General features: G+C 39.6%; 1 protein-coding gene across 1 annotated transcript; it reads left to right on the top strand.

Annotated features, from left to right (window-relative positions):
- Positions 1-3688: 3688 nt before the first annotated feature.
- sdhaf3 (succinate dehydrogenase complex assembly factor 3) lies at positions 3689-14220 on the top strand. Its single transcript, XM_052136301.1, has 2 exons — positions 3689-4137; positions 13879-14220. The coding sequence occupies exons 1-2, from the start codon at positions 3961-3963 to the stop codon at positions 14071-14073; spliced, it is 372 nt and encodes a 123-aa protein (XP_051992261.1). The 5' UTR covers positions 3689-3960; the 3' UTR covers positions 14074-14220.
- The last annotated feature ends 50123 nt before the right edge of the window (positions 14221-64343 follow it).

Below are 64343 nucleotides of genomic sequence, written 5' to 3'. Positions count from 1 at the left end.
TGGAACATCCTGCAAGGTGCACACAGCCATGCACAACTCGGCACAACACGCTGCTGGTGCTCGTTTTGTTTTCTTCTTCTACCACACCTGCACATGCAGACTGTACTATGTAAAATCAAACACTAAGCTCCCCCATAGAGCCACAATGGTGGTAATTAACACATTTTAATGGCTGCATTTTGTTTATTTTTCAGGTAAATGCAGAGTTTATGAGGATCACCACCAAGCCACTGCAGTCAAACTTCATGTCACAGCTGGACCACTTCTCAAACAAGCTGATGCAGATATTTAAGAGCAAAGGAGGAGTGAAGGGGCAGAGGATTAAGGAAGTCCTGTCTATCACAGATTTGGTTAGTCGAAATGCATCTAACATCCCTTTGTATATATTGGGGTGGTTACTGTAAGGTTTTATTGTCCATAGTTGCTTATTTAAACACTTTATAAATGGCCTACTAGTATAGTGCTTTCATCCAAATATTATGTTTTTTTTTATTTGGTTCATCCACTCACACACCAATGTAAAACATGCAAGAAAACTACCAACTTGCTTGCTGGGGGCATTTAGGGGTTAGGCATCCTGCTCAGACTGAAATTACCCTCTGATCTTAATTAGACAACCTACTCCATCCCTGTGTCACCATAACAACCACATTTGGCTAAATTGTGTCTCATTTTTCACCCCTGCTTCAGCGTGACAACATCAACACCAAGAGGGAGTGTATCCTGAGATGCCTCATCATCTACCTCAATGAAGATCCAGACACCTTCTTCAAAGAATATCTGGTAAATTCATCACAATATGTTTGTCATGTAGTGTTGAACTGTTACTCCCTCTTACTTCTCCCATGACACACTATTTATATTGACAGAGCCCCACAGAGGTGTTCTTATGTACTGGTGTAGACAAGTGATCGTACATGTTTTTGAGTTTAGGGGGGTGTATGAGTGTGTCTGTGCTTGGAGTGGGGAGGTTGTTTAGAGTTCTGTTGGCCTGGGGGATGAAGTTGTGCTGTTGATAATTGACAAATGCTTTTCTAGATGTATTTTTGTGTCTGTCGCCATCACCTGTGGAGCCCTGCATCACTTTATGTCCCCTTATTTCTCGGTCCATCTTTATTAAACACTTGCTGTGTTTTCTGTGTTTGTGGTGTTCAGGCACCGGCGACCGAGGATGCAGAAAGGGACCTAGCAACCACAGTCATGGGGATTTATGTGATCCGAAGTGATGGGGATCAGAAGCCTGAGGACGTTGGAGTTGTGATTGAAGGCATCAAAGTCCTGAGCAACTTGGGCAGTGTCATCATGGGCTTCGTAATGCTTTTTGGGCTCATTTATGCCCTTGATCTGAGTTTTCCAGACAACCTCAAATACACCTTCGAGTTTTTCCAGAAGATCATAATGAATTTGGATGGGCACAAGCTGAATGCAAAGATACAACAGTTGAAAATCAAGCTGTTTGCATAAGAGGACAAAACCATTGATGGAGGGTTTAAGACTGAGATTACTTGGGATTGGACAAGTGTTTACACCCATAAAGTTTTCCCATTTCACCTCTCCATCATAATTTCTTGACTCTACCTCAGTGCCACTTATACTTATTTGACTTCATGACTCGAGATGGATTGAAATTGATCTAAAAACAGATCAAGGCACTGTATTTTTCTTTGATTGCAAATAGCCAGAAGTCTTTTTTATTTTTTTATGTTGCAAGTGACATTTACGTTAAGTTATTTTAAAATGTCTTCCTTGCTGTTTATTTTTTTATTTTGCTAGTCTTAACCGTGGTCCACAATACTTGTTTTTGTTACCACCTACAACAACACACCAACCACCAAGGCTCTTTTTACTGTAAATGTACAGTAGTGTGGAATTTGCCATAGCCTATTGGTTTTTTCTTTCCCTTTATGTAAATGATAGTTCAAGGCAAGCAACTACATATACAGAGTTTTTGCAGTGCATTCTATCCAGCTATAGTGTCTTTATTGTTGATGTTTAGGATAGCTGGGCATTCATTGTTTACAAGTATACTGTTCATTCAAGTTAATATACTTGTGTTTTATCTAGTAAAAAAGTTAATGTCTTGATATTTTTATTGAAATATGCTCTCCAGATATGTATTAGGATGCATGCAAATTTGCTTGGAACAATATTTTCTCACTTATGTTGTTTGTATGTTTTTTTACGCAGAAAAAGTATACTTTTCACATGTAAATCCTTAAAAGGGGACTTTATTCCTACCTCATTAGAGTTTCCAGAATTTATGAATATGAACACTTCTAAAGTTTCCTGCTGGACACAAGATGTCTCCTACACCCCCATGTTCAGTGTATGTGCACTTTACAGCTTCAACTTTCTACATCACATTAATATTAATTGAATATTGGATCAGACTTAAATTCCAAATTAGTTGTGATATCACAAATCATGCCAGTAAGCATGCCCGTTAAAACTGGATTTTCACTGAGTTCGGAGACAATTCCCACTTTCAGCTGATGTGTGAAAACAGCATTTCATGTTTCCAACTCTGCACATACATGTTTGATTTTCACTGTGTAGAATAATGTAGAATAGATGGCACTTCAGTGATCCCCACGGGGAAGTTCACACATTATCGCAGCTCTGTTTCGTGAGCTGTGATAATACTTGAATTTCACCTGGGGATCAGTCAAGTTCATTCTATTTTACATCATTCAGCACTGTGAAACTCAAACATCCAACAGGAAGAAAACCATTTTTGAGTGGAGGGGCTCTAAGTAAATGAAGTTCAAATTTAAATGTATTTCAATACAAAATAAAAAAAAAAACAGGTTTGTCTCATGTGTATGTTAATGGATCAAATGAACAATGATTTATATATTTAATTGATGATAATAATTTCCTTTCCAATAATTATGTAAGTTTGAGTTGGACAAATGTAAATCAATTTCATTTAGTTAATGTAATTATTTTATTTCAGCTGTATTTGGTAAAAGTTAGTTAGGCTAACTCAATTACATACTGTTGTAAGTATTTGATAAAAATAAGTTAGCCTCACTCGTTTATATTCTTTTGCATCTATTTGATGCAAATGAGTTATGCTAACTGATTTACATTCTGTTGAATGGATGTACTCAGTTTGAGTTGGGACTACATATATTTATTGGATGGAAATCCTGCCCACAACTTAATTGAGTTCATCCAATGAATCATTTTTTTGAGTGTAGTCATGCCAGTGCAGCTCCAATCTACTTGAATGGGGGAACAGAAATCTCAAAAACAATTGGTCAAGATTACGATCACAGAACATATTTCAAATCAGCAATAAAATCTGACAATACTGAAATTATAAATTATGCTATTTTACCTTATATTACGCTAAAACAAGCAATTGTATCGACTTGAATAACTAATGCGCATGCGCGTTTGCTAGTTGATTGACAGGCGATGTCTGTGTCTAAAAGGTGATTGGCTCTTTTACCTGTAAGGCGGAAATCAGCCACCATCTGATGACCGTTGGGCGCTTAGAGCTCCTTTGTTGGGTGTTCCGATTAATACCATTCATTTAAATAGAAGTGACCCATCTCTGCTAAATAATCTCTGATTTGATTGGCAGCCGCATTCGTTTGACTTTGATTGGCAGATGTTTTCTTTGTTGCGATGCATTTCAATCGCCACTAGAGGGAGGCAGGTACACAAAACACACTCAAAACGCTGCCGTGAAGAAGTCTACCCATAAACAAGGACATGTAAGGTTAGGTAATAAATACATTAGTATGTATATGCGACATTTCTTAATGTACAATATCCGATCTCGGCGTCAGTAAGCTATGGTTCTGGTGTCTTAGTACTCGTTTGAGGTCTAGGCTTGTTTTCTGCACATTTGACTGTTTTCCTGGGTGCAAACAGGAGTCATTGTCACTATAGCATATCGACAGTATATTGTCAGGTTTTGACAGACCATCGCGCAATTAAGGTTAAGTTATGGCAAATCCAGGCCACGTGTCAAAGGTTCGGTGTCTGTATAAAAGAATCCTGCTATTGCACCGGTTCATGCCCATAGACCTGCGAGCTCTGGGTGATCAGTATGTGAAAGATGAATTCAGAAGACACAAGACTGCATCACATGAAGAAGTCAAGCGCTTCATGGTAGAATGGGAGGTAAGAGTGGAACTAACTGTAAGATCTGCTTATCATTTGAGAGCAAGAAAGCAAAATACATTTGAATCACTTAAGTTTAATCAAGACTCTGAAGAGTGTTCCTCAAATAACACCTCGAATCGTCTATATCGATTACACTAATTACACTTGCATGCACGACTTGAGCGTTTGAATGCCAGCTGCAGCTATTTGTGCATATTTTTAATCATAAATTGACTTCCTAACCTCCATCATGATTCTCTAATTTCCCATGTAAATGCAGCAAATATTAATGTGCATGGTCATTCTGTGTAATATTTCAAATTTAGCTTGAGTCGTCAGTGCACTGTGGACAGGTCGAGTGTATTTATAAAGTGTTGTAAAACTGCAACTACTGCATTGCAAAACAAATTGATTGTGCAGGAGATGTTATTGAACCAAGAGGAGTTACAAAACCAAGTCCCTAAATGTTCTATAACTTCCACATGATGGCAGCACGAGCACGCCTTGCTAAATGCTCTGACAAAACTTGCACATCTCTATATCTGACTAATCTGTGCAATGTCTTCCTGGTAGCTCAGTTGTATGCAAAGCACAAATTGTATACATTAATTACACTTTTAATCATCTCTTTAATAAGGCATCATTCTTTAATTTAATTATGGTTACAGAATTGCATCTCCTTATGCGAGCTCTGACGCCATACTCGTATGAAACATCCCATGACAAATCTAAAGAATGAAGTCAATGCATGAACTCCACTTGAAAATGCAATATAGTGCATTTAAGGAGCTAAGATGCAGATGCCCTTATGCATCCACTCCTACGTTGAGAATTGGAGATGCTTTGAAGGAGCAATCAAAACGATGCCAGCACAGCAACTTGTGGAAGCAGAAAACCACAGTCGCATTAACGTACAGGCTGAAGCCTAGGGGCCCACATCTTCCAGGGGACCCCGTTCGCAGGAAGACCGCATCTAAATGCGTTTAGCGGGAGACGCTTGTATAAATATGGAAACGGTGCACATCAGTGAAAAGCTGGCTGTGAGCGAATGGTCATACAGTGCCTCACCCACTGTCGGATGACTGCCAGGGAGGCCCTGTGAAAGCATGAGCACATGGGCCCTGGTGTACCTTAATGCACACCTGCAGATAACATAAGCATGGACAACACTGGTTCCTGTTGATAAATTCACAGTCATGCAATGCGATTTTCGAGAACTGTATGTTCCTGGATTGGCATTGACAGTAACAGATATTCTCTAGGAGAGTAAAAATCACCCACTTACATGTAACGAGAGTCACTGTGCCCTTGCAAAAAGTGGGCAGCTGACTGTGAGGAAGGAATTCTAGTACCCTGTAACATTTTATCTATGCATGCATGCAGTTACACAAAAATGAACAGATAATGTAATAAAATAAAAGAGTAGATCCCAAGCTAAAGTATGTAATTTCTCTGCCACCAGTGAAACCAATCAGAATTACAAAAGTAATTATTGTTTTTAATCAGTATTCCTCAACACAGCCCCACATGCCATTGGCCTGAAAGGTGCACTAGTGACTGACGCTAAAGGCTGTAGCCTCCTCGTTAGCGCGCCCACCTCTCATGCTGGCTGACGGCGGTTCGGATCCCACACAGAGCGGTTCAAGTAGGACCTTACAGTGGTGCCATGACCCGGATTGGAGTGAGGTTTAGGTGGTTGAGTGTAATGGTACGTGAAAGCTGTGCGGTATATGTAATCCTCACTCCCCTGTCCTCAAGAGGTGCACTAGCGACTGATTATAGAGGCTGTAGCCTTTAGCCTCCTCGTTAGCGTGCCCGCCTCCCATGCCGGCTGATGCTGGTTCAAATCCCGCTTGGAGCAGTTTGAGCAGGATCGGTTACACTTGATGTCCAATTTTGTATCTAGACTCTGAAGCAAACCCACTTGAGAACCACTGTCTTAGAAGAGACTTCATATCGGGATGCAGCTGTAAACAGTGTCCACTCTGATATTAGTTCTGGGAAGGAGCCAGTCTGTACTTTAGACCCCCTCCCCACTCGTTCATTAAGAGGTGAGTGAATCACAGAGGGGTCTCAGGTTTCAAAGCACTGCTGGGGTAAAAAAGAGAAATTCGCAAAAGGGCGGCAGAGCCAGGAACAGACGTAGTGCAAGCCTCCAAATTTGATTAGGATCACTGAGTGTTCACTTTAATCCAGTTACAGTAGAGGGCCCAGGGGACTTCTCATCGCCTAATAAATTGGCTGCATTGCAACAGACAAGCTTTCCCTAAGGAGGAAAAGAAAAAGCGAGAATTGTTGTATGAAAGAAGGGGTGCATGTGTGTTTATGTATTTAACTTAATAAGGCTTTTTTCCATTTATTAGTGGTGGTTTTTAAGTCATGTAATTCATCCAGCATCAGTTGTGCTACAGACATGAGTGATACCTCAAATCGTGTAGCTTGTTGTCTAAAGTGGTCAGACTTGGTATTTTCCTCTGGCAGACAATAAACCGTACAAAATAAAAAAAAAAAGGGATCTGAGCCATAGGGTTAGGGTTGGTTAGGGTTAAGGTTTTGGGCAGATTACTTCTGAGATGTAAGCTGCAATTGATTACAAATAAAATGACACTTTAAATTACATAAATTGTAATCAGTAATTTTGTTATGTTTTATATTCCTTTTATTAGGTAATATAATCAGATTACTTTTGGATTTGTTATTGCTTGGTGAAAATCTTTAAGTGTATTAAATTACAATTTGCACTCCTTTCATTAAACATTAATTAACTTGCAATAACACTGCACTCCCTGCCTATATATTTTAATGTACTTGGATTAAAATATCCAAGGATATTTTTAGGAGTGGTGGTGGTGTAGTGGTCTAAACCACATAACTGGTAAACTGGTAATCAAAAGGTCACTGGTTCGATCCCCACAGCCACCACCATTGTGTCCTTGAGCAAGGCACTTAACCCCAGGTTGCTCTGGGGGGATTGTCCCAGTAATAAGGGCTTAATTATCGTAATTATCGCTTTGGATAAAAGCGTCTGCCAAATGCATAAATGTAAATGTAAATGTATTCTGATTACTTAATCAAGATTACATGTAGTCCATTATTGCCAGGGTCTAGAATATCAAAAAGAATTGGTAATGAATTAGCAACCATCAAGCAACATCTTAGCAACCAACCAGCATACTCTGGCAACTGTATGTATTGAGATGATCAGGGGTGCAATAGAGTCAAGAAATGCTGCAGGCCACATTCGAAACCGCACCTCCCATAGAACCACTGCACCAATGTTTCACAAGCATGTTCATTACTGCTCAGCCAAGGCTCAAAGGTGTGTTTTAAGAGTGGAGACATGAAAGGGAGGGAAATTTAGGCAGGGTCTTCGATTGTGGCTGGGTAGATGGGTGTTATTGATATAGGGCTGATTGAAGATGGGGTTGTGAATGCAGAATTTAAAGGTGAAGTGAAATATGGAATGGATTGTGGTGCCTGAACACATCATTTGTGCACTTTTAAGGTAATAACTTAACATATTGGCAGCACTATTAAGGTAATAACTGGAATATAGACCATTTGTAGTTCCCACAGCTAAATGTTTTATGTTTTGTAATTATTATCATCATGTAACAAAAGTGTCAGTCAATAAGTTAAATGTAATTAAGTATTTAGGTATGAAACATACTCAATACATGTATGTTGCGAAGTTCGTAAGCTCAATGTTGCATTCTAAAATGTGTCAAAATGCAATTCATAACGTGACTCATGTATCATCACAAGGGGTGCTATAGCTGGATACTTGTCTCTCAAGTATTGGGCTGGTTATTGATAAAGATTTCCTGATTCAATTAGATTCCAATTCACAAGCTCTCGATTTGATTTTGATTTGTTTCATTATTGATTTATATGGGTGAATTATAGTTATAATGTCCCGTTTGCTTACATAAAGAAATTCTCTCCCAGCTAATGTTGTTAATTATACAGGGGGCCTTCTAAGTAGCTACATTATGAAAATATTCATTTGACTAAATATGTTTTAATAGTTTTTAATCAGTCACATATTAGCTTTTTCAAAATATATTCATCCATCCATCCATCCATCCATCCATCTTCAACCGCTTATCCGAAGTCGGGTCGCGGGGGCAGCTGCTCCAGCGGGGGGCCCCAAACTTCCCTATCCCGAGCCACATTAACCAACTCTGACTGGGGGACCCCGAGGCGTTCCCAGGCCAGTGTGGAGATGTAATCTCTCCACCTAGTCCTGGGTCTTCCCGAGGCCTCCTCCCAGCTGGACGTGCCTGAAACACCTCCCTAGGGAGGCGGCCAGGGGGCATCCTTACCAGATGCCCAAACCACCTCAACTGACTCCTTTCAACGCAAAGGAGCAGCGGCTCTACTCCGAGCTCCTCACGGATGACTGAGCTCCTCACCCTATCTCTAAGGGAGAAGCCCGCCACCCTTCTGAGGAAGCCCATTTCGGCCGCTTGTACTCGCGACCTAGTTCTTTCGGTCATGACCCAACCTTCATGACCATAGGTGAGGGTAGGAACAAAAATTGACCGGTAGATCGAGAGCTTTGCCTTCTGGCTCCGCTCTCTTTTCGTGACAACGGTGCAATAGAGCGAGTGCAATACCGCCCCCACTGCCCCGATTCTCCGGCCAACCTCCCGCTCCATTGTCCCCTCACTCGTGAACAAGACCCCCAGGTGCTTGAACTCCTTCACTTGGGGCAAAACCTCATTCCCTACCTGGAGTACGCACTCCATCGGTTTCCTGCTGAGAACCATGGCCTCAGATTTAGAGGTGCTAATCCTCATCCCAGCTGCTTCACACTCGACTGCCAAGCGATCCAGTGAGAGCTGAAGGTCACGGACCGATGATGACATGAAGACAACATCATCTGCAAAAAGCAGCGATGAGATCCCCAGCCCACCGAACCGCACACCTTCCCCACCCCGACTACGCCTCGATATCCTGTCCATGAATATCACAAACAGGATTGGTGACAAAGCACCGTTTTCAATCAATAAATATTATATTACATTGCATATTTTTTTTTGTTAAATACTAATTATTTGATTGCATAATTTGTACTATTTACAGGTATTTACATAGAATTGTTGAACATTTACTGACTGTAAAGAACAGAAAGACAACTAAAAGAGAAATTATTCAATGACAAATGGTTATGGGATCTTGTCTTGGACACACATTACACAGAACAACTTTTACTCTCCACACGCAGTGAAAAGATCTCACTGCTGAACACTTCACAACTAAACTACACAATTACTGGTGAGTGAAATCTAAACATTTACCAGCCAGTTGCCATATATACAGTGCATCCAGAAAGTATTCACAGCGCTTCACTTTTTCCACATTTTGTTATGTTTTCAGCCTTATTCCAAAATTGATTAACTTCATTATTTTGGGTCATTATGGGGTATTGTTTGTAGAATTTTGAGGAAAATAATTAATTTACTCCATTTTGGAATAAGGCTGTAACATAACATAAAGTGAAGCACTGTGAATACATTCCGGATGCACTGTACATTACACTCAAGTCACATAGCGTAAAATTTGGTTGCAAATGCGAGTGGATTCCTCTCATTGTAGTTGAGAGTTGCGCATAGAGTAAAAGATCGATCTTGGGATATAAAAATCAATATCGAGATCGTTCAAATGAAGATCACGATTTTCCCGCTCTCGGTGGGGCGCATGGTGAGTTGTGCATGGATGCTGCAGAGAATAACGTGATGCCTCTACGTGCGCTAAGTCTCCGCTGTAAAGCGCTCAACAAGCCACATGATACGTGGGTTGATGGTCTCAGACTTGGAGGCAACTGAGACCACCTCCACCACCGGGATTAAGGCGAGTTACTACGCCACCACAAGGACTTAGAGCGCATTGGGAATTGGTCATTCCAAATTGGGGAGAAAAAGGTGAGAAAATAATAATAATAAAAAAGATCTATTCTCTAAAAGCTTATATTCAAAATACACTTATATTTAAGATCCATTCTCTTAAAGCAAGTCAAAATATCATATATGCTCCTTCTCAGGTGAATATTTTTAATATTATATTCAACATTCTCAGATGACAATTTTTTTCTTCTGCAGTATAGCTGCTTAAGAAAATGTACATTGTTTTAAAGGATTATTCGATATTTATATTGGAAAACAAGCCAAAACAAATAAAAAATATAATTTGTTGCAGTGTAAAATAGGGTGAAGACTACCCTCTCATCTTTCTGTTCACTTCAATCCATCTTTAACTCTCAAAAAGACAAACTCTCTCTTATTAATAAAGCTGCGTATTGCCAATTTTCTTCACAATAAGAAATGCACAGTGACATGTATATTATGATTCAATAAGTTGCGAGCCATCACGTTATAATCTAGCTGCATTAAGCATGCATGCTCGAGGGATGAGCATCCCTGCAACAGAGTGTGCATCAGCCCGGTGCAGTTTCAATCTCTCCCCCTTAGATCGGGACATTCGTGCAACTCCTAGAAGAGGTGCTGACCGCACAGAGAAATGCCAGTTTTGGAGTTTGAAGTTATTTGCTTCTGTATTATTTTAACTTTAATAAAGCATGAAATATAACTGCATTTAAGATGTAACGCTGGGGTGTTTCCTTTAAAGTGCTCTGACTCCGTCAGAAGCAACAGAAGCTGTTTGGAAAGTTTAGAGTGTATCTGGACTGTGAGCTATGTAGTTCCTCTCCTCAATCAGGCGTGAGCTGAATTGCTGCTTTCGTGCATCATCATTAGAGCTTAATATGATCTCATGATACTTTTAAGTTAGATCAAACGACTATTCGACAATTAAGATTTTTTCCGTCAATTTTTTATTGTCAACGTTGTCGATAACGTTGACTAATCATTTCAGCCCTACTGTAGACATGTTTATGCTAACACATCCGGTTTAATGGCTTTGAGGTTTGTTACTGCCACATTAACACAAAAACACACGTAGGTATGTGCACTGAGATTGAACACATGCAATGTGTTGGCCATGCATTTACATATGTGATTTTGCACTTGTGTTTTCGAGTTTGTTTCTGGCCTTAGACTTCACTTCCTACATTGAAATTAAGAGAGGTGTGGTGATGTGATATAGTGGCCAAAACTTAGGGCTGGCATCTGGAAGGTTGCTAGTTTGAGCCTTCAAAGATATTAACCATGACCCATTATCATGAACCTCTTGTAGTTCTAAGGGGGTTGTCTCTGTAATTGAACTGTAAATCACTTTAGATAAAAGCATCTGATAACTGACTACCAACTTTCATGAACAGTCATCTATTGGTATTTGTACATAAAATGTCTGAGCTCTCTACTGTAATGCATACAGATTAGCAGACATAGACCCAATCTATGTATCAATATACTGTAGATCTTTAAAGTTTTTTCCCCTTGGGAAAGTCACTCTATTCCCGGCAAGCATAAAGAAGGGTTGCCTGATTACGTAATTTAGATGGAAAGTGAAGTGTTTATATTCAGAAGATGAGCTTCACCAAAAGGCTTGCCATTCAGCATACCCACCTCCCCTCCATTCTTAAAATATTACTCCTTGGCAAATGTTCAATCTAATTACATTATGTAGAGGAGGAAGCTTCTCAGACAAATAGCTCTTTGCTACCAAAATTGAATTGCAGCCAAAATTCCAAGTCATTAGTTGAGTGAATGGGAGTTATTAATGGTTTTGTTTTCAACGTGTTTTTGTGAATGAGTCTGTCCATAATCTCATGTAGGTTTGATCGTAAGCAGTCACGACAGATGTGTCTGTTTCATTAAGAATGTCCAAACAAGCAAGCACATTTGATAGAAATAGTCAGCCCAACTGAGTGTGGTAGAGTGTGAATATGCAAAGTGCCACACTTCAGGACTTTGCGTCCAAGTACTTAACATTTGTCAGTATTCCGTTTTCAAGGATCAGGGATGGGAATCTGATAATTCTGGTTCAGATTGTGTTTCCACTTAACGATTGTGGTTCTATACAGATTGTTTTAGTACCTTTGAGGAAGAACCTTCCCAGTAAAGGGTAATTTAGTTTGTACCAAATGAAAACAATATTATTTTGGTAACGCATCTTTTTGTTATTTTTTTTTTTTTCACTTTTTCTCCCAAATTTGCAATGCCCAATTCCCAGTGCGCTCTAGGTCCTCGTGGTGGCGTAGAGACTCACCTCAATCCGGGTGGAGCATGCCCTGGATTCAAGCTCACGACTCCAGGGTTGGTAGTCAGCGTCTTTACTCGCTGAGTTGCCTGGCCCCCGGTAACGTATCTTTAACCACATGTTGTCTTATGTACAACCAGTCAGTTATCACACTGATTTAAGTCTCATGAGTACACATATAAAAGTTACACCTTCCTTGTAGACAGGCCTTGCATCCAAATATCCATACTTTCCTACTATAATGTACGGCAAAACCAGTTTGCCAATGGACTAGTATATCCAAATCCTCAGTATTTATAAAACAACAAGCGAGAAATGCCTGGATGACCTATTGTATCCAGCGAGATTCTGAATTCTGTATTGACTATAGAGTTTACATATCCCTCTTCTCAACTGTAAGTGCTCTCTGTAAATACAGTGTGTATATATATATATATATATATATATATGTATGTATATAGATGTTAAAACAGTAACTGCTCTGACTAATTCAGTGAATGAGGGAGTCATCAGAGTCAAACCAAAAACCTCTGAATTTGAAAATGTGCTTTTAATGCTTCATTAAATAGAAATGGCTCATAAGAGTCATTCATCTATGAATTGGACTACACTGGTCGTGCTGTTTGTGTTTAGTCGTGACTTGTGGTGTTGTACATTCAGTAGGGGTGCAGGGAATGCTGTCTCATTTTAGTATGGGGTTTTGTCCGAATAAGTGGAAGAAATGATCATGGAAATAATTTAGTTCCAGTATTTATAAAAATGGTGTTGTTTTCAATTCCGAACCCTGTCAAGAAGTCAAAATTAATTTGTGCATAATAGTTGTGCATAAAAGGACAGATTAAGAAGTGACATAACTTAATCCAAACTCATGAGCAGATGATATGTTGAAGGCCAACTTTAGTCACAGGCTAATCTATATGTTTTGAGCTTGTAATGGAGAGAATAGTAAAGGAGTGTGCAGACGGAGTGATTTCAGCTCGCTGGAAAAGAGCAGTACTCCAGCAGGCATTGACCTCCATTAGACCTTAATAGATTCAGTGATCCTACACATCCCCCAGCAACTCCTGTGACCTGCATTTCGTCATGTGAATTGCAATCAATGAATTTCCAACAAAGAGAAATAAATAATTCTGCCAGAGTCTGTCATAGTTAATCAATAGCGCTCTATCAAATTAAATTTTTATGTGTGCGTGCATGTGTAAAATCAATATGACAGCCAATTGTAGGCATTAGTGGTTTGACATGAAGCTTTGGTTACCTCTTGAAAGTTTTCCATGTTATAACAACTAAAGTAACAGTGTGTCTTAGCGAGGCCTGATGCAATACATTTCCAGCGACTAGCAATTTGTCCACAGACTCCACACTTAACTTGCAACTGCTTCACAAAAAGATGTAATCACTGCCAATCATAAGTATGTTTAATATACAGTTATTTAGAGCATCATTTGAGACTGACGTGATTGTGGCAGATTGGGACAACACTTGAATTTCCTGTTTTTTTTATCACTTGTTGCTTCTGGTAAGGATATGCTATAAGTTTCAGAAATCTGCATCTGTTGTTTATGTATTCTGATCTCTGTCTTATTTTCTGTGCAGGACTACAAAGACACCCTACAGACGCAGGTGCTGGAATCAGGGGGAAACAAGAAATTGGTATTTGGAGCTGATTTATCGGAAGAGAAACTCAAATTGTTTCAGGATGAGCAAATTGGGCAGCTTTACGAGCTTATGCTTGAGTCTAATAAACCCAACCGGCAGTTTGCCATTCAAGAGGAGGTCACGCCAAAGTAACACCAACCCCCCACCCCCCACCCTCCAATACCGCCACTTGCAGCAAACAATGTCACATTTGGGACATTTTGAATCATGATAAAGCACTCTGGTTCAGAGCCAAGACTGTTGGAAATGGGTAATTACATTAAAGTGTGCTTCAAAGAACTCCAGAGTCTTCATTGTTGATTTGTTTTTATGTTTCTGAGGATACAAAAGTAGCTGGTAAAGGTGGCTTTGTGATCAGCAGTTATAATGTGGGCACTTGAGCAATTTATTGACAGCACCACATAGTGGTTACATTTGTGATTTCAGTACTCATAATTAAAAAACAAATATATATATATATATATATATATTTTTAGAAACATTTGGCTAAACTCAGGATTCTTCTCTCAACATATTCCTGTAGTCTTGCAAAACACCATGATTGCCAATTTTTCAAGGTCTGAAATGCCTTTCTCATTTTTATCAGATTTGTATTCCATTTTTTTGTACACCAATTCAAAGTTTATCTGATCTTTAGGAAAACTGGTTCTGATCATCTTCAGACCAAACCTCATAAATATAAATCACTGGAATTTTCAAAGCTGCTTAACTGTAACCCACCAACAAAGTTGATTGTGAGAATGGAAATATGGCTGTATCTTGGCAATGCTTTGTCATACAGTACTGTGCAAAAGTCTTTAAGATGTTTCACAACAGCATTTGTCTTAAAGAGCACCTAGTATGGTTTTTAAACGTGCCTAATTTTGTTTCAGAGGTCTCATACAATAGATTTGCATGCATCCAAGGTCAAAAAACACTTTAATTTGATCATAATTTAAATTGCAGCATTACCTGTTTTTCCCCAGTGTAAAAAAAACAACTCGTTGAATGATCCGTTCTAAAGGATTAATTCAAAACTCCTCCTTTCAGAGAGCCTACTCTGCTCTGATTGGTCAGATGTCCCAGTCTGTTGTGATTGGTCTACCGCTTACAGCACGTGTCAGAAAGGAATTTGCGAGTTTCAGAACAGTCTGAAAAAATTCTGTTTTACCTTACCAATTTGAAACAGAGTCCGATAGTGATACATTGGAAGATAAACCTGAACCACCATCACAAGCATTACAAGAACAGGGCGTTTCTCAGTGGTAAGTTTATATGTAGTTTGACAATAACGTTAGGTAGCCGGTTAGCAGAGGCTAACAGCGTGCACTGGCTGTACACGTATACAGACCAGAGGCGGCTTTTTTGTTACTAAATTATGTAGGTTCGTACAGGAAGTAAATCTGGAATTACTAATGACTCGTTCCAGGTGTTATAACACACTGAAAGGTAATATTTGAAAAACCATAATATGTGCTCTTTAAGATGTTTATTTATATCTTTACATTTATGCATTTGGCAGAGGCTTATATCCAAAGCGACTTACAGTGCTTTTATTACAGGGACAATCCCCCCTGAGCAACCTGGAGTTAAGTGCCTTGCTCAAGCACACAATGGTGGTGGCCCTGGGATTGAACCACTGACCTTCTGATTAACAGTTATGTGCTTTAGCCCACTACCACTCATATATCTTCAGCTTTAGTGTGTCAATAGTAAATATAAATGTTAGACGCACAAACTTACTTTTGCAAATAGAAAAGATTAGAAGAAAGGGGTGCCCTGCACCAGATGTCATGGCCCCCACAAAGCCCCCCACTGAAGATTGTGTCAGTCTGAGATTACATAAATAGACAGAAGCAATTAAGACAGCCTAAATAGAAGAACTGTGGCGAATTCTCCAAGAAGCTTGGAACATCTTATCTGCCAACAACCATGAAAAACTGTCCAGGTGTATCTAGGAAAATTGGTGTGGTTTTAAAGGCAAAGGTGGTCACACCGAATATTGATTTTGCTTTTTTTATGTTTACCGGACTTTGTATGACATTAAGTGCTAAATGAAAACTATTTGTCATTATTTTTGAATACATCCTCACTATGTCCCTAAAACTTTTGCACAGTACTGTGTATTGAAGCAAAACTTTGTAATCATCATTGGCACCATGCCTTTTTAAGATATGTCCATCCAGGACAAGTTTTGAGACAAGCTAAAAAGTTGCATTATTTTCTTTGCCTTCATCATGGTTGTGAAAAAAAGCCCAAATCAATAATGCTTCCTTCTCTTTGTGAATTATTAGATTGTCTGAAAACAAATACCTCATTAGCCTGGGAGAGTAGCAGCTTAGATTGTTCCATTATAGAGCTTCACAAAAACCATCATCGCTGTCAGCAAGCATCAGCAGAATGGCAGAGAGATATTTTCTCCAATGTTGAACTTGAACAAATACTGCACTGAATGAGGTGCATCTTTAGTCAAGTAAGAAAACCAATTTGCTTGGCATTGAATGCTAAAATCAATGGTGTGCAAAGAAATCAGTATTCATATGACAGCATATACAGTCTCAACATAAATAATGGCGAGCAAAGTGTTTTGAATAGAGCTGTTCAAGCGGAGGTGGTTTGTTTTGTTGCCGACACTTCAGCATGGCTCCCTCAACACACAAATTAATATTTTTGAATGCCACTTCAATCATGAAACAAGCTGTAACGACATAATACAACTCCAGTAAAAGTATGTGCAAGCCAAAAACAGTGATCTCCCACAACAAAAAGCTATTAAAATCGTTTTGTTGTTGTTGACGTGTTACAGAGGAAACAAAACTAAGAATCACCAAAATTCAACAACTTGTTAAAAGACAAAGAGACAGAGAATGGAGTAAAACCAGAGTAAACATGTGAAGGTTCACTTTGAGGGAATTCTTGGGGTTCGATTTTTGCTGTTTGCTTCTCGACAGGTAAGCTACACTCAGGTATTGCTACACAAGTTAGTACATTACCGTTGAGCTTCAGATGAATGCGTGAGATACTCTGAATATGTATCATTACGCTTTCTAGTTACCTAGAACCATCCTACTTGTGCTAGATCACCCACACACCAGCATGTTCAATCCAGCGATGTTATTGGACGAGCCGAATCCACTAAAAAGCTTTCTGTCCTGTATGTTTGTTATAGTGGATGTTAAATGTTTATCATCTTTTATTTAGTATGTCCTATTTGTTCATAGGGTTCATCAGAGTGCGAAAGGGTGTGATGAAGGCAAAGGTTGTTTGAAAACATACTTATTTTTGAAATTCCGTTTGGTGCCACTAGTAGCGCAGAAATTGCACACTTCACCTTTAAAGTGTAAAAAAGGACCAAAAAAATATCATAATAGTTCTGAAAGCATACTATAACGACCTGAAGTTTACATCATTTATAAGTAAAAATGTTGATATCTGTTGCGCATTCATGTGAAAACCTGCATTGTTAAGTACCAAGTACTTGAACAAACAAGCCACCATGAACAAGCTCCACTCATAGCGCTCAAGGACACACAGCAGATGTAATAATTTTCAGTGATGAAGTAAATTGCGGATTGTTTCTTACCAAATCCTATTGAATGCCTTCTGATCACTTAGAATATTATGCACAAGCCACATTAACTACCTTTATCATATATACTTATACATTTTTTACCTTTTTTTAAGCTTTAAAGTAAGGCACTTTTTAATGACGTAGTGTCAAAATGATCACACAGAATCACAACATGTTGCTACTGAATGTCCCAGTATCCTGACATATTCCCAATTCTGCAGAGTTGCCGAAATCTTCATCTCCCATTGGACACCTTTTCACCAATTCAGTTGTGCTTACCTTTTCCTGTGGTGCTACTGAAACGCGGGTTCTGGTGTCATGGAAACCAGAAAGAAATCATGTTTACATAATCAATGATGAGTGCGACTTGGAGGTTGCATTTTCCCTCTAAAATTACATTTCTACTCCACTGATGGTTAGGTTAAAGGTTGGGATCTAAGTCATGGGGTAGAGTTAATAAAATATGCATTCCTGTTGACTGTATTACATAATTTATAACTAAAAACATGCTTTAAAACACCTTTGGTGCCACTCTGGACATTTCTCCTAGAAACTGGAGTTCACCCTTGCCCATACGTTCAACAACACTTCCAGCTTTGGCCACTGGGGGCAATAGTTTGAATTTCAGTAAGCAATGACTGATTTCAGCTAAAGAACTTTCGACCTACTGTTGCTGAATTCACAGTGTAGTTAGTTCACTTGTGTAGCAGAAATAATGTTATATGGGTTTGGAATAGCATGAGAGTGTGTAAATTATGACAGAATTGTCGTTTTTGGGTAAACCTTTTCTTTAACTACTAGCTAGCAAAAGCACTTGTTAGAAGGAAATGAAAAGGCTATATAAAAGCCTAAGCTTTAAATACATGAGCCCATCCATTTTACTTTCATATTTCTGAAGCCCAACATAACAGAACATTAAACACTAACAAAAATGGCCTGCCTAGTTTCAACGATGCTACGTTAACATCACTGAATATTATTGATGTATACCCAAACTCAATTGGATTAAGTACTGTTTTTCAAATTTAAATGGATTACACAATGAAATTCAGTTGTGGCAAACTATTCAAGAAGTGTGTTGCATTTGCTCATTTGAAGTCAATTCAACAAGCAGCAATAGTCTGTTTTTGATTGAAGCTTGGTGGAGTAAAACACATTCTAACATGAATCATAAAAAATAAGATTCACACAGATATAAAGATGTACATTCGAGATGCTTTGTGCTACAGGCATGGGAAGAGCATGACTCTGGGCTCGCATGGTTTCTGACAGAAGAGAAGGTATATCCTCAGGGACTATGGAAAAACTCATGGGTAATCTCCATGCCTTTGTCTCCGCATACAAAGAGAAAGTGATAAAACTGAAGCACACATACTACAACCTTTTGGTGAAGCTAGTAGAGTTAAAAAAAAAAAAAAGCAGAACAAAAGAAGGAAGAAGGGCAAAATCAATGGCAAGAGACTATCCTACACTTGCTTTTGTGATTAGACTGTTGTTAGAGGAATATAGGGGAGAGTGGGACTAGTCGTCACACTTTTTTTTACACCATTTCACTCTATTTTTGAGTATTTTTAAGACTTTGCAACAAAAACTTTATTGGACATTTCCTCTGTTATTGAGCAGATTAACACACATTGGCCTTTTGTCAACTCCATATGGGGTATGTTGTCAAAATCCCTTTAAACAGCAAAATATAGTAAGACATTTATAAAAACAACAATTTAGCATACAGCAAAAAAATAAATAAATAACACATATTGTAACATACTTACAAGTTAACATTGGAATTTTGACCCTTATGACAACTAGCCCTGGTCCCCCTACACTTCAACAACAGTTGCTAATCAATAATGAGGCATTTAAAAATATATGCAGTGTTTCATCCCTGACACATGGTACTAAAATGTCATGTCTACAGTCAAATATTAGATTGGATTCCCCAAGTCCTTTCTGTGGCTTTGAAGAAAGCATACCATGTCAGGTCACAAGAAAACATTATTCCCAATTATATATTACATACAAGGGTAGTAACTACTCTTTAAGTATAATGTATAATCATTGGTTTAAGTGACAAGTTGCCAACTGCACTTGTGTTGTGAATTCTAACAGTTATACACTGTGTAATTAGTATAAACGCTTGATTGAGGTCAAACTTATTTAGATGATTCAAAGAAATTATAGGCACTAAGACATATGCAATTCTCTGTGCAACAATTATGTACGGTTTAAATAATTAATAAGTCAACAAACAATAAAATGAAGAAGGCGAAAGGATTTGCCCAGAGCCAATAGAAATTTTCCAGGTTATTAGCAGGGCGCAGAAATGGAGACATCAATGTGTGCTTCTGACAAATCAATTTTCATGTGTTGACACATTGCATTATTCATAACGTAAAGCCATTCCATTATTTTCAAACAAACCCAGACCATTGCAAACAAACTGGACTAGTAGCAGATGACTTTGTTAATGTGAAGTGACATTAACAGATAAACATATATAAATATGTTTATCTGTTAATGTGAAGTGACATTAACAGATAAACATATTTATATATTAGAATGAAAAAAGATAGTCTTTAAAGTAACCAACAATATGCTGTTTTCAAGCCACATTACATTTTATTTTGTCTTCAAGAATGTTTTACCTTGGGGTCAATTTGGTGCCAGATGGGCTGGTTTGAGTATTTCTGTAACTGCTGATCTTTTGGGATCTTCACACACAACAGTCTGTAGAATTTACTCCGAATGGTGCCAAAAACAAAAAAATATCAATTGAGAGGCAGTTCTGCGGACGGAAACTCCTTGTTGATGAGAGAGGTCAACAGAGAATGGCAAGACTGGTTTGAACAGGCAAAGTCTACAGTAACTCAGATAACCCCTCTGTACAATTGAGGTGAGAAGAATATCATCTCTGAATGCGGTTCTGAGATGCTGATTGGTGCTGATTTGGTGGCACGAAGGGGACCTATTAGACAGGTGGTTTTAATATTGTGACTGTTCAGTGTATATATAAATAAATATATATATATATATATATATATATATATATATATATATATATATATATATATATATATATATATATATATATATATATATATATATATATATAGTGAAGAATTTGTCAGTGACATTTCATCTCTAAAGAAAGAAAATATACTAAAGAATATATATATATATATATATATATATATATATATATATATATATATATATATATATATATATATATATATATATAGTATATTTTTCTTTCTTTAGATTTTAGGATGAAATGTCACTTGGACAAATTCTTCACAATTTTTATGAGATATTATATGAGATTATAAAAACTATCATACCTCACAACTTGTTTTTGCAAGAGCAAGTTGGTATTCAACCAGGAGTTGATCTGAAAAGTAATCCAGCACTGGCTTTATTGCTTTAAGTGCTTTTGCGACATATCTTGGTTCTATTCAGAGCTTGTGCTTAGCTTGAATATGCTCATACATCTTCAATGAACAAGGGGAGCTGAGATCTGTGACTTTGGAGAGTACAGTCATGAAATGACTCACTGCCTCGTGCAGGAAGGCTTTTTAAAACTGAAGAGCTTGTCTACTTTCTTTATTTATGTTTCCAATCATCTACAAATATTAAAGAGACAGACATATGGAATACGAATATGAAATACAGACTTGCTTGTCATATTCCAAGCTTTCTGAAGACATACGATATGTTTTGGTAAGAAACAACCTGTAATTTAAGTGGTTTGTTTTTTTCTTTAAGAGAAAATCTTTACATGTTTGTGTTAGGCTTAGCCCAGTTTAACTTCTCTCCAACAAACAATAATCTCTACTCTACTCATAACCAAAAACATTTCCATTTGGCTCCATAATTGCTTGCATGATCACGATGCATCCGAGAATGTTTGCACTAGTGTTGGCCTCGTTCATGAGATGTGACAACAATCAAATGTTAAAGTGTTTTGTTCTTCTAGAGGTCATCCTGATGAAATTCTCCCTGCCTGTTTTTCTATTACGATTCAGCTCTGTGCTGATTACACCTTTTACATTTTTGATGAGCCAGATCTTCATAGCTATTTCTATCCTTTCTTTTTATTCAGCTACTGATTCTGCAACTTGAGTTCCAAAAAGGCTGAACAGTGATCATTCATTCTCTCAATTTACCCTGGTTAGTGGGAATTAATATAGTAGGTGGGCAAAACATGAATTATTAAAAGTCAATTATTTAAGAGGGTTTATGGAGCTGCTGGTCTTATGTGACCTCCACTCACAGCACTTCAATTTATATATCAAGAACCTTTCTTTTTATAATGATTTGACATGGTTAGTAACAACAAATGTAGAAACAGTTGATTATGTGTTGTGAAATTGGTATATAGTTAGCATTGTCATCAATAGTATGGGTGTATAGGGGGAAAGATAAATTAGCTACCAGCTTTTAGACCCCTTATAGACCCCATGAAATGGTTTGATGGGCACTGTTTTCTTTCCTCTGTTGATATATTTCCTGTTGAAACAGAAAGTTGGGGTGAGACTTATCAAACACTTTATCTACGTTTTTAAAAAATAAAAACAACTAACAGTCTTTAATTTGTGAACTGTGATTTGTTACTTGCTATTGCTACATGGGTTCAGGTGGTATATAGGGGTCTGGTTTTCAGAAGAGAAAACCGTGTCTCCTTAAAGATAATTTTGGCCATTTTTAGTAGTTTACTAGCATATAGATGTCCTAAACGCTAACAAACATGGTTTGAATCTCCAAATCTCCCATTTTAATAGGCTCTTCAAAGGTCACTTATTTTGTTGATAAAGGATCTGATAAAGGCAATACCTTTTTTTGTCTGTGTGATTCGATGCTGTTTATGAGAAGAGCAATCTATCTCCTAAAAATGATCTCACAATACTCTACAGTATATCCATGTTTATTTGCACATATTCCAAGGACTAACATGTGATTTTGAAGGGAACTGACAAGTTTAACAAGTTTGCTACCAAAAATGTATTAATTGTGATTGAGCTTCTCCTGCTCTTCCAATGCAGTTTCGTTTTCTAGTTGGCAGGGACGTTTACCTCATAGACATGGCAACGGTTCACGATGATGCTGTTGATTGTTTGTTGGAGCAGTGTGAACTGGCCTTTTTATATGAATTTGATGATACATTTTTTAGTTAATTCCAGTGGTGTAACTAGGATCTTACAGGCCCTAGGCTTAAGCACCTGTAAGCCGTTTTCGCTTTTTCGCCCTTTTCGCCTTCCAGGGGCTGGTGGATCCCCCTCTAACATTTTCATCTTCCTTTCCGCTTGTCGGGGCTGTGGTCATTTTTTGCCCTGGGCCCTAGGGCGGCTGTCCACCCCTGTAGTTATGTCACTGGATCATTTTGAAATCTGAAACTAGTGAGATTACTGGGGTCTTTTTTACTCAGGATTAACATTTAAAAAGCAGGACATTTAAGTAAAGTATCCATTTGCTCTGTTTAAAATGTTATTAAAATTTGATGTGCCACAGTTGGCCAGGCAACTCGCAACAACCAATGACGTTTTGGATCAGTGATGTCAAACATGGTGTAAAGGGGTTCAATGAAAGGAGGAGGCGAGAACCGGCTTGACAATATAAATAATAGTTTCATGAAAAACTTAAACAAAAGACACAAACATAAAAACACGACGTCAGCTGCCCGAAAACAATCTCTCTCTATGTCGCACCACTGTCCGCTGTCTGCCTTTATCCCTCTCGGAGGCTTGATTAGCCTGATAAGGGACCGGGTGTGCAGTATCATGACCAGGCCCCGCCCTCCGCCCTGTCACACATGGCGTGACACGACTTGCCATATTTGAATCTATGCAAACATGAATTAGATTTGAGAGCTGTGCCAGAGGAAAATATTTACATTGAAAACTGACTTAACCGCTTCATATGTAGCATCACATATTTGTGACAGATAGTTTAGTACCCCGCATCAGATCGTCACAGATTTGTGCCTTTGGAATTGAAAGCGAATACACAAGCTCCTAGATTTTAAATATGCTCAAGCATCACTTTCAACCACATGATACATTTTTACCCAGTTACAGACATTACAATTATTACAGAAATACACTAATAAGAGAGCTAGACAGCATAATTCATCAGCATTTCACAAAACTTCTTCTTTTGTTACACTGAAGAAAATCATATATATTAGAATGACATGAGCAAGAGTAATTTACATTTTTGTGTAATCTATTCCTTTATTATCATAGATATTAAATATAAAAAATGTCTTAATAGTGGTATTTCTTTCTTATGGGTATACTGTATATATGGATAAGTATTATTTCATTTATCTTATATATCTTTATGTTTTTATATTTTATATGAATTAATATTAAGTCATGTTATCTAACAGTAATAATGAATCATGTCATCCTACAATCATCTGTCACCCTGTAGCTCGGTGGCAATTCACACCTGTCAGTTCTTATCTTCATTGAGACATGTGCATCTAATCACAGCAGTTTGATAGATAGGCGTTGTGTGTGGCTATCAGACTTGATGGTTTCCTTGCAGGTTACTGAAGAGGGTGACCACATTGAGGATCAATCACAGCTCTTCTAATAAGGAGTTTAATGTGAGGAGGCAGTGTGGAGAATAGAGTCACCTTGCAGATTGACACGGCGATGAGCGGCCTTGACATCCCATCTGCAGCATCTGTGCACCCCCACTGCAATGCAAAAAAAAAAATGACAGATCAATATATTTCTCATCTGTACCAAGTGTCCTGGCGAGACCGCAGACATGTGGATGAAGCCAGAATCTACTGTATAGCATACTGTATATTTGACACAGGTTGTTGAAGGGAGATACATTCCTTGTTAAAGACTTTGTGTCTCAATGAGAGACTTGAAATTTTACTTCTGAGTGTGTTTAAAAATGCCTTTCTTGCTCACAAAGTATAAATTAAATAAATTAATCTTATAAAGTAAAACTTTCATCAAATGCTCCAACAGTAAAATTTAAATTGAACTTTGATTTGAAAACGTATTTTTTTTTTTTTTTTTTTACCAAGTTTGGAAACCATCTTATTCTTTAAATATAATTGATACTTTCCTCATTTAAATAGTGAAGTCATCAAAACTAAAGTAACACAAATGGAAGTATTTTAATCATGTTGTCACCAAAAATGTTTAAACAAATCAAAACCGTTTCTTATATTTTAGATTCTTTCAAGTTGTCGCCCTTTGTGTGTTTTACAGCTCTGCAGACTAAAGGAATTGTATCGCTAACACTTTGTGTTAAAGGTGCACTCAGTAATTATAAATCATTTATATGCAGTTATAGCGACATGCATAGAAAGCATGTTACATCATAAATCAAATATTATAACTTTCATTCAAGACTTGCCAAATAGTGAGCATTTTATGTTACCTGAACATGTTATACATGCTTAATTAATGGTCTTATTATACTTATTCACAATGTATCAAAAATAGAATATTATAGTGAGATTAAAATGGATTATGTAATTTTGCTACAGTCCACTTTGTGTTTATATTCATTATTTGAATGTCTCATTTGTGTTGTCACTTTCCTTGACATGTTGATGTCAAAAGAATGGTGCTACTTTGAGTGGTATACCAAGTCCTAGTTACCTAAAGTCCTCTGCAAAAACATATTTCAGCTCTTCATGCTCATATATTATATAACAAAGCCTGATGGCCATTAAACTATACTCAACTTTATGTACATATGTTTCTAATGTTGGCAACTCATTAATAAATGCTTCGGATGAGTCCACTTTACATTAAGGTACATTTCCAAAGGTTGCTGATGTTGAATAAGAGTTTTTAAGCATTTATAACACGTAAGGTAAAATGGCTCACTATTTGGCTGTTATTGCTTGAAAGTCACCCTTTTTACATACTTTGCTATAACAGCATTTTAATTATTTGTAATGCATTTGTAAACGAATTATTAGTCATTAGTCATTATTAGCTTGTGCCTTAACAATGGGAACGTTAATGTAAATGCACTTATATAGCGCCTTTTTAAGCCTTAACGGTATTCAAAGCACTTTACACTGCGTCTCATTCACCCATTCACACACACATTCATACACCAATGGTGGCAGAGCTTCTATGTAAGGTGCTAGCCTGCCATTGGGAGCAACTTGGGGTTCAGTGTCTTGCCCAAGGACACTTTGGCATGTGGAGTCGTGTGGGCCGGGATTCGAACCACCAACCCTGCGATTAGTGGCCGACCCACTCTACCAACTGAGCCACAGCCGGTAAAGAGTTACCATTTGTCCACAAAACTAATTTTCTAATTTTATAACTATAAAATTTTAAAACTTTAATAACTAATGTCCTAACTTTTGACTGGTATTCAAAAATACATACATGTATATTTTCTAAAACATTATGTAACACAATTTTCTTACCCATTTCTACACAGACCTGGGACCAAAAGTTTTTTCTTTTTGGATTTTCTCCCCTTTTCTCCCCAATTTGGAATGCCCATCATAATGCGTTCTAAGTCCTCGTGGTGGCATAGTGACTCAACCCGGGTGGCGGAGGACGGATCTCAGTTACCTCCGTGTCTGAGACCGTCAGTCCGCACATCTTATCAAGTGACATGTTGAGTGACCTAGTGCGTGTGGAGTCTCATGCTATTGTCCGAAGCTTCCACGCACAACTCACCACATGCTCCACCGATAGCAATTGGTTGCTTAGGAAGCCTGACTGGAGTCACTCAGCACGCCCTGGATTCGAACTTGCGACTCCAGGTGTGGTAGTCAGCGCCTTAATTTGCTGAGCTACCCATGCCCCCCATTTAATAATCTTTAAACTCTCATGGGATTGAGGAAAACCGCTGGTAATATCTCTCCATTTTATATAAAATTTTGATAGGCCACTAATGAGAACCTATTTGAATGCATCAAACATTATCACTATTCAATCATCACAACAATCATCGATTATTGCAATGCACTTTTTATTGGCCTTCCTGCTAGCTCCATTTCCAAATTGCAATACATTCAAAACTCTGCTGCCAGAATACTCACCCACACCAAGCGTTCTGCACATATCACCCCAATTTTGCATGATCTTCACTGGCTTCCTGTGGTTTACCGTATCAAATTCAAAATTCTCCTTCTCACTTTTAAATCTCTGCACGGATTGGCTCCCTCCTATCTCTGTAATCTGCTTCACCCCTACGCACCGACTCGCTCTCTACGATCCTCCGACTCTAGCCTTCTCGTCAGTCCCTCGGCATCGCCTTGTTTCGATGGGGGCAGATCATTCAGTGTTGTAGCACCCAAAATATGGAACTCTCTACCCCGATCACTCTGTTCTGTTAACACTATCTCTGAATTCAAATCCATGCTCAAAACTCACTTATTTGCTGAATGTTATAACTCTTAAGTTGTACTGTTTTTTTTTTTTTTTTTTCCCCGCTGGGTGCTGTCCCATCTACCTAACCTTCTCATTTTCTGTACCTTCACTGTTATCTACCTGCTGTTGTTTTGTCTGCTGTCTTTGTCCTCTGCCTTTATTGTTGCTTGTCTATTGTAAAGCGTCCTTGAGCTCTGGAAAGGCGCTATATAAATAAAACTTATTATTATTATTATTATTATCAGCATTTGCAGAAAATTCACACCTATGAGTATTCTGTAATAAGTGTATGCTAATTCATCTATTAGGCTGTTTAAAGCATGCAATTTAATCCAAGATTTAATAAAAGGCAACTAATTTCCTTGTGCAATCTAACAAATTGCATATGCAGTTCACAGGCATATGCACTAACATGCAGGTAATTTACCAAGAATAACTGTGTAAATAGCCATATTTAAACATGTTAGTTGTACCACTAAATTCAAGACACATGCACTGCATTTCATGTATTCTGAAGACATATTACATATTTGTGTGAGGAACCAGACTGATATCACGAAAAATCGGTGACAGGAGGTCAAATGTTTTGTGTGCAAAAATCGGTGTATGTTTTAAGAATGTCTGAACTGCCCCTCCCAGTGGCCAAAGCTGGAACTACAATTGTGAAGCACTGAGCAAGCACAAGAAACAACCTATTTTAATGGATGTGATGTAAAAGGCATTCGATTTCTGGAAAATTTGAGTAGAAATTACATTAAAATACTCCAAACCCTAACCATAACCGTGTAAGACCAAAACCGCATTCATTTACTTACCTCTTTGAATGGATGTGACGTGAAAGACACAGCACATCCGATTTTCAGAAACATATGGCTAGTAATTATACTGATATACTCCTAAACCAAATCTAAATCTAACCATAAAAGTACTGAGACTAAAACAGCATTCTTTCACTTACTGCTTTGCAAATGTATTGTCTGGAATGTAAAGTCAAAGACACAGCGTGGGCGAAATTAATGATATCATGGGGAACGAACATTCGCCAGATGGTGGCGCTTGTCTGGCATTTTTCATATTGGGCCGAATTTAGTACAGACTGAAATTTTTGTTGTTATTTTACAAACCTCTGCCACTGGTCTCAAATATCTGTTTTTGTATAGATTTAAATATGCTGCATAAAGATATTTTATGATGTCAGTTGTTATTGATACATGTCTTTGTGAAATGTACAAGGATATTCGTCAATATTTTATTGAAAAAAAAGCCGGAAGAGTTTGTTTATCTACATCTCAGTGCTCTGGTGCCGTGCATACAGGCTTAGGCACACCCACAATGGCACAGATTCAAGGACACAAAAGAAAGAAGACCCTGATTAAATCAGAGTGGAAACTGAAAACAGGAATACCTCAGATGAGAACATTAACCATATAAGAAGATTTAGATGGTGATTGAAATGAAAGTAAATTAGCATATTAATTGAATCATTTTAAATTATGTAGAAATCATCAAAAGATAGAGGACGTCATGAAATAAAAAAATTGTTTTGTTGCTTTTAGTCTACATCTGTTAGCTTTGAGTAATTTGTATCCTAAAAATTGACAAAATTAAACTTTAGCAGATACAGAAAATGCAATTTAAATATACAGTCTTTCTCTTCTGTGAAGAAGGCAAATAATATTAATGACTCAAGTAGTTCACCATTCCTTTCATTTTCGATGACTGTAAATATAAATAATACTTATATTGTAATACAGTATAGTACAAAAAAAAAAAAAAAAAGGTTAATAAGAATCATTATTGAAAACAATGCAGGAAAAGTAAAAGCAAATTTTCGGGGGTGTTGTGGTACTGGTATTTGAGAGGTAAAATTTGCTTAAGTGTCCTTAAAATGTCACAATGCAAAAAACAAGCAAAAAATGTAAAATCATAATGGTTTTAAAGGTCAAATAATTATGTAAAAGTGATGTCAGAATTAATAAAATTAAGCCAGAATTTGGCCAGATTATAGGCAAAATAAATATGTTATATAACTATATGAAATTAGAAGGCAAAATATTTATGTATGTATACGTATGGTCAAATATGATCAGGTCAGTTTTCGTGAGAATCACCCATTGGGTTTTGACATATTTTGTGGTCACATCAATCTTGTGTAGCTAGAAGTTACTGTAGGTAAAAGTACTCTTAGCTACAGGAACAAACATGGACAATTTCACTCTGCTCTTACTAGTTAGCACTCTGTTTAGGCAGTTATTGTCACATCACCAAAGCGTAATCCTGCTCTGTGGGAGGTCACATGGTCAGATGATCCAAAACAAACAGACCCCTGACACAGGGAAAATAACAATTAGCCTTTAATTTATCAATGCAAAAATGGAGTACACAAAATGACACCTGTGTGATCCTGGTAGATTTTTTGCAAAGGTCAAGACATAGCATTAGTACTGAACACTGGTAGTGTCTACCAAATTACATTATGTGACAATTGAAAGAGGGGAAATCAATATACTGTGAGCTTGAGAAATACAAGACTTTAAAGCTTGGCTCCCTGGTAAATGTGTAAATGTTCTGGCATGCACAGGTGATACTGGCCTAATGATAAAGGATCTGGGCTGCTTACATAAAGGTTGCAGGTTCAGTCCTGGAGTTTGGCTGTCTCAATATTTTGCTGAATCACCATTGTCCGCATGAGAGAGACACCGCTGGCTGAGTCTTCAATTAGTGTACTACATGTTGTTATGGGTGCAAAGTGCCAGCTAAATAGCAAGCAACAACATTCCACATCTCCAAGTATCCATTAGTGTTTGCTAAATAATCAGTTAGGCTCTGTAATGTCTTTACGATACACTATATATCCAAAAAAGATCTATTACCTCCCCTGGCACCAAGCAAAAGTTCACATTTTCACATTAACGTTTGATAAATGTTGTGGCATGAAATGGGCCTAGAGCTTTACAAGTCACACTTCCCATTTCTATTGATTTTTCCTGCCCTAACAGGTGAGAAAAAAGACTACTGGGTCAGTTCCAGCACCTTACAAACATTTCCTGAAATTATTTGGTTGCAAAATGTGGTGGTCTATGATGAAAAAGAAATTAAATTGCAATAAGATTTCTCAGGGAACCCATTTCTTTTAAGATCAGGACACATTGTAGATTGGATAACAGGGATTTTAGGGGCAAGTTACTGGATCCATATTTAAGAAAATGCAATCATTTATAAAACTAGTTTGATCTTTAATGCCGTAAACAAATACATGGATACTGGCCATCTTCATTGGAGATTAAATTATTTTATCATGTGATATGAAAGACATTGCTGAGCAATTACAAGACACATCAAACACAGCTATGTTGGAAATCAGTTGGCTGAAACAATGGTCAAATATGAAGTTTAGCAATCATTATGCAAAATTATTTGACCACAGAATGCCATGATTGGCCAATCAGAATCGTGTATTCTAGACAGCCATACAATAAAAAGAAAAGTCATCTAGCTGATCAGTATAGTTCAAAAGTTCTGGTGTATATTATTAATTGATTGGGCAAAACGTGACATTTTCAGCATGTATCTTTTGAGGAAATGTATGGGCAACTAAAGCATGACAATCAGAGTCATCATTCTTTTTCATTTTAGGAAAAATATCCTATGGACATTCTTCCAAAATACCTCTTTATGTGTAAATATATTTGTGTTCCATGGATAAAAAATCGTATGTGTATGGGTGTCAAGTCAAGTCATTTTTATTTGTATAGCATTTTCACAACACGTGCATGAACAGAAAATTAAACTGTAATATCTATAAAGTCTTAGACTCATCATTGTGTAGTTTGATTAAATATGATTGTAAATTGTGGACACTATAAAAGATGAACACTATAAGATTTTGGTTAATGGAGAAGAATAACCTTGGGAGAAACCAGGCTCACTGTGGGGGCCTGTTTGCCTCTGGCTAAACAGTATGAATAGAATGCCAATATTTGTTATTTATGTGCAGTGCAATTCATGGTTTAAAATCAGTAAAGTAAGTAAGTGTTAAGGGCCAGTGTTAAAACAAAGATTTTGACTGAACTGTAAGATTAATGACTAATGTCTTTGAAGTTCATCCTGGGTTAACTGCAGAAGTTCACATACATGCATTATCCTTTGTTATTTGGCTGATGAAGACTTATGTTGGCAATTAATTGATAGTCTATGTATTACATTTTATGAATGTAAGAGTGTGTTGTAGTTTATGTGACTTCTGTGACATCTCAAGGCAGCTTGCAGACAATCGGATTAGCCAGTTTGACTGCTGAAACAGTAGAAAAGTAGGGAAAAATACGAAGCACGCGGTAAAATGGCAAAGGATAAAAAAATGAACATAGAGGAATAAGCAATGCTTAGCAGGTTAGCAAGCTACAAACAAACAAAAAAACAGGATGTTAGTATATTATGTCAGAATTATAATTTTTGGATGATTCTGTCAAAGTTAAAAGGGGTTATGAGAAAGGAACTGGGTTCAAAAGGTTATATTTGAGGTCATTTTGAGTGGGTGTATTAGGGTGAAGTGCCCTGGTGGGCTGACAACAGATGCATGGTTATTAAAGATTATAGAGCAGACAGCAGTGGGTGGCCTGTGTCATTCCACCCTGTGTTCTCCACTTTAGGAACACGATTAAAGCAGCTTTCAGAATTTAAAACAGCATCTCTCCATTGATCGGCTACATGGGGAGTTTTCTCCCTGAGCTGTCTAGCATGAAAAAGTGCAACACGGGTAACAGCGAACATCTAAAGATTGCACAATTTCTAATAACTGATTAGTAGTGTTCTCTGCCAAATAAGGACTTTATGTTCTTCACAAAATGTGCATGAAATCATTGACATCCTTTAGGATTATGTACAATGCTACTATTGTAGTAACAATAACAAACATTTTTCCAATTAGTTTTTTTTTTGGTCATGATGAAGGTGCAAAATCTATGCACATTTTTATAATTTTGAACACACAGCTTTTTTCAATGTCATATGATTGCATACTGTAATACTGTAGGCTAGAATTTTTAAATGGCTGTAATTAGAATTAGGGTATATATATATATATTAATTCCATATAAATGAATTATTAGTCATTAATGAACACAGCATTTCTAGGTCTCCATTTTTCAGGTATTTACAGTTGCGCCATCTACTTTGTACTATGTGACTTCTGACATCACTGGTATTCCTGTTGCTGACGGCACGCTGCACGAGTGTTTGTTTGTAGCCTGCTTAAGTTGCTTAGCATTGCTTATTCTTATTCTCAAACGTTCATCGTTACATTCATTGTTTATCGTTATATCCTTTGTCATTTTACAGCGTTTCAGGTTTTTCCTCTTTTCTACTGTTTCATCTGCGTGTATCTTACCTGTTGCTGCTGGCACCTAGTTAGAGTCTGTGTTTGTAGACTGCTAGTTTTTTAGCATCGCTTATATATCTGTTTTCAGCCTTTAATCCATAACATCTGCAATTTTAAGTGCGCATATTTCTGCCACATATTCCCTGTTGTCTTTTGTTTGTGAACTTTTATGTTGAAATTCTTGTTAAGTTCCTGTTTCCTAGTCATGTGATGTCCTGTTTTTCCCTCCATGTTCATGTGTCTGGTTTTCATTGGTTCATTGTTTTATTACTTTGTTATCAGTTCTAGTTTGTTATTGGTTTTAGTTAATTGTCTTGTTATCTTGTTTAGAGTTCTGTTTGTTCATTGGCTTTTGTTACCCATGTCTGTGTATTTAAGCCCTCATGTTTGCCATTGTCTCTTGTCAGGTATTGTACATGTAACTTTGTTGTTTTGTTAAAGTTTAGTCAAGCCAGTGTGCATGTAACCTTAGTCTAGTCTAGTCTAGTCTAGTCTAGTCTAGTCTAGTCTAGTCTAGTCTAGTCTAGTCTAGTCTAGTCTAGTCTAGTCTAGTCTAGTCTAGTCTAGTCTCTGCCTGTTTCCAGCAACGTTACAGAATACCTGACCACCCATTATGGACCCAGCAGTTCGGCTCTTGGATCTTTGTCCTGTTTTTACAATGATTCTCAGCTTGCTTCTTCACTGGATCTCTCAGCTCTGCAAGGCCCTGCCATTCTTTGCTTGCCTTGCAAAACTGTTTTCTGAGCTGCATGAAGTATTTTCTTATTGCTTTCATCCTCTGCTCTCTCTGTGATTGTTGCTTGGTCCCAGAAGTCACTTTCCTGTCCTGTACTCAAAATAGCTCCCATATTGTACAGCCTTTTGATGAAGGCCTCCAGCTTGTGCTCCAGTCCTCCTGCTAGCACCTGCTCCAGCACTGCATTGACATCAGTGTCAAACTGCTCCCGCTTGCCTCTTTCCATGGCTTTAGGCCACTTCACCATTCTTCTTCCTGCATCCCCTTCCCTTAGTCTGCTGGTGCTATACATGCTCACGGTAGGCCTTCAGTAGTGCTGCCTTCATTCTGCCCAACCACCTCCTAGAGGTCCCTTGTGCTGTGGTGTGTCTCCTGCCATGGCTCCTCCTCCATCTTATCAAGGCTCTCTGTGCTTGTGCATGTGGCTGGTTGCAGTGCATTTGGGCAGCCCATCTTATTGCAATAGATCTTTAGCCCACTCTCATTCTTCAACACTTTCCCACAGCTATACGTTCTAGAATCTGTATCTAATCTCTGCGTCTGTCTTAGTTGTCATCACTGTCAGACCTGTTAGGTGCTTATTCTCCCCCACTCTCGGGCTTCTATGGGGGTATCTCTATGTATCTATCTATAGCAATATATTGGTTTACATTCACTTTTGGATCTGTTCACCAAAAAGATTTATTCACTGATTCGTTTAGTGACCATGTTTTTTAAAATCACACCTTTACACCAATAGGTGGCAACAAGTGAAACTGTTTGATGTGTTTTAAGTGAGTATTAAATCTTTGATATAGCAATCTATTGTCTATGACCAAAACACAGTGACTTTTCTTTAGCTAAAATCAGTCTGTGCTTTACCCAGTGGTAAAGGTGGTAAGTGTTGTTTGGCGAATGGGCACATGTGAGCTCCACTTTCCAGTTGAAATGTCCACAGAGGGGTGACAAAAGTGAGTTTTGAAGTGAGATGTTCCCCAACCCAAACACCAAACCTAAACCTAACAATGTGTGAAGTAAAATGTAATGTTAGAAGAAGAAATGCAACCTCCAAATCAAGCTCTTCACTGATAATGCAAACGCGATATCCGGGTTGCCCATGCTTCTGACGTGTTGTTGTGCCACAGGGGAAGGTGAACACACTAGAGCCATGCAAACATGTCTGATAGGAGATGCTGCATGTCAGTGAGTCGGCATAATGTGGCCGATCCTAGGATCAGGGCCTAAAAAATAAAATGTATATAATTTCGGTTTGTTCTGAGCAAAATTTGTATTTTTTATATGTGGCAGGGTGGAGGGCGGGGCCGGGTTGTGATTATACACACCCGGTCCCTTATCAGCCTAATCAAGCCTCTGAGAGGGATAAAGGCCGACTGCGGAGGATTGTGCAGGAGAGAGAGAACCGACTTTTCATTATAAATAATAGTTTAATATAAAACTTAAACAGAAGACACAAACACACATGACGGACATGTCAGTAAACTATCTCTCTCTTCCGCACAATCCTCCGCAGTCGGCCTTTATCCCTCTCGGCCTTTATCCCTCTCGGAGGCTTGATTAGCCTGTATAATCACGACCCGGCCCCGCCCTCCGCCCTGCCACATTATCCTGTACAGAATTTCCACAGCCTCCTTTCTAAAAGGCTTCCAGTTAGAAAAAAATAAAAGAATGGTTAATAATGTTATTTTTAAAATGACAGTACTTTGCGCTAATGGGTGGGTGAAATACCAGTTGCAGTGTTGCCAGATCTCGCAGATCCTGGTCAGGAAAAACAAGACCCAAATAAGCCACTTGCCACACCAAAGTGAAAATAATCAATTATTATATTCCCTGTGTGGTGGATTGATCGGCATATAAATCTTAACAAGCAGTTTATTCAATTTCAATTACAATTAAATTACTGTGGCAGCGGGGGCGTGGTCAAGCGCCCGTCCGGGAGAGAAAAGCGGTAAGGGTGCTCACACCTGAGCTAAATTATGTCTAACACCTGTCTCTAATTGCAATAGCGTGAGGAGAGCGGATAAAAGCCAGCAGCCACAGAGCATCCGGAAGCTGACAACACGGCAGAGAATACGTGTGTGTGTGTGTGTGTAAGAAAATTAAATTAATTAAGCTGAAAAATAAAGCTTACCCCTTAAGCTGACGTCTTTTCCCGTCCCTTCCTTGGTCCGCTTTACACTGGTGCCGAAACCCAGGAATTGAAGGAACACCTTTTTTTTTGTGTTCCAAGTTATGGAACAGAGTCGCCCCATAGAGACCTCCCAGCTGGCGGAAGTCCTCCAGTCCCTCGCTACTCTCCATCAAGGCCACCAACAATCCCTGCTTGAGCTCCGGCAGGATCAAGATCGACGTTTCTTCGAGATCATGCGGGCTCAGGCAGAGGACCGACTCGCTATCCGGAGCCTCCTCAGCCAGGAGACTGCGTCGGCCCCAGCCGCGACCCCGGACACCCACGCTACGCTACCCCCACCCACGTTACAGAAGATGGGGGACGCAGATGATCCTGAGGCCTTCCTCGACTTGTTCGAGCGGACGGCAGAAATATGGGGCTGGCCACCCGAACAGTGGGCAGCCCCCTAATCCCTCTCCTGTCCGGGGAAGCCCAACTCACGGCGCAACCTCCTGGCTTATGCTGACCTGAAGAGGGCCATACTGCAACGGGTCGGTCGGAGCCCGGAAGAGAATCGCCAACTCTTCCGGAGCATGAAGCTAGAGAAGTCCGATCGGCCGTTCGCGTTTGCTCAACGGCTCCGGGACGCCTGTCGGCGGTGGCTGCTCGCGGGGGACCGCGACGTCGAGGAAGTCATCGATCAGGTGGTGCTGGAGCAGTTCGTGCAACGGCTGCCCAGGAGAACGGCGGAGTGGGTCCAGTGCCACCGCCCGGCGTCGCTGGAGGAAGCCGTACGACTCGCAGGAGGACCACATGGCGGCGATTCCAAGGGCGGATGAGCCATCTCTCTCTTTCTCCCCTTCCCCTGTGTCTTCCCCTGTTTTTTTCCCCTCCCCTCTTCCCTCTCGCTCTGCTCTCTCCCCAGGGTCCATGCCTGCCCCCCCCCGCAGGCATGGAGGATTTGTGAGACCAACTTCCCGGCCGTGGGAGAAACCGCCTACCCCTTCCCCGTCCCTCAGCCGCTCTCCTCCTCAGGTGGGGGCGCCCGCCAGCACGGGTGCGGCCGTGGCGCCTGGGCCGGTCTGCTGGAGGTGCGGAGACCCGGACCACTTCCGGGATCAGTGTCCGCTGATGGAAATAGGGACGGTGGTGCGGGTCTCCGACTTCCCGCAGGCTGCCCCCGATCGGGCTGGAGCGTACCGTATTCTGGTAAGGATCCAAGGGGGTACATACCAAGCATTGTTGGATACCGGCTGTAACCAGACCACCATCCACCAACGCTTGGTTCAACCCGGGGCTTTGGGTTTAGCTAAACTGGTGAGGGTGAGGTGTTTGCATGGGGCTGTTTACAAGTATCCCATGGTGACTTTGACAATTAAATTCAGGGAAAAAAACCATAGTGTGGAGGCAGCGGTTAGTTCCCGCCTCACCCATCCGCTAATCTTGGGTACTGATTGGCCGAATTTCAAAGATATTTTAGAGGGTATTTGTGTGAATGGGTCCTGCATAAAGAGGTGTGCGGTGTGCGATGCTTTGGCAGGGGAGGCAGAGCCGGGGCCGTCCTCGGCTGCTCGGAATGACGAGGGAAGGGCGAGGTGGCCGCCCTCCTCTCAGGGAATTCCCTGAGGGGACTTCCCTCTAGAGCAGTCGTGGGACGAAACCCTTAAACATGCTCTTGACCAAGTGAAAGTAATTGATGGTCAACAGCTCTGGCCGGGCATCGCCATTGCATACCCATATTTTTAAGCTATTAAAGATCGGTTGTACAGAGTGGCGTAGGGCAGCTCAAACAAAGGAGGAAGTGACACAATTGTTGATTCCACGAAGCCGCCGGAAATGGTTTTCCAGGCGGCTCACTATAATCATATGGCCAGTCACCTAGGGAAAGAAAGACACTTCTCCGTCTAATAGCCCGTTTCTATTGGCGGGCATTGGCGGCGACGTCCGCAGGTGGTGTCGCGGCGTTCGCGAATGTCAACTTCGTAAACCCACCGGCCACACCAAAAGCGCCATTGCGCCCCTTCCATTGATCGAGGTTCCTTCGAAAGAATTGGAATGGACCTCGTCGGGCCATTAGCACGAACGGCACGCGGACATCGCTTTGTGTTAGTCCTGATGGATTACGCAACGCGATATCCGGAAGCAGTGCCTTTGAGCAACATCTCAGCACGTAGTGTTGCAGGGGCACTCTTCAAGATAATCTCCCGGGTGGGGGTTCCGAAAGAAATCCTCACCGACCAAGGCACTACTTTTATGTCACGAACACTTCGCGAACTTTACGAACTTTTGGGCATTAAGTCAATTCGCACTAGTGTATACTCAGACAGATGGACTGGTGGAACGATTTAATAAGACACTCAAAAATATGATTCGGAAATTCGTGCACGAAGACGCTAGGAATTGGGATAAGTGGCTGGACCCTCTCTTATTCGCAGTACGAGAGGTCCCACAAGCCTCCACGGGGTTCTCCCCATTTGAGCTGTTGTACGGGCGACGCCCACGCGGGGTCCTCGACGTCATCCGCGAAGCTTGGAAGGAGGGACCTTCCAATAGTAAAAATGAAATTCAATACATTCTTGATCTTAGAGCAAAACTCCACACACTGGGGAAATTAACACAGGAGAATTTGCTCCAGGCTCAAGAAGCATAGCGCCGGCTGTATGACAGGGGTGCTCAGCTACTGAGGAATTTGCACTGGGAGATAAAGTGCTTGTATTACTCCCAACATCGAGCTCTAAATTACTCGCCAAGTGGCAAGGACCTTTTGAGGTCACCACGACAGTAGGGGATCTCGATTATGAGGTTAAGCGTACCGATAGAGGCGTGCGGCAAATATATCACCTCAACCTCCTGAAATTGTGGAGAGAGAGGCGGCCTCTGTGGCGTTAGCCACGGTAGTTCCAGAGAGGGCGGAACTCGGACCGGAGGTAAACAAAGCCCACAATCTCAACATCCCGGTTCCTTGTGGAGACCACCTCTCACCGCGCCAACTCACAGAGGTTTCCGAATTACAAGAGGAGTTTGCGGACGTGTTTTCTCCTCTACCGGGCCGCACAAACATCATACATCACCATATCGAGACCGAGCCAGGCGTGGTGGTACGTTGCCACCCCTATCGCTTGCCCGAACATAAAAAGAAAGTAGTTCGAGAAGAATTGGACGCGATGCTTGAGATGGGAGTAATAGAAGAATCCCACAGCGATTGGTCCAGCCCGGTCGTCCTTGTTCCCAAGAGCGACGGGTCTGTACGATTCTGTGTGGATTATAGAAAAGTCAACGCGGTGTCTAAATTTGATGCGTACCCAATGCCCCATGTTGATGAACTGCTCGATCGGTTAGGTACGGCTCGATTTTACTCGACCTTGGATCTAACGAAGGGTTATTGGCAGATCCCCTTGACACCAATATCCCGTGAAAAAACGGCCTTCACCACGCCGTTCGGATTACACCAATTCGTGACGCTTCCTTTCGGTTTGTTCGGGGCACTGGCCACGTTTCAGCGTCTCATGGATAGGATCCTCAGACCGCATACTGCTTACGCCGCTGCCTATCTAGACGACATCATTATTTATAGTAATGATTGGCAACGGCACATGCAACATCTGAGGGCCGTCCTGAGATCGCTGCAGCGGGCGGGCTCACGGCAAACCCGAAAAGTCTTGCGGTTGGGCGTGTGGAGGTACGGTATCTGGGGTTCCACTTGGGTCATGGCCAGGTGCCTCCCCAAATTGACAAGACCGCAGCGATTGCGACTTGCCCTAGACCCAAGACCAAAAAGGGGGTGAGGCAGTTCCTGGGGCTGGCTGGCTATTACAGAAGATTTGTGCCTAACTATTCGGATATCACCAGCCCGCTGACTGACCTCACTAAAAAGGGGGCTCCAGATCCGGTCCAATGGTCACAGCAGTGCCAACAGGCATTTACACAGATTAAAGCTGCACTTTGTGGGGGGCCGCTTTTGCATGCACCTGACTTCTCTCTCCCTTTTGTATTGCAGACGGACGCTTCAGACAGAGGGCTGGGGGCCGTACTCTCGCAGGTGGTGGAGGGAGAGGAGCGCCCGGTGCTGTACATTAGCCGGAAGCTCTCCTTGAGGGAGACTAGGTACAGCACCGTAGAGAAGGAGTGTCTGGCCATGTGTGTGTGTGTGTGAAGAAAATTAAATTAATTAAGCTGAAAAATAAAGCTTACCCCTTAAGCTGACGTCTGTTCCCGTCCCTTCCTTGGTCCGCTTTACAATTACATATCAGCTTCTCAATCAAAACCCGGCAGCATCAAATCTGTATTAATCCATCATATATAACAATAATTTAGTGAAAACTTAGAAACAACTGAGAAAAGCACTTTTTACCTCTAATAATGATTTCCTTGTCCTCATCTGGATTAGCCGTGCATGTATACTTTGTGTTGTATTTATACATAATTGTTAAAAAGGTCTTCATCCACAGAATGCGACATCCACAAAGGGCAATTAGTCAAAGAAATGTGTGATGCAGCACTTTCCTTCAGGATCAAAACACATTTTCATTTTTTTCGGGCAACATGAAGTGGTGTAGTTCCAAATATTTACTGATATACCCTTTGGCCTTTGGATTCATGAAAAAATTATAGTAACAAAATGAACTGGTTATAGCCAGTTACCAGCATTTAAAAGTAAAATTTTCACTTTGGAACAATTTAAAATCACTTTGTTCCAGTTTTTGCTTATGTTATGTAAAAAATTTCATTCGTTTTCAGTTTTGGTTTTCGTTCCTGTTTTTAGCCCCGCCTAGGATACCAAAGTATTGGAAACAACACGCCGAACTCCCGTTTGAGTGTGTTGTTTGTCATGTCATTTTTCCTCCTACATCTTCTTCATGCTTTTTCTGTTTCTGTGCATTCATAAAATATTCATAATTGTAAGCATATTTTTTCAAAATGAAGAGATGTATAATCATCCAAAGAGCCACACCTCTGCACAGCATACTGGCAGACAGACAAATAGATAGATAGTTGTTTGCATTCACAGTTCCACAGCCAGTGATGTCATTATGATGCATGTATAAACGCATCCTCCAGGAAGCTTATTTGACAATTTGACACATCTAAGAATGATGTGTTCCGAAGAGAACACCTTATTTGCTTGCAAATGAGACCTTCTCTAAGAAGTGTTCATAAAGAGGAAAAAAAAACATTCCTTCTAAACATTCTCAGGTCTTTAACTTCACAAGGTCATGACAAATTGAATGACTCTATAGAATATGAGATTGCTGCACATTCAAAGCAGTGTAAAACATTTCCAGAAAACATCCAAAGCACTATCACATGTAATAATTAATTTCGTAAATCAAGTGTTTTGCCCTTGACTGCTTGCAGGTTTTGTAAATTCAATATCCTAGGAATGCATGGAAATGAAAGAGGTGGTTTTTGAGAAGTACTGTATACTGTATATGTTGGAATACACTTTTAATGATAATAGTCCAAAAGCCTATACTATTCCTTAATGTATACAAACTAATTTTAAATAGCAGCTTGTGCATGTTGTATATAGAAGTATTCAGCTTTTCTGCTAGTCATAAGGAGACAATATTGCACTCGCCTTTGCAGAGTGTATCAATTCTGTTATGCAATGGAAATATATTAGTATTAACTACTACATGGCTATATGCATTCTAGCATTCTTTAATGCTCAACTTTGATTATTTAATTTGATAAACTTATTATTAAATAAATGTCTTATTTCATTAATTTTTATTTAAAAAAATAATGTATTTGGTTTGTGAGGAAAGCCTACACAATAAACAGAGTGATACATATGCCTAAATTGTACAAAAAATAACTTAAACGCATACCTGATACATACTTTGTGGCTGCATGTCAATCATAACTTATATGACTAATTTCTTAGAAGGACAGCAATAATAAACTACTTCATTAAACAGGAAGCAGTTTACATTTTGTGACTATTCTTTGTATACACATTTATATACTGAAACGATATCCTGGCCTGGCCTGAGTTTAATGTATTTACCTCATAGAGCTTTTTAATTTGCTGCTACAATTATCACATACCTCTGTTACAATTACATAGCCAATGTGACATGAATGCAATATCAGCATTTAAAATAATCTTATTTGATTAAGTTAGAAATAAATTTGACATAGGCAGTGACTCCCATCAAAAATGTTTGAATAATACATTGCAGAGCTATTAAAATTGGGATTTTACGATACAACAATTAATAGTTTATTCACTATACTGTATTGGGCCATATATGATGAGGGAGATGCAAATATACTGCACAGAATTATCCTGAAGAAAACAAAAAAAAAAGCAAGAATGTCTACTCAAAGAAAAACTACTCGCATCTTGTATTAGACCTGCTGCTCTATCCACAATATTCCTGAGTCCAATGATGCTTTGGGGGTGATGTGGGCATAACTTCCGGTTAAGCATAACAATCTTTATTTTATGTACTAACGCAGCATTTAAAATGACAAAATCTTGAGAAAACCTTATCACAGAATTATAGCGAGGCGATATTGTTCTTCCCCATCTATCTGTTAATGATTATGTTTGATGATGATGGCAACTATCACAAAGAGAAGCATTTGAGTTATTTTGTTGAGTCTTTATCCATCGATGAAAGAAGCTGAGCAGACTAACATGAAAAGCTATGCAGCCTATTAGTGCCTTCACAAATGTAAAGTTGGACATGTTTTTTCATCGAGACAGTCAATCTGCGCATCTTATCATGTGGCTCATTGAGCATGACACCGCAGAGACTCACAGCATGTGGAGGATAATGCTACTCTCCGCTATCCCCGCACAACTCACCACGTGCCCCACTGAGAGCGAGAACCACTAATCACGACCACGAGGAGGTTGCCCCATGTGAGTCTACCCTCCCTAGCAACTGGGCCAGTTTGGTTTCTTTGGAGACCTGGCTGGAGTCACTCATCACGACTCCAGTGGTGGTAGTCACAAGTTGGACATGTTTCGAGAACTGTAGAAAATTATGTTTTTTTTAATTATATATTGAGTCTAGTCAGAAATGTCCTGGTTACTTATGTAACCTTCATTTCTAATGGAGGGAACGAGAAGTTGTGTTGATGTAGTGACATTAGGGTTCACTCTTGGGAGCCCGAGACACCTCTGATCTTTGATAAAAGGCCAATGGGAATTGGCGAGTGGTATTAGCAAGCCATTCCCCCAAACATACGGGTATAAAAGGAGCTGGCATGTGAACCGCTCATTCAGGTTTTGTGCTGAGGAGCCGAGAGAAGGTCCTGGCAATTTCAGCGGGTAGTCCAGCGATGTGGCAGGAGGGACAAAACGTTTTGTTCCCTCCATCAGGGAATGGTGGTTATGAAAGTAACCAGGACTTTCCCTATCTGTTATTCACTCTACGTTGTGTCGATTTAGTGACACTAGGGGTCCATATACGAAATGCCACAACTAGCTGAAATGTGTTACGTGAACTGGCGGTGTGAGATGGTCTGACTACTGTGTGCCTCGTAGACAGTGCACCAGGCTGACATGTAACCTCCCCATGTACGTTGCATGGGGTCGCCTATGGGGAACCAACACATGCGGAGCACCTAACCCAGTACAGGGCTTAGTTAGCACATTTACTGAGCTGGCAGCAAGTTTCTCCGCAAAATCTTCTGCCACAGGGCTAGAATGAATCCAGGAAACATATTTGTGAACACTACTGTAGAACCTCAGAACCGTGTTGCCCAGCCTGTTGCTCTGCAAATGTATGTTAAAGAGGTGCCGCTGGTCAGGGCCCAGGAGGCAGACACACTCCTGGTAGAATGGGCTCGTAGCCCAGCGGGAGGCAGTACGTGCTGGGCATGATATGCCGTTTCTATGGCGCCAATGACCCAGTGGCCGATCCTCTGCTTGGAGACAGCGCTTCCTTTCCACTGTCTACCAAAGCAGACAAAGAGCTGCTCAGAGACTCTAAAGCTCTGCATGTGGTCCAAATAGATGCGTAAAGAATGCACCGGACACAGCACCGTCAAGGCTGCCTCCTCCTGTGGCAGCACTTGCAGGTTCACCACCCGATCCCTAAATGGATTCGTGGTAACCTTGGGCACATAGCCCGGTTGGTGTCTCAAGATCACGTGAGAGTAGCCTGGACCGAACTCCAGGCATGTTTCGCTGAACTCTTTCAGTTCTCTTACCATCTTGATGGAAGTGAGCTCAGTCAGGAGGGCAGCCTTTAAAGAGAGTGCCTTAAGCTCAACTGATTCCAGGGGCTCAAAGGGGGCTTCCCATAGACCCTGAATGTCTACAGAGAGGTCCCAGGTCATCCACGTCACATCCAGGGGCCAGACATGGAGATTTCAGATATCTGGTCGTGGGTGCCAGATTGTGGACGGTGGTCGTAATGACGTCTGTGCACACTGGATATGTGACCCAAGGAAACCGCTCTTTAGTTGAAGTTTTGGGTACCGCAGCTACTTTGGCATGTGGCGAAATTAAATGAAAAGGGAACAAAAGATTCTCCTCCCGGCCCTCCACCAGGGGATGGAGTGGTCTGTTCACCAACTCCAGATCAGCGGGTCTCCTCATCCCTGGGTGGCCTGTCTCAGGGGTGCTTCGAAGCCTTCCTCGGGCTCTTGTTGGCCGGCTGTGAGATGGGTGGTGTCTGATTCCTGCTGTGGGCTTGATGCGGGCGGGGCTGTAGTCACCGCAGGAGGGCGCCCTTGGCGATGAGCAGACGGGGTGTGGGATCTTGAGCCGTGCTGGGGCAGGATGTGTTGAATAGCCTCCATCAGCTGCTTCACCGCTGGGAACAGCTGGACAAACTCCTCGACAGTTTCACCAAACAGGCCAACCTGGGAAATGGGGGTGTCAACCGCTCCTTGTCGGCCTCTCTCATCTTGACCAAGTTGAGCCAAAGTTGGCACTCCTGGACCACCAAGGTGGGCATCGCCCACCCGAGACACCGCGCCATGACCTTCGTCACCCGGAGGGTGAGGTCAGTCACCAAACGCAGTTCCTGCATCAATCCCAGGGTGGAACTACCCTCGTGCAGTTCTTTTAGCGCCTTGGATTGGTGGACTTGCAGAAGAGCCATGGCATGCAGGGCAGAGGTGGCTTGTCCAGCGGCACCATAGGTCTTGGCAGAGTAAACCTACAGGCCCTGGAGGTTCTCCGCCACATGAACACCAAGGAATTTGGTGATCTTGACGATCTCCACAGAGGAGCCGTCGATGTTCAGCGGAGAGTGTTCACCTTGTGCTCTCCTAAAGTCAACAACCATCTCTTTTGTTTTGTGGACATTCAGGGACAGGTTGTTGGCGCTACACAAGCTTAGCTGCTGCAACTCCTCTCTGTATGCTGACTCGTCGTTCTTGCTGATGACACCCACCACGGTTGTGTCATCTGCGAACTTGACGATGTGGTTCGAGCTGTGCATTGCTGCACAGTCGTGAGTCAGCAGAGTGAACATCAGTGGACTGAGCACACAGCCCTGGGGGCCCCAGTGCTCAGTGTGGTGGTGGTGGAGATGCTGTTCCCGATCCGGACTGACTGAGGTCTCCCAGTCAGGAAGTCCAGGATCCAGTTGCAGAGCGAGGTGTCCAGGCCCAGCAGGTTCAGCTTTCCAATCAGGTGCTGAGGAATTATTGTGTTGAATGCTGAGCTGAAATCTATGAACAGCATTCAAACGTATGAGTCCTTTTTGTCTAGGTGGGTGAGGGCCAGATGGAGGGGTGTGGCGATGGCATCATCCGTTGAACGGTTTGGACGATACGAAAACTACAGTGGGTCTAGTGAGGGGGCAGCTGGGTCTTAATGTGCCTCATGACGAGCCTCTCGAAGCACTTCATGATGATTGTTGTGAGTGCGACAGGACGGAAGTCGTTGAGGCAGGACACTGAAGACTTCTTTGGCATGGGGATGATGGTGGTGGCCTTGAAGCACGTTGGAATGATGGCGCTGCTCAGAGAGATGTTGAAGATGTCGGTAAGAACATCTGCTAGCTGGTCTGCACATCCTCTGAGCACTCTGCCAGGAATGTTGTCTGGTCCAGCAGCCTTCCGTGGGTTGACCCTACATAGAGTTTTCCTCACATCCGCCATGGTAAGACAGAGCACCTGGTCATTGGGAGGAGGGGTGGTCTTCCTCACCTGCACTTCAAACCGAGCGTAGAAGTCGTTCATCGCGTCTGGAAGGGAGGCATCTTTGTCACAGGCAACTGATGTTGTCCTGTAGTTGGTGATGGCCTGGAAGTGACTGTGGATTCTCTGGGCGTGTGAGTGCTTTGCCTCTCTGATTTCCCGGGACAGTTTGGCCCTAGCTGTTCTTAGGGCTGCCTTATCGCCTGCTCTGAAGGCAGAGTCTTGGGTCCTCAGCAGCGTGTGCACCTCCACAGTCATCCACAGCTTCTGGTTGGAGCGTGTGGTGATGGTTTGGAGAAAGTGACATCATCAATGCACTTGCTGATGTAGCTGGTCACTGATGCTGTGTATTCCTCCAAGTTGGTAGAATCGCCATATGTTGCAGCCTCCCTGAACATGTGCCAGTCAGTACACTCAAAACAGTCCTGAAGAGCAGAGATGGCTCCTGCTGGCCAGGTTTTCACCTGCTCCTGAAGTGGTTTTGTGCGTCTGACGAGCGGTCTGTATGCTGGAATTAACATAACAGAGATGTTGTCTGAGTAGCCGAGGTGGGGGCGGGGCTCAGCCCGGTACGCGCCTGGGATGTTTGTGTAAACAAGATCAAGCGTGTTTGCCCCTCTCGTTGCAAAGTCCACATCCTACTGATGGAATTTAGGGAGCTCTGTCTTGAGATTCGCATGGTTGAAATCTCCGGCGACAATAAACAGTCCGTCGGGGTGAGCATTCTGCAGTTCGCTCATAACCTCATACAGTTCATAAAGCGCTTCCTTAACGTTAGCGCTGGGAGGAATGTAAATTCCGGTTATGCAAACAGTGGTGAATTCCCGTGGTAAATAAAAAGCTCTGCATCTAACAGTCACAAGCTCCAACAGCGATGAACAGTAGCTAGAGACTAGCATAGAGTTCTTTCACCATTCTGTGTTGATGTAAACACACAAGCCACCACCGCGAGTCTTACCGCAGAGAGCTGTATTTCTGTCGGCACGAAACGAGGCGAGCCCGTCTAGCTGAATGGCGGCGTCCGGAACTCTGTCGCTGAGCCACGTCTCCGTGAAAACAAAGAAGCAGCAGTCTCTAAACTCACGCTGTTTTTGCATGAGTCTTATATTTCAGTAGTGTCTTGCGATGGTAGACACGGACACCGGTTGCTCCGATGTCCATGTGCCGCAAAAGTCTGGTTTTTTTAACAAAAATAGCACCATTTTGGATCCGGAGTGGCCGCTGCGTGCTACCGCGCCGCCATCTTGGATCATTCCAAGATTCAAACAGAATGAAATGTAACATGTCTGTGTAGTAATCTTTACTCAGGACCATCAGCAAATGGTCCCTACCATGCTGCGACCAACATGTAAAACATACATTATATTGGTGACCAGCAATGCAGTTCATGTAATTTGTTCTCTATGTTCTTGTGTAAATATACCATAGACAGATATTCTATCTCATATGTCACCTCAAAGTACCTGACTTTATTAGAACTTATATACCTTGGACCAATATAAACTGTTTTTTTTGTGTGTGTGTGTGTGTGTGTGTGTGTGTGTGTGTGTGTGTGTCAGATGTTTGATCTAAGACAGTACTGTGCACATAAAGTATCATAACGAAGTATTATTAGAAAAAGCACATTAATTTGATGTCTTTAAACAAAGAAGCAATTCAGCATTAGACATACAAGTGACATTTTAACAGTTTAAAAGCTTCTTAGATCTTAAGAGGCTATAAACACTTTGTGTTCAAGCAGAAGGGTTGTCTGCAGACAAAATGAATAACATCATTTAGTGTTATTATCATACACTGGAGGGAAACGATATTGCACGCTAATGGAACCATCAAGTCTGCCTGGAATAAAAAGCATCATTTTTCTACATAATCCCTCTGATATCTGGAATCGGATCTTGGAAGTGACTGCCTATTTAGCACACCCTTTACAGATATGAGGCACTAGCTGTACTAAGTCAACAGCATGTTTTAATGGGTTTGGAATCAGAAATTTGTTTTTGTTAAGTCGTCCAACTGCCCTTGTTCAAGTTTGAAAGCCTCAGCTGTAGTTTGCCATGCGAATAAATGACAAAAGCCATATAGAAAATATACAGTACATAATCAGAACCTGATCTGATATTTATTAGTTGCTAGTCTTGTACCAGAGAGTTGTAATGAATCTCTACATTGAATATGTGATGTTTACATTAGGTAAAGAGAATTCTAGCTACTCTCCAGGCATGTGCACCTTATGCATCTAACCAAGGACCATCATGGTAATTAGTTATGCTGCAGAAACACTCATCATAAATGTGAGGAGGGTTTGGAGAATTAAATTACGTAGAAGCAGAGCAAACTGGATTAAATGCAGCAGGTCATTACGTGACTAAATCACAGTTCTTAGTCTTAACAAATAAGGCTGTAAACAGTGCAGCGAAAGATAATCTGTTAAGGCCCCCAGAAAAAGGTTTTAGAGTAAAAAGCAATGTACAGTGTTTAATACATCTGCTCCTTGACAGTCCATTTCACTTTCTAAATGAATTAAATGCTGCTCACATTTTGAAATATCTTGAGAAGAATTAAGGATATGACACTTTAAAGAGCATCAAAGGCTTTCACACTTCCTGGCCAATCTATCACTGAAATTTGCTGTGAGTATCTCTGCATCCCTCCTCTCAAGCATAAGCCAAAGAAAATCATGATTTACAACCGTGAGTCATCAAAGAAGCCATGTTAATTAACAAAAAAGGTGATGTGTGGTCAAGGGCATTCTCAATAGCATACACTTGGCATTATCTTAACCTGCTGATTCCCAGAAGAGTAATGTGGCAGAGTAATCATATTGCCAGTGGTTTCTATATCCCTGACAAATTGAGACTCAAAGATGGGGTCCTGTAATGTGCCTTTATGAACATAATACACTAACATATGTTTCATTAAAAATATTACTGTAAACAAGAAAAGGAAAGTTCATCCTGAGAAAGTGCTCAAACTGAGTGAACTGCTGGTAACGAATTAAAAGGAATAGTTCACCAAAAAATGAAATTCTGTCATAATTTACTTATCCTCATGCCATTCCTGTAGTGTATGACTTTCTTTCTTATGATAAACACAAACAATGATTTTTAGAATAATATCTCAGCTCTGTAGGTCCATTGAATGCAAGTCAACAGAGTCCAACATTTTGAAAGTCAAAAAAGCACATAAAGGCAGCATAAAAGTAATCCATAAGACTCCAGTGATTAAATCCATGTCTTCAGAAGTTATATGATAAATGTGGGTGAGAAACAGACTTTTTTTACTATAAATTCTCCTCCCTGCCCAGTAGGTGGTGATATCCACGAAGAATTTGAATCACCAAAAACAAAAGAAGAAGAACTCTTAGGAGGTCTGTGTAAAAGTGGAGATTTACAGTACAAAAATTAGCACTTGTTTCTCACCCACACCTATCATTTCACTACTGAAGATATTAATTTAACCGCTGGAGTCAGTGGTCAATGGATTTTTGGACCTTCAGAGTGCTGGCCACCATTCACTTGCATTGAATGGACATGCAGAGCTGAAATATTCTTCTATAAATCTTCATTGGTAATACTTTACAATAAGGTTCCATTCGTTAACATTAGTTAATTCATTGGGTATCCTGAACAAACAAATAACAATATATATATATATATATATATATATATATATATATATATATATATATATATATATATATATATATATATATATTTTTTTTTTTTTTTACAGGATTTGTTAATCTTTGTTAATGTAAGTTAATAATAATTTGTTAATTTAAGTTCATAGTGCATTAACCAATGTTAACAAAGGGTACTTTTGATTTAAAAAATGTATTAGTATATGTTGAAATTAACATGAAACGAGAATAAATAACGCTGTCAAAGTATTTTTAATTTTTAGTTCATGTCAACTTATGATGTTAACTAATGCTAACAAATGAAACCTTTTTGTAAAGTGTTATCTCTTCATTTGTGTTCATCAGAAGAAAGTCTGGAATGGCATGAGGGTGAGTAAATTATTTGAGTTTTCAACCCAAATCATATTAGTGTGGATGTGGCTCAAAACCAATTAGCCACAGACACTTTCCAACTTTCCACTTTTCTCAGCTTGTTCAAGCACAAATAATAACATTATTATTCTATTTTTAAGCTTTTATTTGGTGTTGCTCCACCTGGGTGTGGATAATGGCTAAACTGGGGACTGAGTGAGGCCACTATTCAATGGTCCGAAGTGTCATTTTATCATTCTGCCCATACAAATTTATAATTTGAATAATTGCTATGTATTGCACTTAATAGCAGACAACATATTGTTTTATTCTTTGGCTTCTTATGTCTGAAGATACAATCTAAGGACTTGTCAAAGTGTCAATCATTGTTATCACAACATCAATACAAATTGCTTCATTTGTCCAATTTGTTTGCATCATAATTATCTCCAGCAATAGCATGACAAACACAATTACCTTTGTTTGTTTAATAGACATCCAGTCACACAAGCTTCTTTTGCGCCTATTATGTAGATTGAATTGCCAATCTGATATGAATTGGACTTGAACTGCACTTTTTAGCTCTGAATATGGTAATGCATACACTTTTACCCCTGCTTGAGATAATACATAAATATATTTTTCAACAATCAACAGGAAGACAGGATCTGGTCTATTTTATGTAACATTAATAATACCAAATTATTTAAAAGAATATTTCTAGAAGTCAACTTTTATGGGCACACTTTCATATAGATTTCTCAAAGCTAATAGACAAGCTAAAAGCTGCATAACTTCAATTTAGATGGGCTCTTCAAAATAAATGTGTTAAATGCCTTATTTTGTATGGTGATGTTAGTCAAATTTGAAATTGTCATAAGTAACAAGCAATTAATTTATGGTTAAATGATCAATTATGGATTATAAAACATCAAATAAAAAACATGATTTGACTTAAAGAGCCAATCACAGTAATAGAATTGTTTAAATAATCAGTATGCATTCAGTCATGTTACTGTAAGGCTTGTACTGGGTCATTAGATTATTATGCAATAGATTATGCTGATGTATAGAATTTTTTCACCTCTTCATCTAAAGTCCAGGATTTCTTCTCTTTTTCATATGTCAAAAGTGGTATTTCATTAGAGATGCACGTGAATAATAACCCATGAGTTATATATTTGTCACTTTAAACAAGCAATTACATTCTGTTTCAATTGTCTCTGCTTCGTGACTAGTAAATTGCACTGCAATTATATGTTGCATAAGTAGCCCTGGTTACCACTTTGACAGAATGTGAATTTGTTGAAGTTAGAGTCATCCACTGATCCTCATGTGCTTCAAACTACAATACAACCCAGCGTCCTCCTCTTCTCTGATACTCTCTTCTCTTCTACTTTCACTCTCTCAGTGTATGTTAAAATGTGCGACACAAAAATCTTTTGCAAACTTTCTCCTTCAGTGTTGCTCTTCTGGTAATCTGATTTGATTGCAGCTAAGACTTTCAGACAATTTCTCAGCAAACCAAAAGAAACAAGCAAGCAAAAAGTAAAATAGCGCATCTTATTTAAAGAACTTTACACTTTTAGTTTTTAATTTATTAGTTAAGACTGATCACGGTGACAGTAGGTTGAAGGTTTTCTGCTGAAACCGAAAATTCTAATCACTGCCTCCTGAAGATGGAAGTGTTGATGAAAGTATGGGAACATGTGCAATCCAGTTTACAGGTGAAATGTCCACAGAGTGGCGCCAAAAGCAAGGAGTATTTTTAGTTGTAAATTATGTAATAAAGTTATCAGGAATGCATATTTTATTAACTCTACCCCCAAAGCCAAAGAAACCCAAACCTAACTGTCAGTGGAGTAGAAATATAAATTTGTATGTGAAAATGTAAACTCTGAAACCCGAAAATGAAACCCGTCATTGTTTATCTAAATGCAATTACATGGTTCCCACAAGACTAGAACACATGTCTCGGATTTTGCTCACACAGTTCGCTATCAGTAGCGCTAGAGGAAAACAGGTTCACATTTGGTTGAATAGGCCAAAGGGTATTGACTGCTGAATTGGCTAAATTTAATTAATGACATGTTGAGAGTCTTTTGTCATTAACAATTCTTATTGGTTCCAAACTCCTATCAACACAATCAGCACATGAAAACACGGAATCAACTTTCATCAGTGGTCAGACACTGAATAATAACAGACACACACACAAGCAGACAGTCCAAGAAAATACTCACTGACATAACTATCTCACTAGTGTACTATCTCAAGAGTGTCTGCAGCTTTAGGGTGCTGTGTACTACACCCAAAAGTGGCCATTGAAAGGCACCCAGCTGAAAAGCATTACTGGGCAGTACGCTGTAGAGCCAAAGCTTCGGATTTAGACCAATTCATCCCGAAAATTTTGAAAAAGGAATTGATAATTCTGTGGAGGCAAGGCATAGATCTAGTAGGGTCGGAGACGAATAATAAAATATCATCTGCGTAAAGCAAAAGCTTTATGAGGCCACCACACCTGGAAAATAATCCTCCTTTCTTATCGTGGCTGCTAATGGATCCAGGGCAAGACAGAACAATAATGGAGAAAGAGGGCAACCCTGCCAGGTGCCCTTATCCCGAGTAAAATAATCTGGAATTAATCCATTTGATTGTACTGCCACTACAGGGTGTCTATAAAGTAGCTTAATCCATCCAATAAAAGTATTTCCGAACCCATATATTTCCAAAATCTTAAAAAGATAATCCCATTCTACCATATCAAATGCCTTTTCGGCGTCAAGTGAGATGGTAGTGACTGGAGTCTGTTCATTTGCCACTGACCACAAGATATTGATGAAACACATATTGTTATAAGAAGAGGTGTGTCCCCGAATAAACCCCACCTGATCTATATGTATAAGAGATGTCATAAATTTACTTAATCGGTTAGCCTGAATTTTTGACAAAATTTTTACTTCTATCTGGATCAGGGAAATTGCATGGTAACTTTTTCACTGACTTGGATATTTGTCATTTTTAAGAATAAGATTGATCCGATCTTGTGTCATGGTTGGGTGAAGCTTTCCATTGTTTAATGATTCCACATAAACTTCTAACAAAAGTGGAGCCAATTCGGCAGCATAAGATCTAAAAAATTCAGCGGCAAAACCATCTGACCTGGAGCCTTGCCTGTTGGTAAGACCTTAATTACCTCGTCAAGCTTCTCCAAGGAAATCTCAGAATCAAGAGAATTTTTTGCTCAGTCATCAATTTAGAGACTTCTAATGGTTCCACAAATTTTCTAATATCTTCATCTGTAGACGAAGACATGGAACTATTAAGATCAAGATAGAATTCTTTAAAGGCATTATTAATATCAGTGGCCTATGTAAATATTTCACCACCAGCAGATTTCACTGAGGGAATGGTAGAAAAAGACTCTCTCTGTTTTACATACCTAGCTAAAATTTTCCCGACTCAAAGTATGAATGCCTTGCCATGAATAACCAAAACTTTACTTTCCGTGACAAAATAGTATTATATCTGTATTTCAATCGGGTCAATTCTCTGAGGCCATCAGATGACATACGGCTCTTCAGATCTGCCTCCGGAATTTTGATATTTCCTTCTAACTCCACGAGTTCTTGTGCTTTTTCTCCATATATGGCAACACCACTAAACTCACCATGGCGTGATCTGAGACTAAAATGTTTCCAATTGTGCAATCAAAAAGAGATGAAATGAGGGATTTAGATATAAAAAAAAAAACTATTCTAGAATAAATCTTATGGACTGATGAAAAAATTTATAGTCCCTCCCAGATGGGTTCAAACGTCTCCAAATATCTGTAAGACCAAGACTTTTACACATCCTCTCCACATCAATGTTGCTCTAGGGGCTTAAACACTTTTGCTTCACTATGATCAAGGAAAGAGTCCATCAATAGATAAAGTCCAATATTATATCATGAGGGCTGCCAACGGTTTGCAACATCCCTTCAAGATCTATTAAAAAGCCCTGATAACTAGCATTAAGTGTGTAAATATAAGCCAAAATCAGACTTTGCCCCTGAATTTCAGCTAAAACAATAATGGCTTTCTATTTATTATTAATCTGTTTGAGAAATTTGAATTGTAGATGTTTATTTATCAATATATGACTCCCCTGCTTTCACTTGGGAGGGTTACGTGCAGTCTGATGCTCAAGCACCTTTGGCATGCTACAGCCTGCTGTACCAGCATCGGCAGATCACATAACATGGTCAGTGTAGGTGGCGCTATTGAATAGGGACCCCTTGTGTTACTACAATCGACACAACATCGAGTGAGTGACAGAAGTGGAACGTCTAGGTTACTAGTGTAACCCCCGTTCCCTGATGGAGGGAACGAGACCTTGTGTCCCCTTTGCCACAACACTGTACCAAGCCGCTGTAATGGCCAAACCTTGTTCTCGGCTCCTCAGTGCAGAACCTAACTGAACAGAGACACATCCCGCCTTTTATACCCGTATGTACGGGGAAGGGACATGCAAATTCTGTTCGCCAATTTGGCATTGGCCTTTTTCATATTCAGAGGTATCCGAGGCTCCCGAAAGAAGCCCCTTGTGTCACTTCAATCAACACAACGTCTCGTTCCCTCCATCAGGGAATGGGGTTACACTAGTAAACTAGACATTTTCATATAATATAAAGAATAAATTGTCTGTCAAAACCACATTTCAACATTAGTGCAAAAAATAAAACCCAGAACAAAACAAACAGATAAAATAAAAATGTGCACATTAACCCTGTGCGCGACAGTCGATCCCTCTAACCTCAAAGAGTCTATGTACGCCTTCGAGAGTACCCACCTCAACTTTGCCATCAGATTACTCAAGCCGGTGCTTCTATACAAATTTTGTGAGGCAAAATTAAATAACAGAAGAAAATCTATAAAACAAACTCCAGCCAATAGAAGGCATAAGCACAAAGAACAAGCAAATTCATCTGCAAATCTCCCAAAGGAATGTTCCTCCACAAAAAAAAACTCCAGCCGCTAGGTGAAACCAGCACAAAAACAAACAAAACAGGCATCCTGATTCCTTGGACGGTCAACTGTATATATAACGAGTCAAGTTGACAGTGTAAAATGTATCTTCCTTCAATGCAAACGTTTCTTGAAGGAGTGTCACACCACAAAACAAACTCCAGCCGCTAGGATGAACCAACACAAAAAGAAACGAAAATGGAGTCCAGCTTCCTTAGACAGTCGAGTCTGTGTACAGCGAGTCAATCCACTCACATGAGAAACACCAAATGGCTTACTCACTCCAATGTTTTTATGAAAGACAGTGCTTGTTTTGGGCATGAAAATACTTTGCGGTCAACCTTAATCTCTATTCTCAGTTTGGCCGGGAACATCCGTGCAAATGTGATCTTCCGTTGATGTGAGTTTCTTGCATTCCTTGAATCTATCACGTTTCTCTCTTGTCGAACTTGCTAAGTCTGGGAACAAGAAAATGTTGTGATTCTTCCTAGAATGCTTTCCTTTGCTCCTTGCCTCGTGTAACACAAGATCTTTATCGGATGAACTCAGAAATTTTGCCAGGATTGATCGGGGTCTGTCAATCTGACTCTGTGAGCTCACTCATTTTCCAGTTTATGGCCTGTTATGTCGAGCAGACTCGGGAAGAGCTTGTCTAGGAATTTCACCATATCTCTGCCCTCCTCATGCTCAGGAATTCCAACAATTCGGATGTTATTCCTGTGGCTCCTATTCTCAAGATCTTCAAGCTTTTCAAGAACATGTTCCAAATCAACTTTGGTTGCTGGCAGATTATCATATAATTCCCTCTCCGATAACACCAGATAATCAATCCACTTCTCAGCATCTCAGAATTTTGTTTCCATCGCCATAATTGATTGCCATATTAAAGCGAGACCTTCTAATTTCTCCTGCTGCACAGTTCACATCGATTCCCAGGTCTGCTGGCCCGTCAGTGATTTTAGCTTGATCACATACGTGACTTTTAATATCTCCAGAGCCCGAGGATTTTTATGTTTTTCACATAGTGACTTCAAAGAGCAAATATGTAGCAGGGTGTATCAGATCTCACCGGATTATAACACAAAAATAATTAAAAACTAGTAAAGTGTGCAGAGCTCATCGCTCACATGTCCGCTCCTCGCATGGTGTCACGTGACTCTCAATGACATGTTGAGAGTCTTTTATTGCACGGTACCGGCCTTTGTAGTGGTAAATATGCTTTTTTCTAGACTACAATTGTCACAAAACTTAATGCAATTACAACTTTTAGTTGATGCTGTTGTAGAAAAAAAACGTTAAAATATCTTTGCTGGTACAAAGTGTTAAAAGGTCAAGATTAAAAAGCAAGACCTTTATGTGATTATTTGAATGGATAACAATTATATACAGTAAAACATCAAGGTTGAAGCTCGGGCTGCTGTTATTTTAATTTATTGGGAGGCCAGAAATCAGGCACTTGAATGGGAAGAATTAATTTTGAATTACAATCCATTTCCAACCTTGTGAAGGAATATAAAATGTAAAAAAATTCTACAAATGTTTATTAATACAAAGCCTTGACAGAAGGTTTAAACTCTAAAGCACTTTGTGTCTCTCACAAATTTTTAGTGCTTTTCAAATCCCAAGGTGGCATTCCCACTAAACATTCTTTTAAGGAAATAAAGGACACTTTTTAGCAAGCACAAAAGATATTTCATTCTAGACATAATAGATATCCATAGATAGCACAAGAAAATGCAATTCTAGATTGTTTCAATTGTTTAAATTAAAATTGTGTAATTATTTGCTCACCATCATGTCATCCCTAACCCATATGACATTCGTTTCTTCCATGGAACAACATATAAAGAGACATTTTTGCAAAATCGACAAGGACCAAGGACAGTTAAGCTCCTAAAAGGACAATCACCATACAAGTAATTCATTTGATGTATGCTCTATATTGCAAGTCATATAAAGTTTAGGATAGCTTTGTATAAATAATGTCGTAAATTTCACTATATTCCTCACTCTTATGAAGCCACACAAGATATCATATGGCTTCAGAAGACTTGGAAATAGGGCACAGGTCATATGGGGAACTCATTTTGTCTTTTTTCTGAACAAAGAGTTCGACATTGTACAAAAAGTTCAACTAAATGTCTATTATACAAAAGGTTCTCCTATTGTGTTTCATGAAAGAAAGCCACACATCTTTGGAATGCCATGAGGAGTAAATTATGTCAGAATTTTCACTTTTGGGATATTGTTTAGATAAGTTTAGATTTTATTGCTTCTATTCGTTTTAAATTGTTTCACAATTTGTTTATTTGAATTGCTCTCACATACCATTAGAAAGGGCTGTTCTTGTCTAAATGAACCAGCACCCTTGAGATTGGTTGTAACTGCAATTCACACCCAATTTGCACTGACAAATGAAATCAATGGTTTCAAAAGCACTTGAAAGGCGGTCGGCTAAATCCTGACATTCAGTCGAATTATCATGTGGCAGCACCACAAAGAATGATGATACAAGGTGTAAGAGGAGTTCCTGCAGTGTTTTCTTTGTCTTTCATGTTTACATACCTATTGTGACATACTGATATACACTAAAGATACCGCAAACATTAGACAAGCCTCATTTTCACCTTTAACAGCAAGACAGGTGCCCAGTCGTGACTCCACAGTGTGAACAAAAGCCTGTGGAAAATGAAGATGTCACTGATGGTTTTTCATGGAGTGGATAATTGGGGCTGGGTGACGTCCACCCTTTAGTGATTGCCAACCCCTATGATGCAAGTGAAAGGTAAGAAACAGGCCACTGCTGGGAGAGCATGTGAAAAAGTTGCATAATGTGTGCTCCTGCACGCCCCCACTGAGTCAACACCCTCCACTCCTACACACAGGGTATGCTCTGAATAACATACTTCCAAAGTTTTACTATTTCTGCAGAATATCCAGTATGTAGGGTGAATAAAGTGGGACACTTTCATTGGTGTTTTGTTCTTTTTTGTTTTTAATATGATACAAAGTGCTACATCAATTTAATCTCTTAAGTACTGGTTTATAATGAATTTGATGCTGGTTTTTAATAATGGAAGAATATATAGATAATAATAAATAATTAAACTTTAGTGTCCCACTTTACATGTATTTACCCTGCATTGTGCACAAAATGCAAATATTCACTATGCATGGAATACCTTACCTATGACTTACTGTAGTCTCATGTGCTCACAACAGAGCTTGCTATATGTAATTAATCACTTGACTTCACTTTTCATTTGCAATATCCGTGATTTTGAACAGCTCTTTCTTAATTCATTATATCTGGTGTGTCAGATGTTAAAGGGTCAGTTCACTGAAATTCTGTCTTATTTTCTGTTTTATTATTTACTCACTCTTAAGTCATTCCAAACCCATATTAATTATTTTCTAGAATGCAACATTAGAGATATTTAGAAGAATCATTTTCCCTTTGAAAAGATTTGACACAAAAATGTATTTAAAATGCAAAATAACAATATTAATTTACAAGATGATATCTGGATGGCACTAGCCATCTGTCTGTTTCTGATTGATGGTGTTCTCAGTATAGGACAACAGAACAATTCCCCATTGCATTAGTAGAAAGGGACTCCATTTAGTCACATGTCCCTTCACTTAAGGATGGGGACAATGACATCATATTATATAGCCTATGGCAGCCTTATCAATCACACTGCTCAAATTAAAGATGTCAAATTTAATTTGATTCATAAAAGCAAATCATAAGCATAGCATGGACGGTCTGTTTTACGAAGGTTACAGCTAGAGTTTGATACCACATCAAATTAAGAAAACTGCCTAGGAGCACTGCATGGGAGGTTGTGATGAAACTTGCCAGATAAAAACCAAATAAACTAGATCTCTTTTCATAAGCACATGCACACTGTAAAATATTGCCAATTTTACCAGATTAAACAGTCATTTCTTTCAAAAAACACAGTACTGTATTGGGTAGTTGGCATGAAATAATTTCAAGAAGTTAACATGTTCTACATTGTGACATGCCATACTCCCTCTAAAAATAAGTGAATTTGCAAATTTATTCAAAAGAAAAATTATTCAAAGTATTCAGACCTTTTGCTGTGACACTTGACATTTAGCTCAGGTGCATCCCATTTCTGGATAATCTTTGAGATGTTTCTACACTTTGATTGGAGTCCACCTGTGGCAAATTCAATTAATTGGACATGATTTGGAAAGGCACACACCTGTCTATATAAGGTCTTTCACAGCTGAAAATGCATATCAGAGCAAAAACCAAGCCATGAGGTCAAAGGAACTTCCTGCAGACCTCAGACACAGGATTGTGTCAAGGCAATGATCTGGAGAAGGCTACAAAAAATGTTGGTTGCATTGAAGGTTCCCAAGAGCACAGTGGCCTTCATAATTCTTAAATGGAAAAAGTTTGGAACAACCAGTACTCTTCTTGGAGCTGGTCACCTGGCCAAACTGAGCAATCGGGGTAGATGGGCCTTGGTAAGAGAGGTGACCAAGAACCTGATGATCACTCTGGTTGAGCTCCAGAGATCATGTGTGGCATGGGAGAAACTTGCAGAACTGCTCAATTCCAAGCATCATGTCTGGAGGAAACCTGGCACTGCTCATCACCTGCACAGTACCATTCCATCTGTGAAGCATGGTGGTGGTAGCATCATGCTGTGGGGGTGTTATCATTGACAGGGACTGGGGGACTGGTCAGGCGTTGAAGGAAATCTGAACGCAGCAAAATACAGCGATATCCTCAATGAAAACCTGGTCCAGAGCGCTCAGGACCTCAGATGGGCCAAAGGTTCACCTTCCAACAGGACAATGACCCTAAGCACACAGCCAAGACAATGCAAGAGTGGCTTAGGGACAACTCTGTGTCCCTAATGCCCTTGAGTGGCCCAGGCAGAGCCCAGATATCTTGAGAGAGATCTGAAAATAGCTGTCTACGATGGTACCCATCTAACCTGACCTGCAGAGAAGAATGGCAAAAAATCCCCAAATCCAGGTGCGAAAAGCTTGTCACATCATACCCAAAAAGACTTAAGGCTGTAAGCACTGCCAAATGTGCTTCAACTAAGTACTGAGTTAACTGTCTGAATATTTATGTCAATGTGATATTTCAGTTTTTCTTTTTAATACATTTTCAAAGTTATCAAAAATCTGAAGCACAACCGACTCAGGCATTCTCTATGTTCATAATCATTGCTTCTGAGTCTGGCAGTAAAAACATATTTTAAGGTGACTGAGAGTTCTGCCAAGACCCCACCCCCTACCTCCATTACACTTGGCAGGGTCAGCCCCATTCAGCTTCCATTTGGAGCGCAGCATAAGTGTACTATCTTAATTAAAGTCTCTCTAAATGGGAATGTCTATGCTGCTGAATGAAAATAGGAAACTGAATAGAGCAACCAGAGGACATGAAAAATAAGAGGGAAGGAAGACAGCACTTGTCTGATCCAACGGGGAGACCGGATGGAGTCATGCTGCCTGATTGCTTGTGTTTGTAACAACTGTCTAGCGATGTCTTTGAGATTTGTCTGTAGCGTGGCTTGAGTGGTCACTAACATGTACAGTACTTAACTTAATAACATGATGAATGTCTGCCAGAAAAAAAAAATGTCACATAAAAGAATCTGAAGTGTCAAGAGAATCTAAAGAATTCTGTTCAATTTAGGAAAAGCATTGATTTTAAATGTCAATCTGTTATAGGCAGCTGTAATCATTCTATGCTATTTTATCCCTTTTTATTATGCACATCCTCATCTTGTGCTGTTGCTAGTGGCTGTGTCTCATTTGGAAGGCTGCGTCCTCTGGAGGTCGCATTTGTCAACCGCATACGTCTCCTTTAATAATTTGTCTTTATTTTTATTCTTTTTTTATCTATTGTCAATGCCTTTCATGTATATGCACTTACATTTATACAATTGTTAACCTTTTTCGCATTCCCAATAAAAAAATAAATAAATGAAAAGACACAGCCTCGATGATGTATGCGGCTGACAAATGCGACTTCCGGACGAGGCATCCTTCCAAACGAGACACAGCCAGTTTCAAGCAGACATGAGTGTGGTTTGTTCTCTGTTCATCTTAGCTTTGCTTATGCAGCTTGACTATCACTTACAGCCACCTGCTGAAAACAGACAGTACTTCTAGCTTGAATTGCTCCAATGGAAGGATTATTCCTCCTTATTATGGTGCGTTCACGTACAACAAAATTCTCGCAATGCTCGCACAAGTTTGACCTCTGGATTATAAATTTGTGTTTAAACTTGCGTTCGCATGATTCCGGGTGCCCACACACTGCTGCAACACATTTTTCATAAATTTTTCCAGATTTGTTCTGCTACTACAACAATATCAATGCTGATATGCTTTCGTGACAACGCGTCATGCGGATTTCTCGCTCGAATTGAAAAATTTCAACTCGCACGAATACGCAAATGAAATGAATGAAGCGATTTTGCGTGATCGAGTCGTGCCATTCACTTCATTCGCGCCGCCCGCTGTGAATTCGTGTCTATTCGCATCTTTGCATTGACATATGTAATTGCACCACACGAAACGCTCGCTTCACGTTGTATGTGAATGCACCAATATGGTCAGAGAGGACATGATTAATAGCATCAGTTGTTTATGCATTATTTTTTATATAATTAATCACACTGAATTAACAACTTGAAATAGAGTTGAAATATCTGCAAATGGTGATGAAAGGGAAATAAATAATATATGAGGCTTTTAAGATTAATGCTCTATTGAGTTGATGTGTGATGAAAAATGCAATTGCTGAAGCAACCACATACTGTAATTTTGTGGAACAAAGGACCATAAAAAGACAGCCCAGTTGACCATGTGACTCTGAAAAGTCACTTCTGGTTGGCGGAGGACACCTTTGGGGGATGCGGCCAATCTCAGTTCAAGTCCAAACAGGAAGAACTCACTCTCTTGCTCTCTTCGCTTTTTCATCTCTTCGTCACTCTTGCTCTCTTCGTTCTTTTCACTCTTCATCCATCTCTTCTGCTTCATCTTCTGCTCCACTGACTGCTCAGACTTCAGGCTGACTCCCATGTGAGATCCAAGGGAGCTCGGGACTCGACGTCCCGAGAAGGAGTGAGAAGGCCTTGCTTCACAGCTAATTTCTCCATTCATACACACCATAAATTCGATCACACAGAGATTAAAACATTGAAAGGAACGAACTTTCGACCAAGAACCAAGCCACACAAAGAACGCAAGGAAACACCACAAAGACAAGCAAGTACATCTCCAAAATTGTGCTCAAAGTGCTGGTGTATTAATAAAGTAATTTGGGTAATCTGATAGCAAATCGATGTAGACTCAAAGAGGGATAAATGGTTCTTAAGGTATTGTCAACAGACTCCATAAAGTTAATTTTCACTGTACTGATCAGTTATTTCACATTCTGTCACTCTTTTCACCAACCTGTCTCATGTATATATGTGTTAGATTAGATTTATATTTAGAATAGTAATAAAGTTTGTCTGTGTTCAAAGGCGACTTGACTGTGGTATATTTTGATAAATAATCTCATCCCTGTTTCTAAAAGATTTCACTTCAAAGCTGTACCTAAATATGTGTGATATTATTTTCAATAAGCCATGAGAATAATATCACTCCAATAAGTTAATTAATCATTATTCACTTATTAAAGCTAAATCCTTACAGTAGAAATTGTGAGCTGATAGAATTAGACGTTGTATAACGATTTCAGTGGTGGAGAATCTATTAAGACAAATAATCTAGTTATTTGTCATTTATCTAATATATAATTGTTGTCGAACGTGACTAATTCCATTATACATTTCCTTACCTAATAAGGACAGTTTAATTTAGTTCATAGCTCACTTATTTCAAGACACTAAATTCCCTCCTAAATTTAGCATGCGTGCAAATTACCCTACATATAATGGTGGTAAAATGCGTGCAAAATATCCATTTTAACTGACCCTATCCACAACTCTAAAGTATATATGTAAATACCCTACAAAGTCTAAATAGTTGTTTTAGTGCCTCTATAGTCGCAATACAGTCCATACATTGAGCCATGTAAACAAATTTACTATCTTTACTTGATGTCAAGAATTCTGAGGTTTGCTTTAAGGGAATATTCTGGGTTAAATAGAAGTTAAGCACTGAAAATTATTTAGATTTATACTACGGTTTGTAAAATTCAATTATGTTCTTACAATTGAAGTCTAATTGGCAATCGCACAGCAGTTGCCCTATACGTCCATTAGTGCATTTCTGTAATCATTGATGTATGCTTCCTTTCACAAACTGAGGAGTAAGTAAAACAAATTTCCATAGTAATCTACTGCAAACCATAAATGCTTAACTTAATGAAGAAAACATGGTTGATATGCTGCACATTAAAAGAGGTCAAGACATGTCAGCAGTTTTTACCTTACAATGTGAAAAGACTTGTTGTATTCATACTGTTTGGCAAGGCAAAACAAGAGAGGACAAGGCTAGAAATCATTGACGTAGATTATGAGAGCGTCACACACACAAAAATATCAGACCTCCCACTCAATACATCTTGAAGATTCCTGCTATAAAGCTTGGGTAAATAGATGATCCAAAGCACCAAGACCTTGCTATTATAATTTTAATCAACAATTTTTGATGTGATACTTATTATGTATGAGTATACAGTTTTGTATTTGTAGCTGTAAATTTCATAACATGAATCAACTTATAAAATACAACAGCATTTGACCAGCAAGGCAAATTAAATATTGCTTTAAATATGCTTTGGGCTCATGGGCCTCATTTTTAATTTAGATTTATTTAATTAATTTTGTTCTATTTTCATTTTATTCTACTGTGTAGTGTCAGAAATCATTGACTTATATTTAAGGGGCAATACTTGCCCCACTGGATTTTATATTCAGGGTTATTTCTACCTTTATGAGCACGTAATGCTTTTCGAACCATAGAAAACAAACTGTGCCTCATCCCTTTATATCAAATACTTCAAATTAACTAATTCCTTAAAGGGGATGCCTTTTTTATTATTTTTATAGTTTCCTTGAGGTTCACTTATAATATCAGTTTTTGTTATTGGGACAAAAACTGTAATTTATTTGTTAAACATGATCATTTTCTACCTTCATTCTGACCCTCTGTCAGAAACAATCTGTTTTGGTGCTGCTTCTCCTTTAAGACTTGACAGTACATGCCCACTGTTCTGATTGGCTCTCTGTTCTTGGCAGACCTGCTCTCTCTCTACTTCCCATCTGATACCTGGTATATACTTGATGCAGCCAATTGTTCGCGAGTTTGCCTGTGGTACAAATTACATCATCACGGCATTGGCGCGCTGGCGACGCAAGCCCTCGTTTCGTGCGGTGGTGCGAACTCCAATTTTTGTGACTTGAGCGAAGTGTGCATGCAGCACCACAATAAAAAATGAAAGCATTTTAATGTAAATGCATTACAATGTAAAACATTTTAAGCATAAAATATAGGAAAATTGCATTCAATCCCTTGAATGTTGTAGATACAGACTGTAGCATTGCTCTTTACATTTAAATTATTTTGTAAATTTACTTTATAGGAGTATTTTGCAATCTCGTGCATTTACAAATGTGACAATGTTCCGCTGTCATTGACCGCAATGTAAATAACTAGAAGTATAATAAGACCAGAATTTATCACACAACCACAGGATGTACAGCAGAATAATATGCCAATGTCGCATAATTTTCTAACATCAGCGTTTATAGTAAAAGAGTAAGTAGATCACTCACTTGCTGCTGTTTTATTAAAGAGACAATAATAAAATCTGCTTCTTTCTTTACTAAGAGAATCTACTAAAAAATGTACATGTATAATTTAATAGAAGTATAAGGTCAAGAAATTTACTATAAGCATTTCTTTTTTTGTGAAGAGGAGGAGGGTGAGGATGCACACCCAGTGCTGAGTTGCCCAATCAGCGGGAGAGGAGTAAAGCAGGAGCCGGGGATGCCAGGGAGAGAGAGAAAGAGATGTATGCGGCCACTCAGTATGCGTGTCGTTATGTTTCAGTTGACGTTAAAGTCTTGTTGATTGTTAATTCGGTTCCTGCTTCCTCCTTTCCCGAACTGTTACACTGGTGCCGAAACACA

This window comes from Xyrauchen texanus, chromosome 10, assembly GCF_025860055.1.
Source record: "Xyrauchen texanus isolate HMW12.3.18 chromosome 10, RBS_HiC_50CHRs, whole genome shotgun sequence".
In the NCBI taxonomy this organism is placed as follows: domain Eukaryota; kingdom Metazoa; phylum Chordata; class Actinopteri; order Cypriniformes; family Catostomidae; genus Xyrauchen; species Xyrauchen texanus.
The sequence above is the reverse complement of the archived record's forward strand: the minus strand, read 5'-3'. Positions and strand labels throughout refer to the sequence as shown.

Coding starts and splice junctions, on each gene's coding strand:
- sdhaf3 (XM_052136301.1), top strand. CDS start 3,961: ATGGCAAATCCAGGCCACGTGTCAAAGGTTCGGTGTCTGTATAAAAGA. Junction 4,138..13,878: donor GCTTCATGGTAGAATGGGAG/GTAAGAGTGGAA, acceptor TTTTCTGTGCAG/GACTACAAAGACACCCTACA.